This window comes from Phoca vitulina, unplaced genomic scaffold (assembly GCF_004348235.1).
Source record: "Phoca vitulina isolate PV1807 unplaced genomic scaffold, GSC_HSeal_1.0 scaffold117, whole genome shotgun sequence".
Classification (NCBI taxonomy): Eukaryota; Metazoa; Chordata; class Mammalia; order Carnivora; family Phocidae; genus Phoca; species Phoca vitulina.
In genome coordinates, this window is record NW_022589820.1 from 1,029,109 (window position 1) to 1,098,943 (window position 69,835).

Genomic DNA, 69,835 nt, shown 5'->3' on the forward strand with positions numbered 1-69,835 from the left:
GGGTGGGCATGACTCTGACAAGGGTGGGATCCACTCCCATGGCTCTGCCCTCGCTCCCCACTCCACACCTCCCTGGCCCACCTTGTCTTGCTGCCTTGTGATTGCTCCCCTTTGCTCACACTCCACGTCCTGCAGGGGCCACCCCGAGTCCTGCCAAGATGGGGGGTCATGGACTCGCTCAGTCAACAAACTCTCTCCTGGCTATGCAGAGGGGCAGGGGCCTGACCTGGACCTTCCATGATGTCACTGTCCATCTGTTCTTACTGGGACAGGTGCCTTGCTAGAGGCTCAGGGCTGCGAGTGCTCCTCCAGGGTGGCCCGGGCAGGTGCTGGTCCTCTCTGGGCGGCCCCCCAGGCTCCGCAGCTCACCATGGTGGCGGACGGCTCTGCTCTTGAAAGGTGTGTCTGGGACTGCCTCTTCCACCACGGGTGGCCAGGGTCACCTCCATGGTCATCCTGGGTATGGCCAGGGGCCTGCAGACCGGGCCTACTGTGTGCCCCAGATGTCCTCCGCCCTCACTTGCCTCTGCAGGTCCTGCACCTGGACTCCTTGGCTGCCTGGCCTCCCCTGTGAGCCACCGGACTCCGTGCTTCACCTGGGCCGTGCCCAGGAACCTTCCACCGGACACAGATTTAAACACAGCTCCTGAGACCCGTTCTCGGCCGGAATGTCACTCTGGCTAGCAGTTATGAGTGGTGGGCGGACCTCGCCTCAGCACGGGGACTGAGACGCAGCGCGCCCAGCTTCGTTTCCACTGAGTTATGGGTTTAATAGCAGAGGACCTAAGCAGGCCGCCGGGGACGCTCCTCGCTGGCTCGGGGGCCCGGGGGCTGGGGGCCGGGGGCTGGGGCCGGGTTCTCACAGCCCAGGCGCCTGCCTACTCCCTGTCAGCCAGAGGAAGCAAGCCGAGAGATTTATCTTCCCCGACTTTACGAGGTCCTAACAGAGAGAAGGCTGAGAGGCAGCAGCTAAATAATTGATGGCCCTCCCTCACTCGGGGATCAGCCAGGGAGGGCTAGGGTATGAGGGGAGGGGGTGGCTGGGTGCTGGCCACAGAGAGCCGGGAAACCAGTGGGGGGACTGGGGGACCACAGTGGTCACAGACACCTCGGAGCAAGTGTTCCCAGGAACAGAGCTCAGAGATTCCAGGGCCAGCTCACCTCCAACTCCCCCACTCACGCCCTGTCCACCCAACCCAGCAACCTCACAGCTCTGTCTGTTCCTTCTGCTGCCCACCCCCTTGCCCCTTTGGGCTGGACATGGTCCCCATTCGGCCTCTGGGCTCTGCTCTCAGCCGATGAGCCGTGGGAGATGAGTGGAGGTAGGGGATTTGGGGGTGGGCTGTGGCACTCTGAGCACCCCTTTCCCTGACAGCCTCAGCTTCCCTCTGAGGAGCACCCCCTCATCTGCTGGACACATCTGTCCTCATCCCCTATATGCTCTCTCTTCTCTGTTTCTTCTTGCCCCTTATCCCATCTCCAGCAGCGGGGTACCACTCCCTGGCCCAAGGATGCAGGTGGGCCAGGGACAGGATGGAGCGCCCCCGAGAGCACTCCAGGTGGGGATGGGGCACTGTGCTTGGATCTGGAGCCAGGAGGGACACCTGCCAGGCCAAACGGGCTGCCAGGTTGGAGCCTAGACCACCGTGAGGCCTGGACATGCCCCCTCCTTGAGCGTTTCTTTATTGGTAATGGGGGTGTCCGTGACAACATGTTTGGCCATCCCAAGGTGGCATTCCTCCAGGAAGAGAGGTGCTCGCAATTCCCCCCACCCTACCTCCTGTTCACTTTACTCTTCCCAAACCAGCCAGGATTTTTACAGTGGAGGGATTTTATTAGTATTTTTATCAAATAAATGTTTGCTATCCTCCCTTGTGGCTGGCCCAGGGTTGGGGGGTCACAAGTGGGTTATTTCCTGTGGCACCAAGGGCAGGGACCTGGGGAGGGGGAGGGAGAGAGGCCTGCCCACCCCGGAACTACTGCCAGGAAGAGCCATGTGGCTCCACAGCTCACCCAGCAGGCCCTGCCTCAGTGTCCCCTGCAGGCTCAGGCCTGTGCTCAGGGCCCTTGGACCAGGTCTGGCCTCTGGGACCTCTGCCCCTCTGAGGCTTTCCTAGTTGCTGGCATGGGTGTGACGGGCGGGCAGCCGGCTCACAGGCACATGAAGTGACCACCACCACATCAGCCACCACACTCCTCTCCCGTGGGCAGCCTTGGGGCCCACTGGTGGAGACCTGTGTCTGCTCCTCATGGAACCTGGAGCGCACAGCCGAGAAGGTGTTTACAGGGTGGGCGGAAGCCTGAGCTGAGGTAGATCAAGCCCTTGAGTTTTTCAATGAACACTTGCTTGGTGCAGTTTTTCCTCCGTCAGACCCCCGGCCTGCAGCCAGGCCCCCTCTCGGCCCAGCGTAATCTGCTGAGCCCTTGCTCAAATAGAAGCAGCTTTGCCTCTTTCTAAACACAACTAATCCAATTTGGGTTTTGGGGGTTGGAGGTGGGTAGCGCCAGCCACTGGACGGTCCTCGGAGGATCTGTGGCTGGGGCTGAGGCCGGGATTGGGGCTGCGAGGGTGGGCTCTGGGCAAGGGCCACTCTGTGCCTTCGCCCCCACCTTGTCCCCCTCTCCGTCTGTCTGTCCACCCTGGATGAGAACCAGCACAGTGCATGGTGCAGCCCTGTGGTCCGGCCACCGGGACACGAGACCCAGTGCACCCTGTTTCCTGAAGGACCGGTGAGAGCCAGGAGTGGGGTAGGACTTGTGCTGTGGGATCTCAGCCTCACTGGGGGGCCAGGGCAGATTCCCCTCAAACCTGAGACCTCAGCTGAATCCCCCCACCCACCCACCGTGCCGGCACTCCCAGGATCTGCCTGTCCCTAACTGCCCGCTCTGGCCTCAGCCCCCTGCCCACCCAGCCCAGCCTGCTGCACCCAGAGGACAAAGAGCCCCCATGGGCCCCTTGCTCCTGGATTGTGCTCCGACTGGGGCCTGTGAGGGGCCCTTGCCCTGGGTTTTGCTAGCCCGCGGCAGAAACCACAAAACTAACCAGAACATGCACAGCTCCCAGATGACGGATTCAATTCAATTCCACAAATATTGACCACCGTCTAATCCACTCGTCCTCCAGCGCTGGCTTGTTCCTCTGAGGTTCCCAGCTCGGCAGCCACAGCAGCTCGCTTAATCCGGTCCCCAACAATGTCACTGGGTCACAGTGAGGGAGCTGAGGCTCTGCCAGGCCCCCAGCAGGTGGGGGCCTGGGGGGGCTCAAGGAGGGGCCGAGAAGGGGAGGGTTCAGGGGCACTGTGCCTCTGTCATGCCTTGTGCTTGTGGGCCACTGCATGGTGGAGTCTGAACTGGGTCCGCAGAGGGCCTGGAGTCTGGTTCCTGGTCAGCTAGACTCAGGAGGGACAGCCATGTCCCGTCTCAATGGCCCTCTGGCTCAGCGCTTCTCAGGTTCTTGTTCTCTGGGCCCACCTGTGCGATGCCTCCTACCTTCCCAACCGAGGCTGAGGCCGTCACTTACGCCTTAGAGAGAGTGAGCTGCTGGAGTGGCCCCTGACAGGCAGGGCCTGGGCTTTGGGGTGGCCTTGCAGTGGGCCTAGACTGTACTCATGTGGGGAGGAGAGGCCCCAGGACGGACCTCAGCAGTCCTGCCCTGGCAGTCAATCTCCGCTGGGCACTACAGCTCCATGGTGACCCTGGGCAACAGGAAATTGATCAGAATTGGAACTGATGGATTAAAGTAGAACCAGGAGAATTGATTTTTCTCCCTGGGCACTTAAATGCTGCTCTCAATCAGGTGATCAACTCCTGGGCAGGGGCGGCCCTCGGGACAGAGGTGGGAGTGAGGGGGTGGCCCTGGGGACAGAGGTGGGCTTATGCTCCTGCCCAATCTCTGGGAGGAATCTTGTGTCAAATCCCTTCTCTGCCTGTGCAGGGACCAGAGGCTGACTCCCTCCCCTACCGGCTGTGTGAACAGGCCAATCCTCTCCCTTCTGTGTCCTGGTGGCCTAAGTGCGAGCCCAGGGGAGCCAGTGACTCATTTATCGCTCAATCATTCATGCATTTGACAAGCCCTGTGGTGAAGGGATAGTGATGAGCCTCCGCAGGACGCACGGTGGCAACCAAGATAGGCCAGACCGGTGTGCGGAGCCTCCCCGACACGCACCTGCGTCTGCCCGCTGGCGTTCACCTGTGGCCCCTGCTCTGCAGTCCCCGCCCCGGCCCGCTCACCCCCGGCCCGCCCACCCCCGCCCACCCATCTTCTGCGGAGCCAGGTGTGGGTTGAGTTAGGGTAAGCAGGGTGGGCACCCCCCTGTTCCGGCTGCTGGAGCCTGCGAATATGGCCAGGGACCCCGTGGGCACTTCAGGTGGCCCTGAGCTGTGGATGGGCTCCTGAGCCGCTGGATTGCGGTCTCCGCTGTGTCCTGCCTTGGGCCTGGCAGCCGCGGCAGGTGGAGTGGGCAGGCACCGGCTGAGGGAGGGCAGGTGAGTCAGTGCCTCGCCTGGTCAAGGTGCCACAGGCCCGCCCCAGCCTGATCCTGGGGGACTGTGAGGGGCCCAGGAGGCCCAAGGCAGTGGGTCAGCCCTTTCCAAGGGGGCCTAGAAGGGGCTTCCTCTCCCAGAGCCTGGGAGAGAGGCACTCCAGGCCCTGTGATTTGGGGGCTGCAGAGTAGTGTCAGCATGATTGGCCTTGTGAAATTCCTCCCAGATGTTGGACATCTCCCCACACACAGTGCCCCTCCCTAGAGAAGGGCACAAATAAAGCCGTGCTGGTAGTGAGTAGGCCAGGCTGGGTAAGGGCTGGGACTCCCAGGCCCAGACTGGTCCCCCCTAGGAAGCTCTGTGTTGTCACGTCCCCTCTTTGAGGATCTGGCCGGGGATCCCAGCGCTTGTCAAAATGTGTGTCTGAGCCTCAATTTCCCCCTGCATTTGGCAACCTGCCCAGCAGGGTTGGTGTAAGCGTGTGGTGAGGCAGCAAAGCAGCACCCCTTAACCCCTGATTAAACACCCAGGCTGCAGACCTTGGTCCAGGGTGAGACAGGGCCCCTGTGCACCCCCTGTCCAGTGATCTCTGACGGTCCCTCCCAATCCGACTGTGGCCCTGCCCTTTCCTAGTGGCCGCATGGACTACAGGAGAAATGCTGAGCTGGGAGACCAAAGGGCACGCGGAAGGCTAGCCTCCTTGGGGGACCTCAGGAGCTGCAATGGATGGGGACCCAGGGCAAAGCATCCTACTGCCCACTCGGGCCAGTGTCCAGGGCAGATGGGAAGCTGAGTGCCCAGGATGCTAACCAGGTTCGAGCTGAGGTCCTGCCATGCTGGCCACATCTTCACACCCAAGACCCCCCATCCCTGGAGGCTCAGGCCTCTCAGCTCCGGATGTCTGAGCCACAGCAGGCAATGGGGAGGGAAGGGGGTAGATCTAGCCCCAGTCCTGACCACACCACCCACTGGTGTGTTGGCCTCTGCCCAGGCCCTCTCCCCAGGCCAATCCCTCCTCAAAGCCAGATTGGCCTGGGAGTCACGTGACAGAAAGTGAGAGCAAGTGGAGAACCCCGCAGGCTGTGGGGGCGACAGCTGGCTGAGTCACACCGTCCAGCTTGGCTTCCTTCTGTTCCTGAAGCACCGCACATCTCTGTCCGCTGTGGCAAGCACCATGTCTCCCTACTCGCTCCCTCAGTTTACTCTTGGGCGGTCTGGGCTCCCTCAGGTGAGGAGGGCAGCTTGCCATGCCAGCCAGACACTCCACCTGCCCCAGCCAGCCCTCAAGAGCTGGGTGGGCTTCTCCTCACTTGCTGCTCTGTGAGTATAGGCATGGGGGGGCCCCGGGGTGCTGTCCTAGAACCCCAAATCCTCTTTCTTGCAAGCTGGAACTTTCTGCCCAGAGCCCACTGTGCGAATGAGCCTGGCCTTCTGCCTGGGGGTGGGGGCAGCCCCCGTGGATAGCCACTTTGGAACTGGGCCCCCCAGCTGGGAGTGTGGAATCTGGGCCATGCCAGGTGGGGCCCAGGGCACTGGGAAGGGCCTGAAGCTGCAGGTAGTCTTTGCTGGGAGGCCCGGAACACTGAACAAACCTAGTGCAAACCTGGTTAACAAGCCTGTTTGCTCGGCGCCAAACACTCAGGGGCTGCTCAGGTATGGACAGGGGCTGGGCAGGCAGGAGGATGGTCTGGGGGCTCAGGCCTGGGCATGGGGTGCCCTCAGGGCAGCTTGCAGCATCTGACCGATGTGGGCGGGGTACAAGAGCTGACCTCTGCCCCGGGGCCAGACAAGGCTGGATGCCGCTCATGCCCAGGGCTCCCATGAGATCAGGTCGGCCTCAGCCCCGCGGAGTGCTCATCTCTGCTCAGCTTCCCTCCCCTGGGCAGCTTCCCTCACTCTGCCCACAGAGTCTCCGTGCACGGCGGCACTAAGACAGGCAACTGCCAGTAAGTCAGTCTTCCAGCCTCCCTTCCCATCTTGGTCCTGCCCCACCTTACCATCCCTGCAGGGACGGCCGCCCTGCGCTCCTGCCTAGCGCTTGGAGGGGCAGGGCTACCCCTGGCTGCGGAGGAGACCCTCCTGGCTGGGCCTTGGCCTCTACAACAGCATCGGGCTCCAAATGCCTCAGAGCCCCTGGCACCTCCCAAGTCACATCAGGCTGGCAGCCAGAGGCACAGAGGGCCACGCGGACAGCGGCTACAGCCCTCACTTTGCCACCACGGGGGTACGCCTCTCTCATTCACCCCCCGACCAGCTCCCCCCGAGACCCAGACCCCGACTCCCTGGGGAAGGCACTCCCGGCATCCTCAGAACTGCCGGTGAGGGTGGGAGGGTGGGCGGTGGCCTCTCCCTCTGGGTGCGCAGCCCCAGGCCCACGTTGACACCTGCGGGGCCGCCCCAGGCTGTGGGGTCTGCATGCAGCTTTGACCCCATGCTGTGCACCTGACTATGCCCCTTGGTCTGGCTCCCGGCGCCTGGGCCCCAGGGATCCACCTTGGGCCCTGCCCTGTCTTGGCACAGGACCCTGCCCCAAGGTCCTCTTGGCCTGTGCCGCCAGAGGCCAGCAAAGCCGCTCATTGGGAGTTCCCCTCCAGATCACACGACTTCCAGACCTTTGGTAATCTCAGGGGTGAGTTTTATGTGGGGAGGGGCCTTGCTCTCATCATTGCTGCCTTGTTTCTGCCCTCCCATTTCTGTGGGGCAGAACCCAAGTCCTTGCCTGTCCCCACACCCCACTGCGTGCCCTCCTGGGGTCCCATTCAGAGAGGGCTCCAGAGCGCCAAGCCCCAGGGTGCCCCATCTCCACAGCCACTGAGCAGGTGGGCAACTGAGCAGACACACTGGCCGGCTGCCAGCCCTCTGAAGCCACTCCCCACCCACCCGCTCACCACTCAGCCCAGGGCCTGTCTGGGTGATGCGGGCAGACCTGGAGTTGCTGGGGTGCCCAGGAAGGTCTGGAGGAGTTGGCAGGCCCTCGGCCCCTTGCCTGACACGTGGGAGAGGGCACGTGGCAGCAGCTGCAGGTGGGACGCCACCTCTCCAGGTCAGCGAGGGGCCTGCACAAAGGGCCTGAGGGAGAATGAAAAGCCAGAACATGCTCGTGTGTGTGCATGTGACTTGTGAGCATGAGCATGTGCGTGTGCAAGGCTGCATGTGGGAGAGCATGTCAGCATCCACATGTGTGAGTATGCATGTTCGGGAATATGAGAATGTGAGTGAGCAAGCGTCCAAGTGTGCCTGGGTGGTGTATGCGTGCGTGCATGTGGGTATGCAAGTGTGAGACGAGTGTGCACGTGTGTCCGTGCACATGCACAACTAATGTGCACTGGTGTGAATGAGCGCATTTCTGATGAGTGCGTGAGTATGCATGTGTGAGTCAGTCTGTATTAACAAATGTCTGTGAGTGTGCACATGAGTGTGAGTATGCGGGCGGTCCAGGTTTTACACTGACTTTGGCTTCCAGGGAATTAATTTGGACAGCTGGGGGGCCCAAGACAGTGGCCAAGCTTCGGGGCAGTCCTAAGGCGAGAGTGCCTGGTGCCATGCACAGGAGACCAGGACCCTCAGAGTGGAGCCCTTGGCCAGACGGTGTTGACGGGGAGGTCATAACCAGCCTGGGAGCTGGGCCTGGGCCCTAGGGCTAGAGGACCGGCCCTGGCCCTCTTCTTTTCCTCAGGATAACCAGCAACTCCCAAGGAAAGTGCCCACAGCGCAGGCCTGCCAGGGGCACCCTGACCACACCCTGCAGCGGTGGCCGCTTTAGTCCCCTGTCCCCAGTGGGCAAACAGAGGCTCCGCTCCCCACCAGGGCCCCCGGGGTTCCCAGCCCAGGGCCTGCGCTGGTCAATGGCCACCGTCGGCAGAACAAATGGGCACCGTGCAGTGTTCTCTGTGAATCTGGGGGTGAGAACAGCTCTGCCAGGTGGGGGGCGGGGGGTTCACATGCACAACACAGGCTCTTGGCACTAGTGGGTGTTTGCAGGCGCTAGTTTAGTTAGCACGAAGAACATTTCAGACCTGAGCTGCCAAGCCTGTGGCTGAGCAGTGCCCAGGGGTGCTGGGAAGAAGGGTCCTGGCCGAGAAAGAACTGCCAGATGGGGGTCATCAGGGTGCCCCCCGCCAGCCTGACTGTGTCTGGGACACACAGGCCTAGGTCCTGTGTGTGCTTGGCTTGCATGCTGAATTCCGAAGCACTGGCTAGGACAGCCGGGCATAGCTCAGGGAGCCTCCCTGTGGCCCAGAACCACCATCACTGACCCCGTACCCCTCCTGGCAGCAAAGCTCCAGACTCTGGGCCAGCCCTGCCCCTCTGGGCCCCAGGGAAGCATCTAACTTTCATTCGGATGTCCCCCCTGACGGTGCCCGCTCGCCCACCTTGCTCACGGCTCTTCCAGCGCGGGGCGGGGGCTGGAAGCCGGGTGCGGCTGGCTCCGTTGGCGTTTTTGGAAAACGGCCGCTCCAGGCAGGGAGGGCCTAGCCCATGTTCCCAGCAGGGTTGTCTGGCTGGGGGGTCTGCGCCTCGCCCCTGCGCCCCCCCCTTTTTTGCCCCCCCCCCCCCCCCCCGCGCAGCCTTTCTTGCCTGGCGGGCCCCTGGCCGCCGCCACCCGCCTCGGGGTGCGAGATTTCACAGTGGCGTTCTCCTTGCCAGTTTGTGTCTCACGTAGGGGATGTTTCCATTTTTACAGCAGAAAGCAGCGATTCCAAGCGCCTCAGCCACAGCCAGAGTGCGGCAGCCCCCCGGGGAGCTGCTGCCACGTCAGGTGCTTTGGGGGGAGCAGGCTGCTCTGCCAGCCATGGCCCTAATTGCTGTCACTCAGGGAGCCGGCTCCAGCCTGGGGCGGCACAGAGTGACAGGGACCACACGGGTGGGCAGGAGCCCGAGGAAGGGTCTCCGGGGTAGGCACAGCTGCTGGGGGCGGGGCAGGAGCTGTGCCTGCAGGACACACGTCCTATGGGGTGGGCGACAGCCCCAGGTTGAGCGGGCATCAGCCCAGGGGGGTTGGAATCCGGGCATTGCTCCCGCCAGTCTCGTGACCCCGGGCTCGGAGCCTGACCCTCGTAGCTTGTCCTGGGGCTGCTGGTGGAGGGACCGAGGTGGCTGGCTGTGGCTCCGTCACCTCCCGCCCTTGCTTGGGGCTGGGCTCCCAGGAACCGCTGGAGCACAACGAGGACTGTTAGGAAGGTTTTCCCAGAAATCTTTGCTGCCCACGGCACAGCAGGTCCGTGGGCTTGATGTCCAGAGGTCTCATGAGCCAGCGTGAACTCCACTCTGCCCCTGAGGCTTAGAAGGGAAAAGGACAGAAAGGGGGCAAACTGCATGCTCTGCGATTTACAACAAAATGATAAGCATTCTTGGGAAACAGGAGGAGGATTTGGCTCTACGTCATCAGAGCTGTGCACCTTAAAAGAATAGGGTGCTGTTGGGCCCATCACATCGGTGGCTGGGGCAGGGGGACACAACAGTTCTGAAGGAGCATCGCTGACCTGGAAGCTCTGGGGGCATCACCAGCTCTGCAGTCCCGCAGGGAATGGGGTGGGAGGCAGTGGGTCCCGGCCCAGGGGGAGGCTGGGTGAGTTGCCGGACTGTGCCTTCCCCTGATCCACGCCCGACCACTGGAATGTCTCCAGAGGCTCCAGGCAAGGAGCGGAGGGTAAACTGAGACATGGAGGGCCCAGGGTGGGCACAGGCTGTGGGTTGGCATGAGGAGGAGTGTCCAGCTGGGCCCTGCACCTTCTGTCTATCTGCAGGGCACGATGGAGATCAGGACAGCCCGGCTTTGGCTGGTTCCAGGGGCCCAGATCCTGGGTGCATGGCTGGGGCGTTACCTGAGCTGTTGATCTGTAAGGCAAGAGGAATGTCTCGGTGCTCACAGCAGCACCTGTGAGTTCTTATGCATGGCAAGGTGGGTGCAGAAGGGTCCACACACATGGGATCGGGGCCCGAGGGGATGGTGCTGGCCCCGGGTTCCCCAATAGTCCACGATGGCTGTGGAACCGAGTCTAGGGGTAGCTGGGTACAAATCCCACCTCCCACACAGAGCAGCCCTGCTATCTGGGGCCATGCTGCCCTCTGGTCTTGGTTTCCTTCTGGCACCTGATCCTCTGGGTCCAGCTCTGGTACCCCACTGGGGTCATGTGTTGGCAATTTCTGGATTTCCTGTCAATAAGCCCACCTACAGCCCCCCTTGTCTTCACACGGAAGGGATCCTGCCATGGATCATGAACCTCACCACGGTTTCTGGCCTTTGTTACAGATTCTGAGAATTGGGGGTCCCTCTGAGGCCCCATAGAAACTTCTGGCTCCTCGGTCAAGGCCTCCAACCCCCTAGCCTCAATTTCCCCTAATAATGGCACCTAATATCCATGTGGGGGAGAAGATTGTGCTCTTCTGCTCTCTCCAGGCTTCTAGCTTCTGCCCGTCCTATGTCTCTGTCCCCAGCAAGCGAGTGGCTCTTCAGGGGGATCCGGGACCTGCTTCACTGGTGGGCAGAGCTGCTATCCTCCAGGGTGGGTGCCCTGTCTTGGGAGTGCCCTCCTTCAGACACAGGAAGTGCCTGTCCTTTCCTAAGTAATAGAATCCATCCCTTGAGTGCTTCCCGGGGCCCACCTACTTCTGCCTGCCCCTGACACCCTGAGCTTGGACTTGGGTATTGGTTGAGGAGGGCCCTGCCCGGCCCTCAGCTCCCTGCAGCCTGGCACTGGGCATGAGTGCCCTGCCAGTGTGGGGGCTGCTTTGGCCTCGGCGCATTTAGGAATCTGTTCCCACGGTGTACCACATGTCTGATGACGTGAGGACTTGGGGCAGAGCTCTTCAGAGACTGGTCCTTAGGGCGGGCGCCACAGTTTGGATGTCTACATACATGTGCCCACATGCTCACGTGCATGCACACACACTTACGTACATACGTCCACACTTATACCAGCACACACTAGTTTGCACGTGTGCGCGCGCACACACACACACACACACACACACACGTGGTGCTCATGGCAGAGGCCAGATGAGAAATGTTGGCCAGCTAGGGCCTAGGGAAGTCAGGCCTGCTGGCAGGCTGGGGCTGGGCCTTGGACCCTCCGGGTGCCTGAGGAGGGCTCTCTTTGGAGGCAGGGAGCCAATGGGGCCAGGATTTGGATCTGAGCTGGGGACTCGACTCCCAGCTCAGGGCCAGGGGTGTCAGACAAGGCCTTTCACCTGACACATGGGGTCCTGCTACCCAGGGTGCAGGGGACACAGAGGAGGTGCAGCAGGCCTGTGGGGTGCTGTGGGCCACTGCCTGGCACCACGGTCGCGGGCTGGCCGAGGGCCCATGAGCCCAGGAACGGCAGTGTCTGTGGATGAGGCTTGCCTGTGCCTGGGAGGGCACCCGTGCCCAGCAACGCCAAGGGGCTGAGCCCCTGAGTGCCACTGACCACGGCGAGCCCTGGGCTGCAGACTCAAGGACTGCTCCGAGTCAGTCCCCAAAGCCCTTCAGATGCCACTCCAGGATTCCAGGCTCCTCTGCTGTCTACCAAGCCACCCTGTGGGTAAGGAGGCCAGTGAATGGGGCCTCACCTGTGCCCACCAGGCCCATAGACATGACCCCGCTCCCAGAGGGCCACCCGACAGCCGGAGGGGCCTGCACCCCGCTCTCCTGGCTGGTCTCCCTGCATGTGCTGACGGTCGTGTAGGAGCCTCTTCCACTGCCCCTGAGACCCCTCACAGGGACTGACCACCGAGAGGACAGCTCTGGGAGGTCCCCGGGGGCAGCTGGGGTGCCACATGGAGGGAATGGCAGCTTGGCTCTCGCTGTCCCCTGGCCTGTGCTGCCCACTCACACCCCAAACCCATGGCTCACACCCAGCTCTGGCCCATAGGCTACCCTATCCCTCAACCTGGGTCCTGAGAGTCGCCCACATCCTCAGTTTCAGCGCACTGGGGCTTCGGGCCCCCCAGTCCACTGCAGGATCTCTTGCTGGCAAACTCGAGCTCCCATCCCATCCTGGGGTGAGGGCAGAAGTGGGGGGGCAGGGGCACACACCGACATCTGTTCCTGCCCTCTCTGCATGAAGACACGTGAGGCCTTCCCTAACACCCCACCCTGCCCTGCACTGCTCTGCATCCACCCCGAACCCCCGCCCTCGGCCCCTCCTGGCCCTGGTGCCCCTGAGCGCCCCAGAGCTGTGCGTCCCAAACCTCCAGTTGGCCTGCTGCTTCTCTGAGGACATGGCTTCCTGGTTAGTACCTGCCCAGTGTCCAGTTAAGCCACTGCCTCGGCCGCTCCTACACCATCCTGCCTGCCACCATCGCGGAGACGGATTCTCTTGTCTGTCAAGCCCAGGATGGGGAGACCCCCAGGGAAATTGAGGCTGTGTAGCTTCCCTGGTAACCACTCTACTCAGCCTCCCACGTCCTTGGCCTCAGAGACGTCCTCCACGCTAGACAGATGTGCCAGGGTTCAGGGCTGCTGGGTCCTCCCAGTGTGATGGGCAGTCCGGCTCAGCGTAAGTCCACAGTCACAGGGACGCTGGGCTCAGCGTGCCCCCACAGCCTCCCACCCCCTCACATGGACGCCTCTGCCTGGTAGAGCTCTCAGCACCCTCCCAGCACCCCTGCATGCCCACTGCAGTCTGCGCCACTCTGGGGAGCTGGTGGTCCCAGAGCAAGGGGGACCACCCAAGGGGGAGGAGCCCAAGGGGGAGGGCTGCTTCCCCACCCTCTACACTCAGGTCGCCCGCTCCTGGGTGAGGGAGAAGCTGGCCCAGAGGGATGGGGCCCACCGCGCCCCTGCACCCCCCCAGGTAGCTGCCCACAGCTTGTGACACCCCCTTCCATTGTCCCTGTTGTCATGAGCTGTTTTAAATCTAGGTTTTATGATTATTCTGCTCTGGCAAAGCCAACAGACCAGGAGATGATTGTCATTGAGAAGATAGTGGGTTACTCACAGATCCTAAGAGGAGGGGGCATGCCAAGCTCCAGGGAGCCACAGGGCAAGGTGGGTCGGCAGGCGGCTTGGGAGAGGGACACTGTGGGCAGGAGCCTTTGTTGTGGTTTCTGAGGGAAGGCTGTGGGGCAAGCAACCTAACGACTGGCTAGTTTGAACGGTTTCGGTGCTCTGGGCCATAGGGGCTGTCCCTGGTTGTCTGCTACGTGGCCCTGGGTGATTAGGACACGTAGGCAGTGGCCCAAAGTGTGGAAGCCATGGAGGAGGTGGTTGGGAGTGGACTCTGGATTGGTTGGTTTGTCTGTGGAATGTGCACTTGAGGATGAGTTGTTGGCTCTCTAGGGATTGGCTAAGCCTGGCAGGGGCAGTCCCTCCAGGGGCAGCAAGGACCTGAGATGTCAGAGAACCAGAACACAGAAAATAAAAGGCATGGTTAACAGTGTACGAGCTGGGCAGGCCCAGAGCAAAGGGGATGGCCCCTAGCAAACCCCCTTGTCTGCAGAGGAATCCCAGGGCCCACCCTCCATGCCTGCCCCACGGAGCCATCTAGGCCTGTCACCCACTAGAGTCCCTGGGACCCAGAGATCTGCCTGGGTGGGGATGGGCAGAGCCCCAAGAAGACTGGCCCTTTGTCCCAGGCTGGGTCCCTCTTGGGAGCCCATCTTCACATGGCTCTTGTGGCCTTTCATTACAATTTTTGTTTGGGGAAAACTTAAGAGTATGAGAAGGGGGAGCCATCCCTTTTGGAGGGGACCTCTCAGACATGGGCATTTTCTCTTTCCCGTTCTCTGGCGTTATCCCCTGGGAAAGCCCTCTCTACCCCATTAGCCGCGGTGGCCTCGAGTCCAGGCCCTCAGGAGGTAAGTCCTGGCTTGTCCTGCTGCTTCCCTCTCGACACTACCTGCCTGGCACTCCTTCGCCAATTCTGCTGGCTTTGTCCCTGTCCGAGGACATCTGCCTTCCAGAAGGACAATGTGAAACACCAACATCATTCATGACTGGTGCTGGGTCTTGCTTCAGTCGTCCAGTTTAATGGGCCCCATTTTATGCTCTTTTCTTCCCCTTCCCTTTTTTTTTTTTTATAACTAAAATGATCCATTTATTGAGTTAAAGATTGCATATTCAGGACATTCACTCGTTAGGTGATGCTGCATAGTAAATCTTAGAATGAACCAGAGACCTATTTTTATATATTAAAAAAAATTCAATAGCATATAGACTTATAATGTTGGGGAGGAAAGGTTTGGAGGGGAAATATTCTTTTTTTTCCCTTTAATGTCATAAAATATATGTAGCATGAAATTTACCATTTTAATCATTTTTAAATGTCCAGTTCAATGGCATTAAGCACATCCACATTGTTGTGCAACCATCCCCACCAGCCCTTCTGGAACTCTTCATCTTCCTAAACGGAAGCTCTGTTCCCATTAAACACAACTCCCCAGTCCCCACCCCAGCCCCTGGCAACCCCCATTGGCTCTCTGTCTCTATGAATCTGATGGCTTCAGGGACCTCACGGAAGTGGAGTCCGACAGTATTTGTCCTTTTGTGTCTGGCCTGTTTCACCCCTCTGCTTTATAACCTTTTCCTGCCTGGCATTCTGGCTTTCTGTGTTCCGCAGCAATGGGTGGTAAGCTGGATAGATGTCCTGTTCTTGATTCTCAGGGCTTGAGTCCCGGTTTTCAAAAATACACTTGACCCTCTGGCTCTGCAATTATCAGGTGCTTGTGTGGCAACAATACTTGTCACTTCCTAACATGCAGACCCCTGGGCTCCGTGCCCCTCCAGCCTATCCCCTGAGTTAGGAGGACGTCAGCACTGGCTCCGTGAGTGGGTGTTCTTGCGGGCCCAAGAGCACCCAGGCTCTGATGGGACCCCCCAGGGCCCAGGGAAGTGTTTCAGGACAGTGGGAGTGAAGACTTCATGGCTCCCGGGATGGCCTCAGGACCACAGGGATGAGCTGGTTCTGGGACACAGGAGCTCAGGATGCAGAGTGCCTGGGAGGCCCCTCCCAGCCCCTGTTGCCACTTCCCTCCATGGTCAGTCTTCCTGGCTGGCTGATCCCCAAGTTGGTCCTGTGGCCCCAGGCTTACACCTCTCAAACTCCTTCCAGGGAGAAAGGGGATCCCCCTCCTGCTTACATTTGAAAAATTCCAAGAAGGCATCTTGATCAGCCTGGCTCAAGTCATGTAACTCTCCTTCCATCCAATCACTGTGATATGGCTAGGAGGGGGTCCTGGGGTTGTCCCCGCCTGGGCCTTGGGCCCACCCTGATGCCTGGGGTATCAGCCAGCCCAACAGCAATGTACCCTGCAGAGCTGTCAGCCTCACTCGGAGTTGGGCTCTGAGATGAGAGTGGACAACCTGAACCAGCAGCCTTGTGGGGACTTGAACCTGGGCTCTGTAATTCCAGGTGGAGAAACCGAGGTCCAGGTCAGGGGCAGACTCACTGGGGTCACAGAGAAAGCTGTGTCAAGTCACAGTGTGACTGTGTGCCCCTCTACTATACTACACCCTCTCTTCCAGGAAGCCTTCCTGGCTTGGCCTAGCTGGGCCTGGGGTGGTCACACCAGATGTCCCACTCTGCAGCCGTCTCCAGTGTCCAGAACAGGACAAGTGCTAGCCGCACAGTTCCCGGGTTCAGTTGGCATACCCCCATGCCCGGGATGTCTGTGGAGTTCATGATTACGGCTTAATAGTTGTGGCTGGGCTCTCTCCCCTGCCACTCTTTGACTTTCACCCAGCCACACACCAGCTCTCCTGGGTCCCCGCTGATTTCCCGGCAGACGTGATTTTTCAGCTGGGACCTGCTCATGTGTGGGATGGGCCTGGCCTCAACTTTGCCATCAGCAACGGGCCGGGCACCCTGAACCACATGGGCCCCGAGCCTGCAGGACAGGCCAGACCCTGTGCCTCCCGCTGTTGAGTGGCCTGGAGTCTCCTCATGATAGGCAATGCAGCATCTCTTTTGTGAATTAGGAACATTTGTAAGTGTTTATGGAGGCCCGGCGAGATTCTGGCCTGTGCAGTTGACGATTTGGGGATGGAGGGGGCATGTGGAAATGACAAGTCTTATAAATGGGAACCCACTGAAACGCCCCGTTAGGGAGATTTACTCCAATCCTTAAATATTGGAGATTAATTTTTTGAAAACATCTATAAAATAAGAGATTTATACCTAAAACAATACCATACACCATGACAGGATGGGATTAGAGTCAATTTATTTGTGTATTAGTCAAAAACTCAATTTCATATATTGTGCAGAAAAATTAAAACCCTTTCTGTATTTATTACAAATTAGGCATTCTCCATATATGGAGATAAATAATTGATAGCATTACAAATACTTAATCTAGAAAATATTTGTTAGGAACAGACAACTCATTTTTCACATGTTTCGTTGAGGACAATATTGCACACTTTAAAAAATTAATGACGACTTCTTGCGAGAAAAAAAAAAAAGTCTACATCCTAATTCTTTTGTTTAGCGTCATGGTCTAGCCAAGGAAATGAGGCTGGGCAGTAGGACAAGAGTGTGGGGTCAGGCCGCCACTCCGTGACCTTGGCTGCGGATGGGTGGGAGAGTCTCTGGCGTCCGGCACTCAGAGCCCCGACCCTGGGAAGGTGCATTTGGAGAGTGTTAACATATTGTTTTTCAGATGCTGCCCACACTCTCCTTGGCCTGTAATTTAAAAATAAGTGTTTCTGACTTACTCTCTGAGAAAGCACCATTTGAGGTTGGACTTGCTGAGCCAAGGAATCAACGCTTTGTGGACTCGCGGCCCAGAGAATCACAGAGTTGAATTATCCAGGCCCCCAGCTTGGGTCACAGGCTCTGTTCCAGAAGGAAGGAGGGTCTCATGGATGGTGGGAAGCAGGTGCTTGCCTGGGGCCAGTGGCCTCACCCAGGACAGGTGACCCCCCCCATCATATGCTCTTCCTGCCACGGGAGCTCCCAGCCTCCACCTGAGCTCCGCCTGGGGCCCATCTTACCCTGGGCTCCACCTGACCTCTTCTCAGAGCTGGTGCCACCCACCCATCACCCCAGCCCAGGCCTGCGATGGAGGAGATGAGAAGAACCAGGAGGGGCATTCAGGATCCGTGCCCTTGCCCATGACCTCTGTCCTCTGCCCTCTGTCCTCACTGTGAGCTTTGGAGGCTGCGCTGGCGCAAGGTGGGAGCTGACGGCGGTGCCCTGCAGGTCCTTGACGCCCCTGGGAGCACTAGGGATTGAACAAATAAAGCCATGTTTATTAAAATATAAATTTGGTGCCTAACGGAAGTGCTCTTTCTATACATAGAAAAAAAGGTTTAAAATAAAAACAAAACAGTTTTAAAGGCACCATGGCATTAATTATTCATCTCTTGCTAATGAAAACATGCCTTTGCAGACGGCACGGCACCCCCCTCTCATGGGGGTCTCGGGGCTCCTTGATAAGCCTGGCCTGAGGGTAGGGAGTTGGGTGCTTCAGGCGATGGGCCTCTGTGTGGCAGACCCCGTGGGGCCAGGGCCGGTGGCTCTGAGCTTCAGTGTCCCCTTGTGTAAAATGGGGTGACCATGGTACCCCCTCGAGGCTGTTCAGTGTGTGTCAGGCGAAAGCTGCACTAGGACGTGGGACCCAACAGGGGACAAAGGACATAGACTGGCCTGGAGGAGTGAGCAGTGGGTGCTGGTCAAGACTGGGGGCCAGTCCACACGCATCCCTGGCTTCTATGGTCAGGTCAGGGGAGCAGGGTAGCATCTGATGTGGAGAAAGGAGGAGAGAGCAGGGAGGGGGTTGGCTGGGTGGCAGAGGCCCCTCCTGGAGGAGGGAAACAGGGATGAAGGCTGGTAGGGTCATCCTGATGAGATGATTCAGTGCAGGGGGCAGCTGGGTGGACACGCTGGCGAGTCAGCCCCCCCGGGCCCATAGGCCGCCGCTCCTGAGGGAGAGACCAACCAAACTGGGGACGTAGCTCAAGGCTCTTCCCTATCTTACAGAGCGATCAGCACCCACCCTGGCAAGGCCCGGCGACAGTGGTTGCACACCTGTCCTGCTGGCCTGCCCCAATCAAGTCCCCTCTCTCGGGCTCACTTTCACGGGCCTCACGTCTGCAGAGATTGGCTGTCCCACCATCTCGGACATCTGCCTGGGAGGGAGGGTTCTGCCCTTGACTCCTCAGGGCACCTCAGACCCTGCTTGTCTCCCTGATCCAGTGTCTGGTGAGGAGCCCACCCAGTGGCTGACCCTTCTATCAGTCAGGCTGGGCAAGTGATGCTGGTGAAACAAATAGTCCCAAATCTTAAAGCGGCAGAGGAGGATTTCCTGTTTACACTGAATGCCGCAACACTTGGTGGAGGGACCCGGTTCTAAGTCACTTGCTGACCCAGGCGGATGGGCAGCTACCGAACGGGGATGTCGCTGGCTTCTGGGCAGAGGGAGAGAGGGAGAGAATCTGTAGTCTTTAACCAGCCTGGATGTGCCCTACCCCACTCCTGCCCGCAGTCCATTGGCCAGAACCAGCCACATGCCACCAGGTGCGAAGAGGTGGGCTCCTGCGGCCGAAAGGCGCCGATGGGAAACACTTGGGGAGCAGTGACAAGACCTCGCACCCCCAGCTTCCACTTCCCTGGGGGCCGCACAGCCTACCCTGCCCACTGTGTGCAGCGGGGCACTGGTGCCGGGAAGCCCTGGCTGTCCTGCGGTGGCCAACGAGCACTGACAGGGACCTCAAACAAAGCTGGGTGCAGGGGCCCTAAACGGAGCCCCCCCCACCCATGGGACCCTGGAGCTTTTGGCTCCTGTCATCACCTGGGGCAATCCCCAGGTGGGCCTGAGGCATTTGCTCCTTTTTTTTATTCATTCATTCACTCATTCATCCATTGTTCATTCACAAACACCCCAGAGGCATCACTCCATCCCCCGCCTGGGGCCAGGCAACTTGGGCTCACACTTGGCGCTTGGCAGGTAGATCTCCCCGGAACTCAGAGGAGCCTGATCCCCGTCAGTCACCCACGCCAGGTCAAGGGGTCTGGAGGCCCAGAGGAGCATCTCAGAGCTGCAGTGCCAGCCACGGGTGGGGCGCAGGTGGTATGCAGGACTACAGCTCCCTGTGGAAATTAGCTGTGCCCTCAGGCAGCAGTGGAGGGGGACCCCAGCAGGGGCCTTTGAAGCTCTGCCAGCCCCTGGAGCAGGCGGGGGAGGGAGAGAGGGGCTGCTGGGAGAAGGCTGCCCGGCTCTGTCTTGGTCGGCAAGGCTATCCCTGTTCTGGCCGCACCGCACCCCCCCCCCCCCCCACTGGGGCAGGCGTGGCTTGGTGCCTGTGACCTGCTGCGTGTTAGAGAGGACCTGGCCCCAGGGTTCATATGCTGGATGTCTCCCAAGGGAAGCTGGCCCCAAGCGGGGCCTGGCCCCGGGATGGCCTGGCTCGGCTCACAGAGGCATGTGGAAAGCTGGCCCGGATGCCTTGGCCTGCTTTCAGCCTGCGAGTGGGTGAGGGTAGGCAGTCTGGCTCAATCCCCCCCCCCCCCCCCCACCAGCCTCCCCGTCGCCAACAGGTCTGACCTCGCTGGAAATATTGCTCAGCTCAGTATGGATTTCCTGTCTTCACCGAGGTTGCTGTGAGCGCGGCCGGTGCAGTTGCTGAGCGCACGCCGGCCTGGGGATGTTTTTCTGTTGTGGTTGGGTAGGGCCAAGTGAGCCTGAGCTGCCCAGAACTCTGGCTTCTCCTCCTGCCTGTGGCGGCTCCTCACCTGGCATGGGCACTGGACCCTGCCCTGGGGTGCGGGCAGCTGTCCAGCCAGACCCCTCCCCAGCTAGGACCCTCTGCCCATTCTGCAGGGCACCACCCCAAGAGCCTTTCTAGAGCTGGAGTGGCTGGGACAAAATCTCCGAGCTCTGCACACATTTGACCTCATGTGGGGGACAGTATGGTGGCAATGGGTCCAGAGAGGGGTCATCAGTCACTCGGCATCAAGCAGCCAGGCCCTGGGAGAAGTGCACACTCTGGTCCTTGATCCCCTCCCCCCATCGCGCTGGGTAGAGAGTTGGGGCCGGGGGGCTGGATGGGGAAGGGGAAGATGCCAGGTAGAGACAAAGGTAGGGGTGCAGGCACAGGAGGACAGATGTTATGACCTCCCGGGTAGACACATTAGCACTCACACATGCCCACTCATGTAGACACACACACAGACACATGTATCCACATGCACACCCCCCCACACCCCCCACGTGTCCTGTTCACAGTTGCACACTCAGAACTCATTGTTGGGCCTGTGGTGAGGAAAGCAGGGGCCCTGGGCATGCAGGGCCAGGTGCTGCAGTGATAATTGGTCCCGGGTCGCCGTGCCTGGCTCACCCTCCCCAAAGCCAAAGGGCAGCTGCAGCCCATCTCTGGGAGGGGGCTCTGCGGCCCTCACCCTCACCGTACAGTGTTTCAGGAGCTGCTAGAAGCTCCCCCTGGCAGGAGCTGTGGGACATGAGACTATGCAGTGTGGTCCCTGAGGCTGAACATCCCCAGGTCCCTGCAAGCCTCCCAGGTTCCCAGATTGCCCAGTATAGCAGCAGGGGGATGGGGTGAAGTTGCGGAAGGAGGTAATGAGAGATGTAGGTCCAGAGCCATGTTCGGGTGGGAGATAGGGAATGAGACTTCAGGCATAGCTTGGGTCCTGTGAGGGTTTCAGGGACCCAGGCTGCTCCTGGGCGGGATCCATCACTCGCTGGACAAGCTTACCCAAGGTTCCAAGGCTGACTAGGCTGTCCATGGTGGGGGCCAACCGACAGGACACAAAACTTCCAAGGCCCTCAGCCCCAAGCTGCACGGTGAAGAATAACCGCTCGGCCATTAAAACAATTTATTTTGCGCTCCAAGAAACTAACAGCTGTTTATAGTCAGCGTGTCTGAGCCACTCCCTGGGGTGGTGATTCTATTGGATCCAGCCTCCCGTTGGCTTCCTGTATAAGGAACGGCCATGCCAGGCCGAGGGTCAGAATGGGCAGAGGATGCCATGGAGGGCTGGGCCATGTTCCTCCTGGTCACTTCCACGATGCTGAGATGTTTCTGACCCTCAGGTCCACATCTCCTTGGCAGCTATCATGGGTAGTCATTAGGGCCTCTGGACACCCGCCTGAGGGAGTGCTGTGGTAATGCAGAGAGGGAGCACTCTATGGGGTTGATCCTGGGTGCCCATGGTGAGCTTGAGGGGGTCAGGGAGGACCACTGAGGGGGAAGGTATGGGGTGTGGTTGGGCAGTCTGGGAGGCCCCGCTGAGAAGGTGGGCTGGAAGCACAGGCCCAGAGCAGGAGTGAAGGTGTGCCTGGAGAGAGTGCACAGAGAGGGAGTGGGGCTGGGGGACTGGCAAGTGCAAAGGCACAGGGGTAGGCTCCTGTGCCACCCATAAGCTCCTCCCACTCTGCATACCTGTGCCTGTCATGAAGGTCGCAGTGTTTCCCTCAACTGTGTGCATGCGCAGTAGGTGCTCATAAATACTTGCTGAATTTTAAAATGACAGTCTGGAACAGGGGCTTCTGAGGCATGGGATTGTGCACACTCAGGGTCTCCCACTGCCTGCCTGGAGCCCGGGGCTACTCTCTGGGGGAGCCCAGTATGCAGTGGCCCGGAGGTTATACCCACACCACAAGGACAAGGAGCAGGGTGCCCACTGCCTGGGGACACCTCTGCAGTTCTAGGTCCCCTCCACTTGCCTGTTACACCTGTCTCTGTCCTACTCCCACCCTGCAGGAGTCCTGAGGCTGGGGAGGGGGCTCCTGAGCAGACAGGAGACACACAGGGTGATTCTGGCAGGGACTGAGGTGCCCACAGGCTTCTGGAGGGACAGTGGGTGGGTGTCAGTGGGCCCCAGCACTGCATGGCCAGAAGGCCTGGGAGAGGTGGGGATAGGTCTGAGGCTCACCATGGGGACTCCCAGGTCCAAGTCCACAGTGGCTGAGAAGTCAGCTGCTCCCACCCAGGTCACTAAGGCCCCTCAAAGTCCAGGCCTGACCCTGGGGTGTTCAAAAGAAAGGTTCCAGGAGCGAGCTGAGTGTGGACTCTGGGGCAAGTGGACCAGGGTTCTTGGGTATTCCTTGTGGCCCAACTTTCAGCCAGAGAGAAGCCAAGGTGTGGGCCGGGAGCCTCCTGAGGGGAGGATGTGGAAGCGAGTCTGGGTGGGGCAGCCACAGTTCTGGGGTCAGCTCTCGGCAACTCAGCCTGACCTTGTGTCCTCCCTGTGTGATGGCCCATGGGCACAGCTGCCCTACAAGGGGCCTGAAGGAGCACAGCAGTGTCCTCTGTGAGTGTCCCTGCCAGGCACCTGGGGAACATTCAGTGACTGAAGCTGGGCCTTGGACTGCATGACCACATCACTGGATGGCCCCAGGACCCAGGCAGGACCTGGCGGTGTCTGGGTGCCACAGTCCCACGGTCCCACAGGGTCCACAGCCCCCTGACAGGGTCTGAGTCTGGGTCAGGGGCTGGCTTCATCTCTGGTCTCTCCTTTACTTTGCAGGGGGCCAGAGTGGCCCCTGCAGCTGCCCTCCATGCCCATCTCTGGAGAGGCCTCTGAGCTCTCAGGAGGCTCCTGGCTAGCAGTCGCCCGGGTGTGGGCACTTGTGGCTAGGTACCTACTTCCGGTCAAGCCAGCTGCTCCCGCCATGTTCCACTGCTCATTGAAGCAACTTCCCTTGGGGCCAGAATTTGCTGGAGTTTCAGCAGCAGCTTCTGATTTTAATGTTGAGAGAGTTGTGAACAACACACCATGCAACAACGAAGAGTGTGTGAACACACAGAACAGAGCTGGGACTTCGGGGACCTTGGCTTCTGGAGCCTTCTGGGAACAGGTCCTTCCAGGCCACCTTCCCTGCCTGAACTGGGCCCAGGGACTCCACAGTCAAGGTGGGCAAAGCTCTGGGGAAGAGGTCAACACTATAGGTTGAGCACAGTTTCCTGCTTGGGATCAGCCCACAGATGGGAGGGCTAAAAGGTGGGGCCCTCCTTTAGTCGGCTGAGCGTCTGCCTTTGGCTCAGGTCATGATCCCCGGGTCCTGGGATCGAGCCCCATGTTGGGATCCCTGCTCAGCGGGGAGCCTGCTTCTCCCTCTGTCGGCGGCTGCCCTGCTTGTGCTCTCTCTCTCAAATAAATAAATACAATCTTAAAAAAAAAAAAAAGGTGGGGCCCTCCTGCCCACCTCTGTGTTCCAGCACTGAACACCAGTGTGTCTGGAGGTGACAGCACACCCGGTGTGGGCATGAATGGTGCTTCCCAGGTCTGGCTGGGTGGAAGAGAAATCCATCCTGGGGCAACCTATGCCAGGAGCTCAAGCCCTAGGAGCTGGAGTCTCCCCATGGGGACCTGTAAGGAGACCCCTAGCATCCTGGCAAGATTCCCTGGGCTGACAAAGTGTCTGCTGCCGACTGCTGCCGTGGGCTGTGTGGTGATAGGTGGAGGCCTTAGACGAAGGGGACACAGGCTGGAGGAGGGGAGCGACAGACACAGGAACCCCAGAAGAAGATGAATCCGCTGAAATCCCAGCCTGGGCACTGATGGACTAGGCCATGTGTTGGCGTGGCGCTGGGGTCTCCCTCTGTGCACATACGTGCATGAGAGTCTGCATGTGCATGTGGTTTGTGCACCTGTGGTTGGCCTTCCCTGGGTGCAGCCCACAGTGCCCAGTTTTCTCAGTGAGTGTTCATGGCTGTGCTGCAGAGACAAGCTGGCCCAGGGCCTTTGGATGATTCTCTGAAGGCACTGCTGTGAGTCTCATCATTACTTCATTTCACAGACCAGGAAACCGAGGCCCGAGGAGGAGAAGTGACTGCCTCCCAGCAGCAGGAGGCCAACAGAAGGCCAGCCCGATGGCCCCGCTCCATCTCCTCCCCGGCCCCCTCCATGCTCCTCTTGGTGTCTTTATCTGTAGTTTCCCTGGTTACAAAATCACAGTGTTTATTCTTGGTTCTTCCTACTTAAATCTCTCCATTTGGAGGGCAGCATTTCAGGGTCCATGTCCCAAATGTGCCCAGTCACAGGAGTTACCCAGGGTACCTGCTCAGCTTCAGATCCCCAGACTCGCCAACCCATCCTCCAGTGAGGGGACTGGACCTGCATTTGTAACAAGGACCAGGGCATTCTGTGTCAGGCAGGTAGGGAGAAGGTGGTTGGTGGAGGGAGAAGACTTAAGTCCCATGTGGGCCCCACACCAGCTCTCGAGGAGGAGGAGGGATGGCAGTTTATCGTGGGTCTTCTTGCATCCTGCTGCCCAGGCTGGCTGCCCCACCAGATGCTAACTGTGCACGTTGTCTTGGCCCTGTGCCCATGTGGCCTGAGCTGCGTGTGGAACCTCCCCGAGTCCCTTGGAGGTGTCTGGGCCCTGGACCAAGCCGTGGCCTGAGGAGGGGAGCTCTGGGCAGCCTCCTCGGACCCAGGCTGTCGCCGACACAGCTGGGGTCTACGCCCCTCCCTGCTGCTACTGCGTGTCTCCCAGGGGCCCGAAGCTATTTCTGCTGCACCGGCCTCTCCGCTCTGCCAGGCTTCGGTGAGCAAAGATTGTGCCGACGCTGACAGAACAGGCCTGCGTGGCGCTCTGTCAGGGAGAAGGCCCAATTAAAAGGGGAGGTGTGGGGGCGTGCCGCAGGCCAGGCCGAGTGCAGGGGGGCCCTTGGGCCTTGCCTGCCCCAGGGCGGCCATACACAGCCTCTGGGCACCGATGGCAGCAGGTGGACTGTATAGCACCGTGGTGACAATGCTGGGTACCAGAGAAGGAGTCTTTCTCCCCAGGTGCCCACCTGGTGCCACACCTGCCCGCCCCCTCAGCCAGTGTGCTGGGTGTACTCTGGGCACAGGACCTGGGTACACAGACTCCAGCCCAGTGCATAGAGGAGGTGGAGAGCGGGCACAGAGTCCTTGGGCAGGACACGGGAGGACAAGGACCTGCTGTGGGCAGCAGGGGCTGGGGGCCCAGCACCCCTCCCATCCACTCAGCCATTGCTGGGAAAATGCCACGTGATTGCAAACCTTTGTCGGGTGCCCTGTGCCTCCTCATTGCACCCTCTGATGTTCCAGATCAGCTCTGCTTCTGGGCCATGGCCACACGCAGCCAGTGCACCAGCCGGCCTCAGTGACAGAGCCATAACTGGGGAATTTCCTGGCTAAATGAACAGCTGGCCACAGTACGCAGGCTGGACTGGGTCCTCCTCAGCATCACGGGCTGGCCCACAACTTGGTGTGGCCGGCGTCGTGATGGGGACACGTCGAGAAGGGGAAGGAGAATGTGTTGCTGAGACCCTGGGGCTTAGTGGGGACCCTGGCCAGCCCCTCACTCTCCTCCCTCCGTCCCCCTCCCAAAGGCCCCACATGCTGGAGGGGTCCATGAAGGAGCTCCTCATGGTCTATGGCCCCCCAGCTCAGACCAAGCCTGTCTCAGCCTGCACATGGCCCAGGGAGGGGTCCTCAACCCTGACGCCAGCCATGTGCCTGTGGCCGGTCCCATGGGGACACCCACCCGGATGCAGCGGCTTTCCCCACATGTCACCCTTAGGCCACCCTATCCATGTGCTGAGCTCAGCCCCTGCTGAGGGTGCTCAGGTCCCTGGCTTTGCCCGGCCCACCCTGCCAGCCCCCGAGCCCCCATGGGGGACCAGGAGGAGGGGGTGAGTTGCTGTTGTAAGGACTGAGGACCACCCACACACAGAGCCACAGCAGTGGAGGTCCTGGCTTGGGCAGGAGGGACGTGTGAGGCCCCAGAACAGAGATGGTGTGAGGGAGAGGTCAGGCAAGAACCGCCCCCAGCCCCTTCCCCACAAGGGCATAGGGAAGGAAAAGTTGCCACACGCTGTGGACTGCAGCCCCCCACCCTGGCCCCAGTGGCTTTGCCTACTTCAGGCTGTGGGACGGGCAGGTGGGGTGCACTGTTCCTCCAGTTTGGGCTGCCTGCCTGCTCACAACACCTTATGCCCTTGGGCCCTGAGCCAGCAAGGGCCAGAGTGGCAGGTCTAGGGTCCCCTGAGGCCGGGGGTGTTCTGCCCTCAAAACCTGGCTTTCAGGTCCCTACCCCGACTCCCATATGAGTGTGTCCTCTTATTAGCACTGCTTCGCCAATTTTGCAAGTCAAATCCTGCATTATTGAGCACCTGCTCGGGTCTCCAGCTTGGTATGCAGCCAGCCATGCTAGAGGCCAGCTGGGAGCGAGGAAGGTTTTGTGTCAGGCGTCAGCAGTCACCCATCAAAAGGGCCTGGGGACCCCAGAGGCAGATGAGGCAAACCCTACAGCTTCATCCTTCTACCGGCGTCCGGGGTCACCTCCCTCTGTTCTCAGCCTCACCCTGGCCCTGCTCAGCACCCTTCACCGGGCTTCCTGGGAAGACCCCCACCCCCATCCCTCATAGGCTGCTAGTAAGGGAGCCAGGTGAGGGCATGCACACCTGCCTCAGGTCCCTGCCCTGTCCCATCCCCCAGTGAGGCTCCCCAAGCTCAGGGTAAGCCATCAGCCTCTTGCTCTCCTTTGTTAGTGCCCCGCACAGGCTGTTCCTTCTGCCAGGATGGCCTTCCTGGTGCCTGCATGGCCAGGTGGGGGTGGGGAGGAGGGAGTCCCTCCTACGGGGCCCTCAGGGACTGAGCAGTTGTGACACACATAGAGGAGGATGCTGGCTACCACAGGCTGGCTCTCCACAAGGCCAGGAAAAATTGTTTTTAGTTTCTCCGGCTGGGCTGGGACACCCCCCTCGTCTGGAGAGACAGCTGCTTCTTAGCTCCCCACTGGCTTTCAGCAGTTCTTTGGGTGGGAGATGAGGGGCTGCTGGTGTAGGGGCCCTGGATGAGAGCTGTCTTCCATCCAAGATGCATTGGCCCCCACTGCCTCCCCAACTTTTCCTCCTCTGTCCTTTCCTGTCCCCTCCTCCTCATGGTGACAGTGGGTCCCAGTCCCCGAGGGCCACAGGAGAGACCCTGACTGAGACAGACGACTGATTGCATGGCAGGCTGCCGTGTCTCAGCCAGCAGGAGGGGGAGCAGACTCAGGGCTGGTGGATACCATGGTCCCCCCTTAGCGGTGCCATGTGTCCTCAATGCCTGGCTCTGGCTCAGGCTGGTCCTGTGGTCCCAGGAAGGTGGATGTTGTTCTAGGTGTCACACTTGTTCTCATCCCTTCTCCAGACCAAGGAAGCCTTTCCAGGAGCATCCGGTGCATGCCCAACACTTGCCTGTCACAGGGAGAAGACAGGGTCACCCTGGGTTACATTTGGAGGGTTTGAGTCAATACCTCACACAACTGGGGCTTTGTCAGCAGTGGGAGGAGCGCTGGGTGAGGGCTCAGACTCCAGGGCTGAGTGGGGATGCAGTCAGGCCTGGCTTCCAGGAGGAGGTGGCCTCAGAGCCTGGTCTTAGAGCATCTGTAGGACTCACTGGGTGGAGGAAACCGGGTGCCAGACACTGTGCTTGCTGTCTGGAATGCCCACGTCAGCCGGCGAGGACACTGAGGTTCTCCCGAGATGCTACCGTGGAGATGGTGGATGCCGGGCGCCCCCTCACGTCGCCCCCACCACCGTTCTCACCCCAGCACATGTCCTATTTCTAGAATGCGGCGCCGGGTGCTTCTATTTGGTGTGTTAATTGGGGTTGGTTTTTACAGAATGAGCCTAATGGGGTGGGAAAATCTGCAAGTCTTCGTGCTCCAGTTAACCTGCGGGTTTGGGGGGGCGTTTTGCCTCTTGGGCATGTCAGGGCTGAAGTCATCCAAATCCTCCAGCCTGGACTCAGCATTTGGTGGGGGACTATAGCCTTCCCCGGGCAAGGCAGGAATGGGGACAATAGCACCACTGGGCTGGCATGGGTGGTCACTCCGGGTCCGTTTGGCCCGGGACGTGGCCTTGTGACCAGTTTGTCCCTCTGCAGTTCTGGAGGGGGTCTGTGGTCGGAGTGGGAGAACATGTCCTGGATGATATTGACCCTGGGGATGGGAAAACCATGGTCCCCCAACCAGGATCTGATGGACAGAGCTGGACCTATCGAGCTGAGCAGGGAAGGTGTTATCGATGGACTGAGTGGTGGGTGGAAAGATAGACAGGAGGCTGCTATGCACGGACAGGGCAGCTGGTACCCAGGGAGAGTCCGATCCTGACTGGGGCTAGCCAGTCACGGGAGAGGGGTCCTGGGGTGGGGGTGGGGGACAGAGAGCCAGAGAGTGCTGGTAAGTGAGAACCTCAAGGTGGGCAGGTGTGGCTGCGGCTGTTCCTGGTGGCCAAGGGACCCTGCTCCGTTCTCAGGGGCCCTGTTGCCCCAAGATTGAGACATTCCTCCCCCCACTCGACAGAGCAACTGCCTCCCGAAGCCCCTGAAACCCTGGAGGCTGCAGCAGCACCCCCCACCCCCCCGCCGATTCTGCTCTCTCTCTGTTCCATCATTTTTCAAAAATAATTGTGTGGCATCAGGCTGTCGCTGAGCTCCTCCCTGTCAGGCTGCCCCCGCCCTCCCCCGGCACCATTGCTGGCTCTGCATCCCTGAGACCCTCCCAGGCCGCGATGTGTGTGTCAAGGTGTTTTCTCTGCAAGGTCTTCATCATTCCTTAATTGTTCACATTAATTTGTCTCCGCCTTGGTGAGCGTCCCTCGAAGCCTTGGCCCCCACCTCCTTTGCTGGCATCAAAATGTGGCTGCCGTGCTCCTTGGGAGGGGGCTGCCTCCCCACACCCACCCCCCTGCCCCGCTGCCACTCCTCTGACTGCCCCGAGATGGATGTTCCTTTATTGCCTATAAATCTCTGCACAGCCCTTTGTGAAGACAGATCGGAGGCCTCCAGTTCCCTGGTGTTTGTCGGGTGGCGGGTTTAATTAGCCCTCCCCGCAGAGGAGCGGGCTGGGCTTGGGCCAGGGAAGGAGCCTTTCACTGTCCCTGTGCTTTTGTCTAGGGGGACCAAGGCTGGGGCGCGTGCAGGGACAACAGAAGGCTCCTCCCTCACGCATCCATCTGTGTGGATCCAACACGCCAGACCATGTAACTGGCTTTCCCCACGCCCGGTCCCAGGCTGACCCTTCCTGCCCAGGTGGCCCAGGGGGTGGATGGTAGAGGCCCCAGCAGTACCCCGCTGGTCTCCAGGAAGGAGTCCCGTTAGTTCTACCCAACACACTGTAGGTACCTAATAAATGCATGGTGAGCTGGTAAGTTTCTGGATGAATGGGCCCCGCCCTTTCCCAACCTGGGCCAGAGCATAAAGACCCCCTTTACTGAGCCCAGCCCAGCCATGTGCTGGAGGAGAGCTCACCCCAGCAAGGAGGCCAGGTCACCCCTATAGCTGGCTGTGAGTCCTGCTGCCCTCCTGTGGTCGGCAGGGCCTCGGCCCGCCTCCCTGCCCCCCAGTTGGCTGCAGGAAGGAAGGAAGAGTTGTGTGTGCAGTGCTCAGGACAGAAGGTAGACTGGGCACTCAGCTGACGTCAGGGTGAGGGGTCCCTGAGGCCAGCTCCAGCAGTCCCATTGGGGTGAGGTGTGCTCAGGTGGCCCCGCCTGGCCCCAACACCGGCTGCATGGCCTCAGGGGACTCCCTTGGCTTGCCTGGGCCTGAGACTCCAAGTGTGTGTTCTGTACAGAGGTCTGAGGGACAAGAAGACAAGCCTGCTGTGTGTGGGTCGGTGGAGGGTGGGACTGCCTTGGGACGGTGTAGCAGGAACACCTCCGCCAGCCCCTCTGCTAGGGACCTCAGCCATATTGGCAGTCTTTGAGCCTCTCCTGTGCTCGGTCTGAACGGGGCCCCTCTCACAGCTGCTCTGTGGGCTGCAGGGACCCCTGCCATGAGGATTTACTCATTCCTCATGACAGGCAGGAAAACTGAGAGCTAGTGAGGTGTGGTGACCTGCCCCGGGCCAGAACCTGATTTTGGACCTCCCCGAGCCCTGGCTGTGCAAGGTCTGGGTGATATGGATCTATTCCATGACCACCTAGCTGGGTGAGGATCAGCCTGGGAGGATCACGGAGGACTTCCTGGAGGAGGGGGTTGAATCGGAGCTAAGAGTTGAAGCAAAGGGGAGGGTATTGGGAAGAGGATCCTGAGGCACTCTGGCACTGGGAGCTGGGGTGGGCATCAGTGGTGGGAGATGAGGCAGGACCCCTGGATTCCCTCAGGGTTTCAGCTTGGCCACATGGGGCGGGGCACAACCAGAATGCTGCTGTCCCCTGGGGCTGCCCATGTCTTGCATGGGGAGCCTTCCCAGGCTCCTGCGCTGTGCTGCACACAGTGACTGGGCCTGTTGTCCAGGGCTCCGAGGCAGGGTGGGAGAAGACAGACGGGGGTGCGGAGCAAGGCGGACCAGGAGCAAGGCTGCCAGAGAGGCTAGGTGGGAGGGGGACAAGTTGTGTCATTGTGGTCACATGTCCACTACAGCTCGGAGTGTATCTGCCTACAGGGCCGGGTGCTGCCCTCAGGCTGAGGGACACCCCTGGGCTGACACCGCCAGGCTGACTGGCACAAGGCAGAGAGACTGACGCTCAGTTCATGTGCTGTCCTGGCACTGGGGTGAGGAAGCCATGTGCCAGCCCCAGCTCTCTGGGTGTGTCTGAGCAAGCGTGCTGGCCTCAGGTAGGTCCAATGCTGCCCATGCACATCACTTCATGCCCCTGGGCCTCAGTGTCCTCATCTGCACACTGGGGGCGTCGGCAGCCTCTTGCTGTGAGGACATGAATGAGACGAGGCGTGTGAGGTGCCCGCCCCGGCGAGAGCTGGGGCAGGGCCGTGACCAGGGCAGGCACCCTGGCTGTGAGGAGGGGCCTCCACCCTGCTGCCCCAGGCCCCAGCTCATCCAACAGATAAACACAACTTCTCTCTAAACATGTTTCCGGCTTGTTCTCGGTCTCAATGGACATCAGTCGACCATCAGCTGCTGAATATTCTGCTGCTTCTATTATTTCAGAACTAATTTAAGCATTAAAAAATAATTCTTTCGATTACTGTGCAAAGCTCCGGCAGCCAGATAAATGGGGGCAGATGCTTCTATCCTAGGACCTGAACCAACCCTGCAGCCCCTGGGGTGGATGGCAACCCAGGGCGGCCCCAGGGACCCTTTGGCTCCCAGAGGGCCTGCGATTGTGCCTCACTACCTTCCTAGGGCCCCGGAGTCAGGGCTGGCAGAGAAGTGACCCTTGGGGGCAGCCCAGCCCTGAGCCAAGCACCCTGAGAGGGCTGCTCACCCGCCCCATTGACCCCCAGCGAGCCCCGGCACCCGGGGTCATCCTCTCCCGATTGCTCTTGGCAGTGCTGACCTGTGAGCTGTGAAGGATGCTCTGTCCACAGGTTGCCCTGTGGCTGGCCTGGCATCTTTGGATGGAGGCCAGGAGCATTCGCTGTAAACCAGCAGCCGCTGCTGGGGGGTGGGGGGGAGCTGACACTCAACACCACTTCTCATGGTTTTAATTAGCTTCCAGCACAGATCTCAGGGTTCGAGAGACTGAGGCTGGACATCAGCCACCCGCCCACCAGGGGCCAGGGGCCCCACCTCAGGGAATCAGCAGGGGGCAGCCAAGGGGTTGGGGGTCCGGTGGGGGCAGGCAGGAGCTGAGCCCGCAGCCTCAGGCTCAGCACTCCCACCCCTCCCTGCCCCTCACCAGCACCGGCCGGTGATCTCATCACTTCCTGGGCTGTAAATATCACCCAAACGCTCACGACTCCCAAATTGTCCTCCAGCCCAGGCCCCTCTCCTGAGCTCAGCCCGCACAGCCCACGCGACACCCCCGCCCAGATGTCTCCTGGGCCTCGACGACGGTGGCCGCTCCTCCTGCTCCCCCAGCTCGGGGATGGGCGCCCCATGCCGGCTGCTCAGGGCAGACGCCGGGAGCCCTGCCCACCATCTCTGCCTTCTGCCAGATCCAAATCGAAATGCAGCCATGTCCCTCCTGAGCCCCCCACCCCACCCTACTCGGGCCTGGCCCCCCTCCCACTGCACAAGCCTCTACTGCGCACACAGCAGCCAGAGGGACCTTCTCTGGAAATCAGATCCTGCCTTTGCCCCTCTCAGGACAAAGCCTCCAAGGTCTGTGGGATGCGACCCCCTACCCCCTCCAGTTCCACCTGGGCTCACACATCCACCTGCTTCAACCTCTGAAAACCTGGTTGGCCCCTTGTCCCCACTCCTTGCCATGGCCTAGGTTTCTCCCTCCTGGGGGAAAGGAGGGTGCAGAGTCCCAAGGGAGGGGCTGTGGGCTCTGGCAGCACCACGAGGAACATGTGCTGTGGAGGCAGGGCCCATCCAGGGCATGTGGGGGGTCAGCCAAGGCACACGCAGCTCAGCATGGGGCCCTGGGGTCTCCCGAGCTGCCCGTGGGCTTCCAGACGTGAGGGCCAGGTTGTGGTGATAGACATGGTTAGCCTTCAAAGTGCCTTGAGGTGTCTCTCAGAGAGGAGCAGGCTCAACATAGTGAGTGAGTGCCCTGTCCTGGGAGGCATGCAAGCTGAGGAGCTCAGATGGGTATCTGCTCTCGGCAAAGCTCTTTGCCAATGGGCATCTGCCATTTCCTGGCTGCCAGGAAGGTGGTGGGAGCCCAGGGGCCACCATGCTATGCAAAAGCCCCCCAGCCTCAACTTGGAGCCCTGCCCCTTCCCCAGACCTAGCAGTTTGGCTACATCTTCTTGGGCAGGGCAGGGTCTGCTCAGGTGAAAACTGGATTAAAAAAACTCTCATCCTATGCTCCCTCTGCCCACCGACGCCCAGGGACAAGGAGCCAGGGAGCACTGATGGTGGGCCTTCAGGCGTAGGGCCAAGGCTGTCCACCACCGCCACACCAGACCACCGAGCTGCCTCTGTGAAGGCTATCAAGGGGGAGCAGTAGGGTCTCCTAGGTCCAGAGGGCCTGAGACAGGAGCTTTGGGCACACCATGTCCCTACCCCTGTGGGGTCTGCCTGAGCTGCCCCCTCTGAGCCTGGGCAGTCTCAAAGCAGTCAGGTCTTTGAGCTTAGATGTGCTGGCATCCTTTGTGCAGAGGGACAATCCGCAAGGGCCCATACTGGCGGGGTGGGGGGTGGGGGTGCAGGAGCACCAGTGCGCCCAGGATCAAGAAGAGGCCCTCACCTCTGCCCTGAGCCCCGGGGTGGGGAGGGCCTGAGCCCACACTGTGCGCACAGAGGAGCTGGGTAGGGGAGCCGGGAGCCTGGTTGCTGAGCAAGTCCCCCCTCCTCCTCCCTCCCTTGGGCTTCTGGAGCCCTGGCCGCCCCCACCGCCATCTGGTTCCACCAGCAACGCTCCCCCTACTCCCTCCCCCAACTCACTGTGCTTCCTCCCTCACCCTGCTCCCCAAGGCCCCTGCCCCAGGGGGATGGGGGAGCTTCAGCCACAGGCCACGTGGCCTCTTTCCCTTTTGTGTCTGAGTCCTCACGGGCCCAGGCCTTGAGAAAACGTGCGTGCGTGTGCATATCTTTGCCTGTGCTGTGTGTGCTGTGTTTGCAAGCACACATGTGCGTGCATGTGTGTGCATACGCGTGGTCCTCGCCCTGCCTGCGTACGTGCCGTGTGTGCGTGTGTGCGCGTGTGCGCAGGGTCACGCAGACCATGCAGGCCCGGGTTTGGGGTGTGGCGTGGTGTAAGTGCGCACGTGCCCGGGCACGCGCCTACGCGGGCACGGCTGCGGGTCTGGCATGAGACCGTGTGCCGTGGGGTGAGGGTACACACGAGCCCTGCCACACCTCGGAGGGAGGGGCCTGGCCTCACCCACTCAGCTCTCCTTCAGGGCCACCCTGTCTACCCACATGGGGTCCTCCTGGGACCGCCCCAACCCACCTGGAGCTGGGGGGGGATCTGGGGGGCGCTGGTGGCGGTGGAAGCCTGGGAGCTCCGGGGGTCCGTGCGGCGGCAGTGCAGACACCCCCACAAAGGCAGCCCCAACCTGCTCCACGGGCCTGCTGTGTGGCCTGTGCCGGACACACGCCTCTCCCTGGACAGACGCCGCTATCGACCCAGCTGGGAGGGAGGGTGGCTAAGGTGCCTGGTGGGCTAACGGACGTTAGTCTCCGCGGCTGGGGTGGGGAGGGGGCGGGGGCATGACACATCCCCGGTGACCACCACGGGTGCTACGGGGCTGAAAGGGCAGGCTGCACCAGCAGGCAGCTCCCTTCCCTGCCGGGGCTTCCACGTGCCTGTGACTGCGGCGGGACTGCAGCCCAGGGCCCCCATGCCTCTCACTGCCCACAGCGCCCCAGCCCGAGAGGCCACAGCGTAAGAAAAGATCTCTTTATTCCACGTCGTCCGATATTTTTACACAAGTAAAATAAAATGCATATCTCTATATACCGCGATCCGGGTGGGAGGGGGCGTTCTGGAACAAACGCTGCCGCCGCACCCTGTAAACATGATGGGGTGGAGATGGGGTGGGCGGGCGGGACGCGTCCATCAGGGAGGGCCTGCCGCCCGGTGCTGGCTGGCGGTGCCCAGGGGACCCCGTATGTACACACACCTGACTGCTGAGAAAGGCCTCCCGCTCGGTGGCTGGTCAGCAGGGCCCCAGCACCGTCCACAGCGCCAGCGCGAGGCCCAGGGGGGCCAGGCCGCAGGCGAGGCTGGGCAGGGCGCCCGAGGCCTCTGCATCCGCAGCGCCGCCGCCCCCACCGCTCGCCTGGCCGAGACGGCACTGGCCACGGGTGCGGTTCCTGCGGGAACAGCCTGGCTTCCGACGAGGGCCCGTGGTGGGGGGCCCTGGTGGCTCGGAGCCCTCGGGCCGCATCCCGGTCAGCGGGGGCTCAGCCGAGCCGGGCAGGGTCCCGAAGGGGGAGTCGTTGATGTGCCGCGGGCCGGAGCCGTTGCCTGGCGGGCTGTCGCCGGATGGCACACGTCCCTTGAGCGCATTGCCGGCGGAGGCCGGGCTGCCCGCCTCCAACACTGAGGCTTTGTCCGCCGCATCCGGCTGGCAGCACTTGGGCAGCCCCAGAGGCTCTTCGTCAGTAGGCCCGCCGGTCCGGAAGGGACGGGAGGGCCTGGCAGCTGCGGCGCAGCCCTCCAGGTCGGCGGCGGCCAAGCGCTTGAGGTCACGGCCGGCCAGGCGTGGGGGCAGGCTGCAGGGCAGCTCGGATGAGGAGCCCCGGAACTGCTGCAGCCAGGCCCAGAGCGGCCGTGCCCGGCAGTCACACACCCAGGGGTTGTCATTGAGCCGCAGGTACTGCAGGGCCCGCAGGGGCGCCAGGGCCTCTGCGGGCAGCGCCGAGAGGTTGTTGGCGAACAGGTAGAGCGTCATGAGGCGGCCGAGGTCACGGAAGGCATGCGGGTGCACGCGGGCCACGCGGTTCTGATGCAGAAGGAGGCGGTCGAGGCTGTGCAGGCCGCGGAAGGCGCGCTCGGGCACGCTGGGGATGCGGTTGCCGTGCAGGAAGAGGTGCGTGAGGTTGCCCAGGTCGCGGAAGGCGTCGTCGGGCAGCGCCTGCAGCCCGTTGTCCTGTAGGTAGAGGTACTGCAGGGCGGCCAGGCCACGGAACAGGCCAGGGCCCAGCTCCTGCAGGCCGCAGCGGTCCAGGTGCAGTGTGTGCAGGCGGCTCAGGCCATGGAACGTGGCGGGGTCCACGGCACGCAGCTGCGGGTTGTCGCTGAGGTCCAGCTGCTCGAGAAGGGCCAGGCCGGTGAAGGCAGCCGCGTCGATGCGGGCCAGCGCATTCGAATGCAGCCACAGGATGGTGAGGTTGCGGCAGGCGCGGAAGCCGGCCGCGGGCACGTGCACGATGCGGTTGCCGTGCAGGAAGACGCGCTGGCTGGCGGCCGGGATGTCAGTGGGCACGGCCTGGAGGCCCTGCTGCGGACAGCTCGTTGTCACCTTGGGCTCGTTGTAGCATACGCAGGCCCCTGGGCACGGGGCGGCCACACGCCACGCCTGCAGCCACAGCACCCAGGCCAGCAGCTGGCTCCCTGCGGGCAGAGGAGGAGGTGGTTAACAGGCAGGGGGCCCCGTGAGGCTGGGGGTCATGCTGGAGCCAGGCTGGCCCCTGGGATCAGTCCTCGGGAGTAGCCTTGAGCCGGGCCTAGGATGTGCTGTCACCCCTGAAGACTCGGGTGCTGTGACCCCTGCTCCACCTGCCACATGGAAACGACTTGGCTGAAACCTGCCTGGGGAGTTCCACGCTCCACACTGAGAAAGCTCACCTGCAGATGCCCCACGCCGCCCTGCCCAGTGCTCAAACATACAAGCTGACAGGCTCACACCGGCCGCTCGAGGTTAGCGGGGTCACTACCAAGGCCCATATGAAGCCCTCCCGAGACGGACACTCATGCCTGCAGATACCTTCTCAGTACACCAGCGAGCGCCCCGGGCCTGCCCACCATTCCCGTCAGTCCCAGCACCGTCCCTGGCCTGTCCCCTGCCCCACTGGCCTATCGGCTGAGGATCAGGCCGGCTGAGCTCACACAGAGCCGAGGCTCACTCCCAGGCCTGACAGGCAGCCAGCTGCTGGGCTTCCAGCAGCTTCTGCAGCAGCGCCTCCTGAGAGCCCTCCCAAGCTGCAGGAAGGGAGGGGCTGTGGCCCAGACCCTGTGCCCTGTGCAGGCCCCCTGCCCAGGCTCCCGGAGCCCCCGAGGCGCCAGGGCTGCCCGGATTCTGAGGAGGCCTCACCACTGCAGAAAGCTGTGCTTTAATGAGGAAACCGCGAGGCCTTAGAGCCGGGAGCCACAGCCCCCAGCAGCCCTCCTGTAGGGGGGTCTGGGTCCCACCCACACGACACACAAAACTTACAGGCACTGTGGGCTCCAGAGCAACTCTGTTCTTACAGGATCAGGAGCCTGGGTGCCTGAGGGCAGGGTCAGGAGGGCAGGCAGCGGCAGCCCCGCCCGCCCTGCGAGCCCCCTCCAGGCAGGCTGCTCCCTCCTCCACACATCCTGACTTGGCATGGAGCTCCTCCTGCAGCCTCCTCCCTTCGGCCTCATTCTCTGCTTGATCTCCTCCCCGGGTGAGGTGCTTACTCCTTTCCAGCCAGTCGATGCCTGCACAATTCCTCATACCCCCCCGCCCCTGCCACCATCTCGAGGCCAGACACACACAGGGCCTCACCAAAGACCCTATACCCCTGGGGCACTGTATCCACCCTGGCCTCACCATCGGGGCCACACACCCCAATATGAAGCTCTCTGCCTATCACCCCACCGTTAGAGCCCCCCTCTTTGAATGCCAAAGGTTCTTTCCTCCTTCAGGAGTGAGTCTATTAAAATGTGAATCCCCCTGGGAGGGTTACGGCTTATCAGCTAACACTTGAGTTATCAGCTAACACCTTCATTGACAGCTAACACCTTTCCTGGCAGTTAGCTAAGAGCAGGATTCTGCAGACAGGAGGCCGGCTAAGTGCTGGGGCTGGAGCCAGGTGGGAGGAAGGAGAGGACCACGGGCCACCTTCCCCCACCCAGACCTGTGACCTTGGGGGCCCCCCACTCATGCTGGGGCCCTCGCCACACTGGATCCTCTCTGTCTGGGCCGGTGCCGATGCATGCCCCAAGCCCAGAGCCCTAGCAAGGCCAGCATGTTCAGTGGTCATAAGGAGTGTGCCCTCCTGGACTCTGGTCCCCAGGATAAGCACCCACATCCTGGGGGCTCCTCTGTCTCTTGCGTTGTCTCAGCCTCCAGGGCGGGGCCATTTGTTAGCTGCTGGGTACCCACAGCCCCAGGATGGGGGTCGAGAGAGGCAGGCCTGGTCCAGAACTCCCCAAACCCAGGACACCCCTCCCCGGGCTGGCCATGCACAGGAGGCTGTGAGGGGGCCCCCTTAGCCTGCTGTTCTATTTAAACTGCTGACATCCTCTTCAGGCTCTTTCCTTACCGGCCTTCTCAGGAAGGTCGGGCCTGATTATGCCTGCTCTCACCAGCCTCTCACCTGTCACCGGATGTAACGATGCCTATGAAAACAGCGCTTCCTGTCCCCGAGGACTCACGGAAGAGGAAGACGTGGGATGGGGTGGGATGGGGGCCCCAGGTACTCACCAGGCTGGGCTCTGGACCTCACCACCAAGGATGGCCCATGTCACCAACCACGCTACGTCACAGCCGTGCCAATGTCGTCCACCGTGCCCTGCCACGAACTGGGCCACACCACCAACCAGGCTATGTCAGCGGCCACCCATCGTGACCACGCCTGCCACATCACCCCCTGAGCGGTCCGGCGGCTGCCAGGCCCGAAGCCGTGGTCTGGGAGCTCGGCCGGTGTCAGGTTCAGTGGACCTCGCCAGGGCCAGCTGTTCCTCCAGCCTCCAGCCCTCCCCAGCCTGGGCCCCCAGGAGGCTGTAAGCCACGTGCTTGGGGTACCCCCACTCCAAGAAGGGCCCAAGCAAGGCTCCGGGGCCGAGCTAGGCCATGGGGGCAAGCGGCAGAGCAGCTGTGCGGCTCAGCGCTGCTGGGAATCGGCATTAGGCACAAACATGGCTCCGTTCCCGCTGAGCCAACTGCTTTTCAGAAACCAACTTCTGAGGGTCGGTCCCCCTGCACGGGCCTGCTGTCAGGGCAGTGGCCAGCGGTGGGCTCTCTCCTTGCTGCAGCCACGGTAATTGGCTCCAGCCTGGCCCCCCTTGGGGCCTGCCTGCTGGTATCCATGGCAACCCCTCTGCTGAGCAAGCAGAGGGGGCATCTTTTTAGGAGATAATCAAACCCAACTTTGCGACCTGTGTTCATATTCACAGCAGGGGCCCTAGGGACACAGGAGGCCCTGCCAGGTTGCGGGGATGGTGATCCCTGACCCTACCCCAGGGACTGGACCCAGTCACTCATCTGACCCCTCTGAACCCTAAAAAGTGCCCCCGGCCATCTGGTCCCCCCAGCCTGCCCCCAGCCTGTCCTCCTAGCCCATCCCCTCAGCCCCACCTCCCACTTGTGCCCAGCCTCACTGGGTTCCTGTCCTCAGTGAGCATTCAATACCAGCTCGCCTCCAAACACATGGCAAGAAAACAGCCCCGCCACAGCCCTGGCTCACGCACGGGAACCGCAGCAAGGCACACTCCCACACCAGGCCGCCTGGCCACCTGAGCTTCGCACATACCCAAACCAGTGCCTCTCCTGCCATCCCTGGGGCTGATTCTTGCCTCCTCTTTCCTTAGGCCTCAGCTCAGAAGGGCCCTGTCAGGGGTCTTCCCCAGTGCCCCCCCGCACCCCCGTGGAGAGGCCCGTGGGGTCATGGGAGGGGCTCCCCTCTCAGCTCAGGTCTGCCTCAGGAGCAGTGGTGATGACACAAATGCCACCGTTGGGGAAGGACGGGCCACTCCTGCCCGGGAGGCTGTGGAGGGAGGCGGTGACTGGATTCTGCTCAGGGCCTCTCCCGCTGGGGCAGCCGACGAAGCCGGAATGAGGGCTGATGCGGCCCTGGAGCCCAAATCCCATCAGGCCTGGGTGTGGTCCCAAAGAGCACCTGCAGGGCGTACCCTGGCCCATCCTCTGGGCGGCAAAAGGCCTGGGTTCTCCTTCGTGGTCACTGCAGGGTGTGGGGGGAGGGAAGGGGAGGAGTGGGGAGGGGAGCCAGGAGGGGCGGAGGCTTCTGGGGACTCACCGGCAACCGCAGGAGCCAGTGGGCAGGCGGGCAAGCGGCTGCTGAAGTCAGCAGCTCGGGAGCAGGGATTGCCAGAGGCTGCAGGCGCAGGGGAGGTCTTTGGGGTGTTTCCTGGCCCCTACTTCTCTCGGGGCTCCCCTAGCCCGGGCTGGGCCGACGTATGCAGCTGTGCAGCTCCGTTGAGGTGCTACGGGACACTTGTGCCGCCGCCCGCCACCTCCAGCCCATGAGGTCAGAGATCGAACGCAGGGCTGGCAGCCTTGGTTGCCCGAGGTCACTGGCTCCCCGCGGCAGTGGGGTGGCAGAAACACCCTATTCCAGGGGGCAGTGCGACAGTCTACCAGTTGGCATAGAAGGCGTGAGTCAGAGATGCTTCAGAATCCGTTTTCTTTATAATATCACAAGCCCATTTTACAGATTAGGAAGCTGAGGGAGAGAGCAGTTAAGCCCTGGACTGCTCCCACCTGGCGATGGTCCAGGAGGAAGGGTGGGAAAGAGAAGGGGCCACGGTGCCACCCAGAAGGGGCCACCCAGGAGGGGCCATGTCCAGCCAAGCCAGGAATGGAGCCCAGGCTGCGAAGGCGTAGGCAGGCACCAGGGGTACATAACTCCCTTCTGTGCCATCTGGGGCTGGGAGGGGACATCTCCCGGGAGGCTCTGAGTTGCTGCCTGTCCCCCCCTGACCCCCCCAGGAGCCTGCGGTGAGTAGGCTGGGGGAGGGAGGCCGGGCAGCTGCAGCACAGCCGGGACATTGGCCAGCTCAGGACCCTTTCGATCACCGGGAACGTCCCCAGAAGGGTCACGTCCCAGACCGCAGTTACACGGCAGAACAAGAGGTCACAGCTCAGCACACCAAGGCCAGAAATAGCTCTGGGCGGGGGTGGGGGGCTGGGGGCCTCCACACACCGCAGAGAGTCAGGGCACCCCAGCAGTGCTGTACTCACGCTTTCCTGTCCCGTGCCTGCTCCCCACCCCCGCCAGCCCTCCACCAGTGACTGGCTCACCCCCCACCCCCCACCGTCCATCTGTCCCCCCCTCAGTCTTCACTCCTTGCTCACACTCACCTCCCACCTTCTGTCTGTCCTCCAACCCATAGACGCACGCAGGAGGCAGTGTGCACGCCCTTGGCGTTTCCTAGGCCCCTTCCTTGGCTCCAGGGGGCGGAGGGTGGCAGCAGCTCCCCGGGGGGGCAGCCCGCCCCCGAGAGGGCCTGCATCTCCCGGGGGTGTGTGGCTGTCAGCCCCTGCTGCCGGTCATGCCCCTTAAGGCCCCACTCCTTATCGATCTTGTCGGGGCAGTATCTGCAGGGGCAGGCCAGGTCGATAACAGGCAAGGTCACCTGCCAGGGAAGGAGGGCACTGGACCCAGGGCTGAGCAGTTCCAGCAGGCCACACTGCATGCACCAGGGGAAACTGAGGCCCAGCGTAGGCAGAGGGAGCGGGAGCAGCCTCCTGAATGCACTCAGTGCTCAGGTGGACTCAGGGCCAACAGAGGTCTCCTGAATCCTCCTTGGGACCTATTTTATTTTCCTATTTTACAGGAGAGGAAAATGTGGTTTGGTAGGGGAAGCCACTTGCTCACAGTACCAGGTGTCTAATCTGGTTTTAGACACCAACCCCATGGTGTCTAATCACTAAAAGGCCTTGCTTGGCAGTAGAGAGTTAAAGCTCCCCCGTCCCCACCTTACCATCACCCCCACCCCTGAAACCCAAGCTATGTTCCCGCTTAAAATTTCCAGCTAACACGGCACCTGGGAGGGTGCTGGGTCCCTTTCAAAGCAAAGAAACCAAGGCTGCCAGGGGAGGGGACTGGCCCACTCGAGAGCTGGAGGTCTTGGCTGCAGAGCTTACACTAAGGGTGTGTTCCTGAGGGGATACCTCACGATAGGGGCCGCGCTGGACACTGTCAGCGTGAGACCAGTCCCCGGCTTATAACACGTATGGTCAAGGAGCAGGCTGACCATCGGTGGTCGCCTGGCTGCATGGCATGTGCCACATGGGGGATTTAAGGGACCATGGAATCCTGACCTGGCCCCAGACATCAGGGGGACACCAGGGGAGGAGCACTGGAGCCCACTGCCAGGGTGAGTGTCCATGCAGACACTCTGATGGGTAGGATCCTTGGCCCTGTAATCACGCCTTGGGAATCCATCCTTGGTCAAGGGTGGGCTGCTGGACCAGACGGCTGGGAACCTCACCCTGTCCAGCCCATGTTTCCACCTGATGCCCACCTCCCTTGGCCCCCACCCCAGGGAGCCCCACACTGGGGGCTGATGATGCTCAGCATCTGGAGGCTCTGTTCACCTGAAAATCCACCCACGGTGCAGGACACACCCCCCTCGCTCCAGGGATTCAGCCAGCATCCCCTCCCTCACATGGGGTGGGCATCCCCTACCCCCCTCCATGAAGACCACCAACAAACACCCACTGCCTAATTACCTGGGGAACCTGTCTCCACAACCACTCATCAGTTGGTCCCTCAACTAATTCAGTCTGGCGGCCAGCATGGGCTCAAGTCCCCAGAGGATGTTAATGAGGAATCAGCTGGTGGCCAATATGGCCCTGCCCCACCCCAGGGCGGGCAGCTCAGGAATGGGGCACTCCCACTACCACATACCTGCCACCAGGCCCATCTGCCCTCTCTGACCCCTTCCCACTGCCAGCTCCTATCCAGGACTGGGCGCCTAGCCCCCACCCCGATACAGCCCACCTCCTCCCAGGGCCCTGCATCTGATACCTGCCAGAAGCTGACCATCCGTGTGAGGCCCAGAGCATCAGCCTCCAACAGGGCAGACACAGTGCAGGAGTGCACTCTTGGGTGCACTTGTAAGAATGCACACGTGGGGTGCGTACTGTGGTAACACCCACTGAGGGTGCCCGCTATAGAAACACACACTTGGGGTGCACACTGTAGGAACACACGATAGGAATACACTTTTGGGCCTTCGGCTGCCAGAGCCGGGGTGGGTCAGGGCACAGTGGGTGAGTCGGCCAAGTAGCAGAGGGTTGCTGTGATGAGGCCAGACAGACACGGGGAGCTCTTGCCAGGAAGCAGGGCTGCAGAGGGTCTGCTCTCTTCTGTGGAGGGACAAGACAGGAGGGCGTGTCCCCACATGCTCCCGAGCCCTCGGCACTTGTCAAACATCACCGACAAGGCAGGCCGGTGGCCTCTGTAAGAGTGGGATTTATTCTTCCCTCGCCCTCTGGGATCAGCCAGTCCCACCTCTCGGCCGTCTGCCTCGGATCAGCCCTAGTCCTGAGGGAGCAGCTGGATTGCAGCCTACCTGAACTGTCCCAGGACAGCCGAGCTCTGGCAAACACCCCTGACAGTCAGGCCTTGGGGAGCGGTGTAAAGAATGAAGGGCGCTCAGGGGCTTTGTCACTAAGCTGGAGTGCTGGGGACGGCGGGGGGGTGGGGTGGGGGGGGCAGCACCTGCTGAGACCATGGAGATGTCCATTGGGGGCTGGTGAGAACCCCTGGACAGAGACAAGTGGGAAGGGCTGCGGGTCTGGCCCGTTGCAGGGGACGAGGGTTTCCAGAGGCAGTGATGAGATGCTCCCATTTGGGTCACCACCGGCCAGGGCACCGTGTTCAGGTGACCAGAGTGAAACCCTTGTCTGAGCCAATGGGTCCTCATGCCTCCTATTCTATCGGCATCTGGCAAACCAGCCCACCAGCCGCCACCTGTCTTTGTAAATAACAGGTTATCCGCATATGGCCACACCTGGGTGTTTATTGTGCTGCTTTAGCAGTACCACCGCTGAGTGGAGTAGTCCCCACACACAGTGTGGCCCACAGAGCTGAAATTGTTCAGGATCTGGCCCTTTAGAGAAACAGTTTCCTGACCTGGCTTGTGATTGGAGCACACAGAGCACCTGCTGCCACCCTCACCCTCACAGTGGTCCTGCAGAGGTCGCTTGAATCCCCACCTAACGAAAAGGAACCCAAGGGTCAGAGAGGGCCACACTGCTGCGACCACACTGTTGGGATGGACACAGCCTGGTGGCCTCTCACGGGGCTGGAGGGAAGATGACCCCCAAATGGTGTGTAGGTCAAAAGAAACACAATGATTTTGCTAAAGAGGCTTTTGAGGGGCTGGTGATGGAACACGCATTAAAGAGGACACTTAAAACACTGTCGAACAAAGCTGGCTGTAAGGAGGATGTCCTCAGGCTCTGGGGTGGTGGGGGGAGGCACGGACGCACACGGCACCTGCTTGTGCTTCAGGAAGACAATCTAAGGGGGGGGTGGTCTTGGGGACTCTGGGCCACAACCCCCTCCATGCCAATCCAACAGCACCAGAACCCTGTGCCCTCCTCTAGGGGCTCTGTGGCCAGGTCACACTGAGGGCAGCTTGCTGGCCCACTACCATCAGCCTGTCCACTTGGGCTGGAAGGAGGGGACATGGCAGGTCAGGTTTGATGCACTTCCCAGGATGTGGGACAAGGTCCAAGCCTCGGCTGGCAGAATCTTCCCATTTGAGAACAAAGAAAAAGTACAGGTGGGATGACTCTGTCCAGAAAAGGAGAGAGGCATTGAGTGTAGGGACCTCCTTGCAAGTAGGCTTCCCTGGACCATCCTGTGGACCTCTGGACAGAATCTTGAATGGAAAGTGGGCTGTGAAGGCCCATGATCCTTGTCACCACCACCACCACCACCATCATCACACCAGTCATGTGCAAGGTCCTCAGATCACAGACAGCTCAGAACCAGCCTGGGACCAACCTGAGGCCAGTCTGGAGTGTAGCCAGCCTCATACAAGGGTGGGGAGCCCCAGAAGTGGGTGAGCAGCAGGCCAGTGTGGGGTGGACACCAGACACCGCTGAGCAGGGTTGTGGCCCAAGGATGCCCATTCCAGCCTTGAGGCTGCGCGGGGCTTGTTGGCCAAGCACGTCTCCCATCAAGGCCCAGTCAGTCCACATAAGGCCTGTACCAGGGGACAGGGAGGGAGAAGGGAGAGATAGGACCCTTGGCCTCCCTGGGACTGCTCAAGGCACAGACTTCCTGAGGTCTCATGACATCCCACAGCACAGCAAGGGGATGACCATCAACCCTACTCCTCAGACAAGGGCACTGAAGCCTAGTGAGGTGAGGTGACCATGCATGCCAGCTGAGTCCAGGGGACAGGATCTAAGAACCCCTGCCACCGCCCCAGATGACCAGAGCAGGCCCTGAGCCCTAGAGACCCATACAGCAGAGGGGTAACTGTTGAGTGCACCCCCATGCTCTGGGCTCCCTGACCCCTACTGCCCCTCATCCTCAGCCCAAGCCTGTTGTTCCCTGGGCTAGTGGGCCCTGGGGTCTGGTGGTCCCAGGCTCAGATGTGGCTCTGTAACCCTTCACGGAGTGGCTGGGGATGCTGCTGGCCAGCACTGGGTCTGTGTCAACACCCATGCTGTGAGGATGACAACAGGCTAGCACCAGCCTTTCCAGGGCCCTGAGATGCCTCCAGCGCTGTGGCTGGTGTCCTGCCTCCCCAGGGGACCCTCTGTCAGCCCCATCTCAGGTGAGGAACCCAGGGAGATGAGGTCTATAACTCAGAGGTGGCATCCCAGAGCCATACTGATTGGTTGCCTGGTCTGATGGCCCTGCTTTGTCCAGGAGAGGTTGCAACCGGGCGGGAGGAGGGTAGAGGAGGAGGGCCCAGCAGCCAGGCTGCACACTGTAAGCATGCCCAGAGCCATTTCCCCCAGCCCCGCCATCAGGCTCAGCCTCAGTTGTGTGAGGAGGCTCCCAGACAGGCCTGTGCAGCCCAACTTGAGGCATGAGAGATTGCTGCCTGTGCTTAGCATGGCCTCAAGTTGCTGCTTCTTCTCAAGGAACGTGGGCACATACTTGGTGGTTCTCCTCCCTGCCCACCCACCACCTGTGCTAGAGACAAGTGGTCATCCCCCCTCCTCAAGAGCCAAGATGATGATGATGAAGTATGTATTAAGAAGGGCAAGGACCAGGGAGATAGGGCTGCTCCCCTGGAGAAACACCCAGAGAAAGTGTCTCCACCATGGGCTTCTGGGGGCGCTCAGGGTGACTACTTCCTGATCACGCCAAACCTGCCAGTTGATAAGCCCCACTCTCAACAGTGCTTCCCTAGAACACATGACCAGAAAACCAGGCATCTGGAAAAGACTCTAATGCAGACAAGAGGGAAAACAACTCTAAAAGAAGCAGAGACAGTGCAGGGAAATAGATAAAAATTAGGAATAAAAAATCTAATCAGTGTCCTCTCAGGGATAGAAGGAGATTTAAAACAAGAACAGGGTGCTATGAACAAGGAGCCATCAGAAAACAAGAAGAGTACCTGGAAGTTAAATATAGAATTACTAAAATTACCAAAAAAAAAAAAAAAAAAAAAAATCAATAGAAGGGTTGGAAAACAAGGTCAAGGAAGTCTTCCAGAAAGAAAAACAAAAAGAGAAAGAAAGAAAAAAAATTGATGAGATTCAGAAGACAAATATAGGTCAAATATCTGAAAAAACAGAGAAAATAAAGGAGAAAAAATTTATCAAAGAAATAACACCAGAAAATCTCCCAGAGCTGAAGACCCAGCCCTCCACTGGGCAAGTAAGTGCCTAGCACAATAGATGACATTCACAATGTGATTTCAGTCCCCTGGGGGTGAAAAGAGGCCTGAAGCTCCAGAGGGAAAAGCAATGTGGCATCAGAGCTCTCTAAAGAGCACTGGATGCCAAGAAGATAACAAAATTGCAATGGCTTCAAAATTCTGAGGGACATCCTTTTCAACATGGGATTCTGGATCAGGCCAATCCAGCCTGAATAGGTTTGCTAACATATGAGGACTCAGAATGATTCTTCACTGTGAATTCCTTAGAGAGTTAGTTGGTGCTTCAGCTACAACTAGGATATAAACCCAGAAAGAGGAAAATGTGGGGCCCAGGAAACATTGGGTGATGACAGAAGTCCTGGGCAGTTATGAGGGGACCACAGCATGCCTGGTCCATGTGGGGACAGCAAGACAAAGGCCTGGGGTCAGACCTCCCTGGAGTTAAATGAGACACCCAGTAGACCGCCCGAGGTGGAGAGAGAAAGCGCATGAGGGTAGTAGATGGGACAAGGGAGAAAAGACAAAGTCAGCTATAAACTCCAGGGAAACCAAAGGCCATAGAAGAGCAGAAAGGTCACCAAAGTACCCCCTGCTCCTCCAACCTGGGGTGGGGTGGTGAAGGGCATTTATGTGACCTGGGTTGGGAAACACTGGTTATGAATTTAACTGATGGTAGTGAGACACCCACACTGGGAAGTATGCTAGGGAAGAGGGGGCTGGGGTAGGAGCCACGGAAATATGAAGGCAACCACTAGGAAAAACAGGGAACAGAACAACAGTGGCTGCCTTCAAGGAGGAATGGGGGCTGGGGCAGAGCAAGCCAATTCTCAGACTAGCCCTAAAGGACTGGGTACAGGTTTTAACTTTGAGCAAGATATGGTTGACCATTTTATCTTTTCAAAATGACTGCATATTTTGCACTGAAATTTCAGAAATAGAGATAAATAAAAAAGAGAAAATAAAGTGTGTCTGCCCGACGGTGGAGATGAATGTGGTTTAGAAGCAGGCATCTCTGAGGGCCAGGAGGAGAAAGTGGGCCTGTGATTGCTTGAGCAGCATCTCCATGGCCCTGAACAAAGCTCTTTGGCACCATGCTCAGCCAAGGGTCACCGAGGTTATTCCCCATCTCTGGGGACACTCTGGGCTCTTGGCTCCAGAGGCCTCTACAAGTCAGACACTTGACGGAACAGCTTCTGGCCTGAAAATTCAGCAGTGTGCTCAGACCTTCCACATCTGGACAAAGCCCCACCCCAGCTCCTTCTCATCTCTGCCCAGTTCACAGACCTGAGACCACCCACTACAGACTGAGGACCCCCAAGAACAGGTGGCCCAGCAGGTAATCCTGGCAGGGGGCTGTGTGCACATGGGGCCTCAAGAGTGGGGGTCTGTGGCCCCTGGGGAGGGCTTGCCCTGACCTTGGCCTAGCGCAGACCTCCCTCAGCTTCAGTGAGAGCCCCAGTTGCGTTTCTGCCACCGAACCCGAGGCACACAAGCAGGGGCGACGTGAATAAGTAATTGCTCTTTTATTAACGAGTGATAAATTATTCCTATATGATTGTGTGTGATAACTCGTCCTTATTTGAAATCAATTTGGGATGGAAATTGTTGGCGGCTTCTCACCAGTGAGGGTGGGAGGACCAGGTGCCGCCGCCTCCTGGAAAAGCAGGTCAATGTATTTCGGCTACTTCCTGAGGCTGATGTGCCAGGAGCTGGCATGTGGAAGGGGGTTGGCTGCCTTGGGGGCGGGGGCTAGGGAGGGCGGCCTTATTCCTCAGCACCTGCCCCTGGGACCTGGGAGGAGTCAGGGTAGGTGCTCCAGCAGGGACTCTCCCCACCTCCAACACCTGCTGGAAGCTCCAAAAGGGGCCCAGCCTACCCCACCAGACCCAGGGCACATATGTACCCTGGGCCAAAGAAGGGTCAGGCTGGGGGAGCGGGGGGAGGAGCCCCCGAAAGCTCAAGCCCTGCCCCCATCCTCATTGCCTCCTCCCCCAGCTCAATACACGAGGGTCTCCGGTGTAAGCCCAGGCCCAGGTCAGACAGACTTGGTCCCCCCACAGTGCCCCTAGCTGGCTCCCAACTCCCAGGGGCTCGGCGTGCTTATCTGCTGATCTGTGGGAGGAGCTGCGCACAGCAGACACTGAACAAAGGTGAGAAAGACTGCACGCCCGAAGGCAGCACCCCGCACGCTGACCCTGCGGCCTCCGTGGCCCCACAGGGCCAGGGGAGCCCCATAAGCAGGAGGAAGCAGATGACCAGAGAACAGGGTGCCTTTGGCCCATGCACCAGAGCTGCACCTCTTTTGGGAAGTGCGTACTTAAAACGCTGCAATGCACTAGTCAGGTAGTCGCTGCCTCGCTCCCAGGCCAGGCTGTGCCCACCTATCCCCACTCCTGCTCCTCCCCAGCTGCCTCCCTGCCCCCCAGCACAGCAGTTACAGGCCTGAGGGGCTGGGGCACCTCCGAGCTCAGCCATTTTGCCCCACTCAGCTCCGGCACCACCGGTGACCTCGCCTCTCAGGTCTGGGTTGGTCATCTGTGAAATGAAGAGGTTGGGTCTGAGAACCTGACAAATCCCTGGGGGTAGGGGACATTTGGTGGACCCACTCCACTCACTGTGGTGGACCCAGGGTCCCTGCCACCCCCCCCACCACCACTGCCAGGGCGCCCACTTCAACACACACCTCGCTGGTTAGTTTAGCAGGTCTCCATGTTGCTTTGCTTCCTTCGGTTGCCCCTCTGGGCTGTGGGCTCCACGGGGACAGGACCCCAGCTGGTGACCAGCACACACCATAAATGTTTGTCACACATGAGTGTAAGAAATGTCCACCACTACAGACAGGCAAGTTGCAGACTTTGCGAGGGACAGCATTCCCCGAGGATGTGCTCAGAGAGTCCCCAGGAGAGTCCACCAGGTACTCGCATCCCCATGGGGGCAGCTGCACCCGGAAGCCAAAGGCAATTTCACTTGTGTTACAGAATGTTTTTGTCACCCCCAGATTCCTGTGTTGAAGCCCTCACCCCCAACGTGATGGTATTTGGAAGAGGGGCCTTGAGAGATCGGGACCTAGATGAGGTCATGTGGGTGGGGCCCCCATGATGGAATTAGGGCCCTTATAAGAAGAGATACTGGAGGGCTTGTTTTCACTGTCTTCATGCGGGGACATGGTGAGAAGGTGGCCATCTGCAAGCCAGGAAGAAAGCTCTCACCAGAACCGGACCACGCCGGCACCCTGATCTCAGACTGCCCGCCTCCGGAACTGTGAAAAAATAAATTTCTGTTGTTTAAGCCACCCCAGTCTGCGGTATTTTGTTATGACACCCTGAGCTGACTAATACAACTTCTTTCTTACATCTCTGATATATCTTCCCAGATTTTTTACAACACACATGAACCAGTAAAATCAGAAATGTTTTCAGTTTGGTTTGTTTGGTCTCATGTGCCAACACTGGACAGGCAGCCCTGTCCAAGGGGGCAGACCCCCTTCCAAGACCCCCGATGCCATGGGGTCCCTGCCCAGCACAGCCAGCCCTGCAGGATGGCTGGAGAAGGCCAGGCTCTGGTGCTGACTCTGCCTCTCTGGGGCCTCAGGCAGGTCTCCCAACCTCTTGGGACCTGTTCCATCACCTGGAAAATGGGGATAACCAAACCCACCTCGCAGGGTATGGAGAGACCGCACAGCCCACGCAGGGCTGGTGCACAGTGGGTACAGTGGAAATGCCTGGCTCACCCGTGGGATCATCACAGGAGTGCCTCATGTCACCCCCAACAGGAACCCACTGTCCTCACCTGACAGAAGGGAGGCCAAGTCATAGCTAGAAAGGGCACACTCGTGCCTGACCCAGCCTCACTCCAGCTCTGACCCCGGCACGTGCACTGGACCCTGTGGCTTCCACGAGCCTTTGCTCAGGCAGCTCCCCTTTCCAGAATGCCTGCCCTACTCCCAACACATCCTCTTGGAAGGGCTCTTCTCCTCAGAGTGCCGCCATGCCAGCCCTTGGAGCTAGACCCTTCCCAACCTGTTCCCCTCCCACACCACAACCTTGCCTGTGGCGTCTGTCCTCACTCCTGCCCCCAACGCTGGACTCAGCTCCGATGGGGCCACTGAAGGGAGCAGGTGAACGAGCAGAGCCCTGGAGCCTGGCCAGGGTCACAGCCGTGGGATCCCACCAAGGGGTACATGGCCGGGGAAAAGCATCAGCTAGGCTTGAGGGTTCTTGCGTGAGTGACATGCCAAGCAGGTCTTGACCCCACCTGGGTCTCGGGGCAACGTGGGGATAGTGAACTTACCAATGCTGGTGTTGGCCACCTGGCAGGGCCTGAGGGTGAAGGTCGGTAGCCCCTCACTCCCTAATTCCCACCACCTGCTCTAGGAACATACTGCGCACCCCCCTGACAAGTCCCCTTGTCTCTGACGAGAGGGTCATGCTGGTATCAGGCTTCCTGTGATCTGGAGGTGGGGAGAGTCAGCCACGGCATCGGGGAGGGCTCCACAGGAGCACGGACGCGCGCGCGCACACACACACACACGCACACACACGCACACACTGCCACCACCCGCCTCGGGACACCCTGGGGACTGGGCCGTGGCTCCGGCAGCAGGTAAAGAATGGAGTCCATTAGGGCCACCATCTGTCTCAGCTGTGATGGGTCCGCTCGGTGACATCCAGGAGGTATGTAGATGGAATATCTTTATGGGGAGAGTTTTTCTTTTGCCAATTTTCGAACAGGAAGCCAGACACTTGTCACACCTGTCCCCGTGTCAGCCTCTGCCTGACATAAATTGGGGCTGAGGCAGGCAGATGAAAGACAGCCTGGACACGGCCGGTGTGCAGGGGCCACGTGTCATATGGCCGGGAGCACACAGAGCAGGGGGCTGGCCTCCCGCTGGGGCTGGGCTGGGGGGGGGGGCATGCCACTGCCCACTCCACCCTGTCCTTTCAGCCTGAGATCCCCCAACACCCCCCCTTGGCTCCCCTCTTGGCCCCCACAAGCTCCTCACCTAACTCCCATCTCCCCTCCCCCTGCCAAACAGCCTAGGCCCAGCTCAGCAGCCCCAGCCAGTCCCCCGGCCTGGAGTACGCTGTCCCAGTTTCCCGGCTTCTGCTCCCACCAGGAGCGCCCCATCTAGACCAATAGCTCTAGCGCCTCTTTAAGACCTAGGGCCAGTGTGATCTCAGGGCAGGGGCCTGGGCTTCAGAGTCCTCACCGCATCCCCACTAGCACTTCTCTCTCCTGGGAACCTCATGCGCTTTGGGGTATATCCCTGGGACCTGGAGGCCTGGGGGGCAGAATGTGTCACAAGAATCTAGGGGTCCCTGCTGCCTAACACAGGGCTGGCCTGAAACTAAAGGCTAGAAAACACTTCACCAAGAGAATGGAGGGAGAGAAAAGTGACCCTCAGGGACCTGCCCAGGTCTCCCTCCCAGCCCCCACCCCCCAGTGTACATCTTGGTGCCTGGCTAATCCCATCGAGGGTGGGGAGGGTCCTGCCCAGGGGATGCTGGGGGACCAGCTGCCAGGCCATACTTCAGAACCACACCCCAGGGCCCCCCTCAGCTCCTCCATCAGTCCCTGTCACGTGGGGAAGCTCACTGCCAAGGAGATAGTGACGGTGGCCCTGGGGGTCTTGGCCTCAGCCCCCAAGGAAACCTAAGAGCCCAGTTCCTACCAGGCTCATGGGCCACCGCCTCACACAGCTTCATCCCTGGGGAGGCCCCCTGGAGCCTGGGGGTGGGGGCTGGGCAGGGGTGTGACTAGCCAGCACTGTGCTCTCTAAGGACAAGGAGGGGGCTGAATGTGTCCTGGGAGAGCAGGGAGGCCTCAAGCAGGGCGGCTGAGGGAAGTGGACAGGAGAGGGCTGTGGGAGGAATGTGGCAGGGCTCTGGGAAGGGTGGGGGCAGGGCTGAGCACTAGGCCCACTCCCAGTTCCTGGCTGGGGTGTGCTGTGGAGGCAGGTGAAGGCCTGTGGAAGCAGGTAGGAGAGCTGGGTGTGAGCATCCTGTGTGACCTTGGGGCCCACAGCCCTCCCAAGACTGCTATGATGTGGTGCCCAGCCCATTCTGGTGGCTGGCCAGGATTAGCCTTTCTCTGTAATTCTGCTTCCAGCCACATCTTTGGGGATGGGCGTGCTGTTGGGCCGGAAGCCATACCCAGGGGGCAGATGGCCCAACCTCCTGCTGCCTGCACCCCAACCTGCCCAAAGACCACGGGGTGCCCTTCCACCATAACACAAAGCTGCTGCAAAGTGAATTGTGGAGGCAGAAGTCTCCACATTGTGAAGGCAGAGGGACTCAGAATTTCCTTCTGAGTTAGTATGGGGTGACCAGGCCCAGTGTCCACCTGCCCCAGACCCCTGCTGGGACTCAGAGACTCCTCACCTTACGTGGGTCCCAGACACCCCTCCAGGCTCCCCCTGCCTCTGGCCCTGCCTGGACTTTTGTACATCCCATCCCCAGCCCACCGGGGCCTCCCAGCCCCACTCCTCACTTGGCTCCCCTTGGCATGAACTGATATGTCAGAGACTCCCATTGGGACAGGTAGTAAAGACCCTCCTGGCAGGAGGACTGATGGGGGAGTGGCAGGCCCAGACAGGGGCTCCTCCTCTGTGCTCCCATGGCTCCACAGAGTCTTCTGCTCTAGGGTGCACAGTGGCCCACACACGCTTCTCTACCCTGCTGCCCGAGTTCCACCATAGACCCCCTCCGGGCAGAGCAGCTGTGAAGGACTTGGGAAACCAAGGGCGCCCCTGGAAGGTGGGGGCCCCCATGACCCGCTCAGGGCCCTGGAAGCCCCATCACCAACCTGTTGTCTCCATAGGAAGTTCCAGCCTAGGGCAGGTGGGTCCCACCTGAATGGAACAATCAAGCTCCCATAAGGGGGATGGGCCTTGTGGGCAACATTCAACATTAACTCCCCCTTCAGAGTCTCCTGTGTGACAGAAAGACTCAGAAGGTGAGTGACACGCCCAGGTGCTCAACTGGTTCGGGGCTAAAGCCAAGAGGGTCCCAAGGCCAGACACTGCCTGCCCACTTTGCCTGGAGGGCATCCCCCACAGGATGGCGTCTCTGTCTCTCTTTAGACCCGTGTCTTTGCTCATCTGAGTCCCGGAGGGGGGCTGCCTTCTTGTAGCCACCTTGGGCAACTGGCCTGCACCTGACCACCAGCAGCCATCCATCCCCAGGGGCCAGGACTGCCACCTCCTGTGTCTCCTGGGAGCTCACTCCCTGTGTCCCAGCGCCAGGCCTGGGCTGGACTCGGGGACGTGGAGACGGGGAGGCAGGCACAGGTGCGCATATCAGGTGCTAAGACCAGGGAGCTGGAGGCCTCCCCCAGTGAGGGTGGAAGAGAAGGTTCCCAAATGAGACTCTATGGCCCAGGCCCTGAAAACAATGCGGGCTCACCCAGGGGTAGACATGGGAGAGTTTGAGCAGGAGGGGCCTGGCTGGCAGGCATCTCAGAGCCTGAAGGGAGGATGAGATGGCAGGCAGGCAGCTGCGGGCGTCTGTGGCCATGGACCTGGGAGGGGACCGGCCCGGAGCAGGCCCTCACTGAGGGATAAAAGAGGATGGATTGCCCTGGAGCCCAATCTGACACTGGACGTGCCTTTGGGGATGGGAGGCAGCCAGGACCCTGGGCCTTGGGTGTAGATGTTGGGGGTGGAGGGGCAGGTCGTACAGGGGTGATTAGCACCAGATAGACGGGATCGGGGGGGACCTGAAACTCCATTGGAGCAGAGCTACACATGCAGGGGAAATACATGTAGAACTGCTGGGTGGGGGCAGCCCAGGGCCCTGAGACCCCCGCTCAACTGCATAGGCCTGGCATACAGCAAGGAGGCAATAAACGCTTGCTAAGCAATCTCCGGGACTGGAGGACCACAGCAGAACTCAGTGACGGGCCAGGCTGAGCCTCAGAGCTGGCCTTGCTGGGGTGGGTGGGGAGGCAAGGAAGTCTGGGTGCTCTGGATTCCCAGCTGGTCTTGCGCCCCCTCCACCTCTTCGCCTTCCATGTCTACTCACTGGTCCCTGCTCTTTATGGAGCACCTACTGTGTGCTTGAGGCTGTGACACGATACCGGGAGCCAGCCACCTAGCCCCCATCTGTCTCCCCCAGAGCCCAGCACCCTACATACCTCAGGCTCGAGCATTTTCCCACCCACAAAGGCACTGATCCAGAAGCACCACCTCTGGTCAACAGCCGTGGATTACGGATGAAGCCTCTGGTGACCAGGAAAGGGAGGGTGCTGCCCAAGGTCACACAGCGAGCCGGCACTACACGGGCTAATCCAATGCCTGCCCAGACTTCAGGATGGGGAGACTTCTGGCAGGTCTCTGAGCCCGCCCCATCTGGGCCCTGGCAGGAGGTGAATAAAGGCAACATCTCAACAAGGTCACAATAGCTGGGACAGATGGAGGACACGGCACTGGGCCTAGGCAAGCGAGGGGCAATCCGAGAAGGCTCCCTGGAGGAGGTGAGGGGCCCAGAACGCTGCCGTGGCCTGAGCCCCTCGGCACTCCACCCCCTTCCTCGATGGGCCCTTCACCAGCTTCAGCCTCAGCCTGACATTTCCCGTGACATTTGCTGCAAAGAAATAGAGTCATAAACCCAAAGGTTAAATTTGCACATTGCCTCACACTGCCAGGAGAAGTGTGGTCCCTCCACCCACTAGATGCTGTGGCTGCAGGGTTTGTGTAGGATGGCCCACCCATCCCTGGAGCCCTTCCTGGGGGCCCGAAGGTCTCCCTCCCAGGCCCTCTGAGGAATCTCAGCCACTGTAGCCCAAAACAGTTTCTAGACACACCAGTCCCTGAAGTGTGTCACATAGGGGTGCCCGTCAGAGGCCCTGCCCAATCTGCTTGCAAACCCAAGGCCCCAAGACACCCTGCGGTAAAGGAGATCTGTCAGTGCCACTTACCCAGCCAGTCCCAAATTTGCTTGACCATGAAACCCTTGTTCAATCCCTACCAACATTCTGTAGAACTTCAATTATGTGGAGTGTGACCTGTGATGGCCAGTTAGGAATGCCTTGGTGCTGACCAGAGAGCAGAGGAGCGCCCCCAGGGTGCTGGGTGGGCTGCCTGAACAAAGCTATGTCAGCTCCTGACACCCCGGGCCCTCCACTTGGGCTCCCTGCATCACCGCCGGCCCAGCTCCATGTGCCTGGGCCCCTACAGGGCTCACAGGCTGCCAGGCCCATCTGAGCCAACCCAAGCCCCTGGCCTCTGCCCATACAGCACCTTCCACGGCCCCGCCAGGAGCTCTGCCCATAGTCCTGCCTTTCAGCTGCACCTCCTGGGCCTGGCTGCCCTGTCCTGTGGGGGAAGGGGGTGGTCAAGGCTGTAGGATGGTGCCGCATGGCCCATCCTCCATCCTCTCTCAGCAGGGCAAGGCAGCAGGCCCACGTGGAGACAGGACTGTCAGGACGCTGCAGGGTGAGGGTAGAGGCTGTGTGAAGGGGGCAGAAGAGAGGCAGCTGGAAGCCCAGCTGCATAAAGGCTATCCCCAGAGTCAGAATCCTGATCAAAGCCCAGAAGCAGATTCTACCACTACCAGTGAGAAACTGGACCCCAGGTGAGGGAGAGGCCCAGGGGGCCCACCCATAAAATGTTGGGAGGGGGTGGGGATCAGGGCCTGCCACCTTTGCAGTGGGGAGGGGGGCCTGTGGCCAGGCCCTTGGGAGTGGGGGGGTATCTGTCAGGGCCTGCAGTGAGGACACCGGGGGCATGAGCTGAGTGCACCTCCCTGGGGGCCGCCTGCAGGACCATGGACAGTGTGAGAAGCCAAGGCAAGTTCGGATAAATAAATTATGGCGAATCCTCAGGAAGGGATTCCACATACACCAGTAAACCCATGATGCACAAGAATAGTTCCCGACGTGCAAAATGTTTAAAATACAGCGACAAAAGAAGAAACTGCAGCACACAACACCCGGCCGGGCCCACACGCTCCAGTGACGGCTCGGGGAGAGGCAGGGAGTGTGGACTGCGTGCTCACCCTCTGGCTGGGCTTCCATTTTTGGCTCTGTGACCACCTGTCCTTTAAAGCATTTGGTCCTATAAACTCAGGAGGGCAAGGATCACATCCCTTTATTTGCCTGGCTCCAAATAGGGTCTGGCAGGCTAGGGACAAATGAATGAGTAAATGAATGGGTGTCTGAGTCAACGGATAAGGAGCAAACGCAGTGTCTGGGATGGGACAGCTGGGCCACAGAGTGGGGGGACACCGAGGAGTGCCGAGGTTCCTGAGGGGTTACCTTGAGAGGGCAAGTGGGGGCTGGGGGCCGGTGCCCCAGCACAGCTGAAGGGACAGGGGAGGGGGGTATGGGCAGCCAGGCCGGCTCCTATGGACCTTGAGGCCCAGGCCCTGGGTGGCCATCAGGGGACAGGCAGCCCTGCCCGGGGCGGGGGGGGGGGGGGGGGGGGGGGTGGTCAGAGGGCAGGGCCCACCAGGCTGAGGGCGGGGCGGCGTGAACTTGTTAACCAGGCACAGCCAAGAGCCCTCAGGATCCCCACGACAGGGCCCAGGGGCAGGAGTGTCACACTCGTACACACTGCCCTCACACACTCACACATTCGTTCACACACCCATTCACTCATTCAGTGCAATTCACTTATTCACCGTGGAACTCCTTCCTGGTGCTCCTGTTCTAACCCCCTTCAGGCTGCAGACTGAGGCTCTGTGGAGACTCTCTGGCCACAGGCCCAGGAGATCAGGAAATGCAGCCCCGGGGGATGGGTTCCTTCTGCCTCCACCAGCCGGGACCCTCCTGGTGCTGCACCAGCTGCCACGGGCATCCATGCCACAAAGCCATGAATTCTGGTCTGGGGCAGGGTGCAAGGAGGGGCTGGAGCCCAGCAGCAGCACTGGCCACGGTGAGCACGGTGAGCACGAGTCCCCTGGCCTGGGAGCAGCAGAGGGAGGGGGAGCTTGGAGTCCAGAGAGCACGGGGGAACCAGGGCCGCACACGGCCAGCCCCTCATGGTCTGTCACTCACAATGGGTAACAGCAAACAAACATGGGTCTCGGGCAGCCCTCGGGCTCCTCAGACAGCAAGACTTCCTCTTCTGCCTTCCAGAGCCCCCGCACATCCTGTGGTGGGGGTCGTCTACACACACCCCTACAAGCCCTCTTGCTTCCTGAGACCCACTGGGCCCTCTTTGCTACTTTCCATCTGCGACCACAGGGAGAAGGTCAGCCCCAACTGCAGGACACACAGCTGGCTGTTAATCCTCACGTAGAGAAACTGAGGCTCAAGTGTTCTAGAGGCTCCCTGCTGGTGAGGGGCACAGCAGCTTGGGAAGCACGGTGCTGGCCACCTCCCACCTTCTGCAGTGCTCTCACTTCCTGCTCCCCAACTGCCCATCACCCCTTTCCAACTCCCCTGTGACCTCTATGTGCCTTTGTTTCCCCATCTGCAAGTCAGTAGGAAAGAGGTCCAGTTGGCAGTGTAAGTGTTCCGGGAGGACTTCCATTTGTGGGAACCACCGCCTAGGGTGGTGCGTGTTGGGGAGAGATGTTTTGGGTATTTTGAAGGCAAAAGCACTGGCATCAGAACCCCGTGGGGACCTTGGCCTGGAAGTGCCCCCAACAATCCAGAAGGGAGGCCTGATTACTGGCCCGTGTCACGGGCAAGAAGGCTGAGGCACACAGAAGTGAACTGTCATACCCAAGGTCACACCACCGATGGGTGGCTGCACCAGGACCCAAATCCGGGATGTTCTGCTATCCCACGCCCAGCAGCCAGGGTTTATGAGCAGCCCTCTGCCAGGTGGTAGGGTGCTGACCACCACCTGGCTCAGTCCGTCCCATGGAGCTTGCTTCTCCCTCACCTTGTCTGGCTTAGAAAAGAGGAGCGGCCAGCCCCTCAGCCTGCCCAGCCATGGGGCCCAACCTCCGGCCCACCCCTCCGTTGCACCCCCGCACACTCTATAAGGATGACCCACTTGTCTTCATTGTATAGACAAGGACACAGATGGGGACCAGGCAGTATGGCCCCTCCTCCAAGCCCCGGCCCAAGGTCCCCCTCACTACAGTGAGAGTGGGTCACCAACATCCTTACCTCAGTGCCCCACACAACACCTGAGGCAGGTGACATACCATAGAACACCTTACCAATAAGGCTCCTACCACAGAGACTGAGGCCCGAGGGCAGGGCCTTCCTGAGGTCACCCTGGGTCAACCTCAGGGTGGGCACACACCTTCTCCCCATTGGGCTTAGTGGCAGTGACTACAGAGCATGGAGGAAGGGTCTGGCCTGTTTGCCACTGTGTTGACCTCGAGCTTTGAAATGGGCCTTCCCTGCCCAGGTGAGTCCCAGCCCCCATCGGCCACCATTGCTCCAGCACGGGGGACGGCAAAGAGTGGCTGGGAGCCTTTTGGCCTCACACCTTAGGCTGGGTGCACTGAATTAGCTTCTCAGCACACAACCTTTGTGCCTCTGCTAAAGATTTGGGTAAAACCTGCTTACAGCCTGTCTGGGCATACAGGGGCACCCACACTGGAGGCAGAGACACATGCCGCTGTGACCACAAGCACATATGGTCACGCGTGCAGAGACACACGCGAGCAGAAGCATACTGAGTCTCACACACTCACACACACACACACACACACACACACACACAAAGACCCAAGGGGTTGTGGAGGGGAGACTCCCAGGACACGGGGGGGAGGCAGACAGAGGTGGGGCAGCCGGTTTCTCGCCCCTCCATCTGTGAGCTCTGGCTGCCCAGAGCCTCCCCCTCAACACATGTGCATGTAGGCAAGGCAGCAGGTCCCACTAAGGGGCCCCAGCATGTGCCAAGTGTGGAGACCACAGCAGGCATGCTATGTGCATGCATGTGTGGCCGTGGGCGTGCAGGCGGGGGCGAGGACATGGATGTGCATCCACAGCGTGTGTGTGCGTGCATACTGGGGCAGCCTGGCATGCATGTGCACACGCGGTGTACAAGTGTACAGCCCTTGTAGACACGTGCACGTGCAAGGAAACGTGTGTGCTGCCTGCGGCACGGTGGACATCAGCAGGGCAGTCTGGGTGGGCACCAAGGGAGCACCCTCCAGGCAGGGCATGCCCAACTTCCCTCACAGGAGGTCACCCTCCCCCAGACCCTTCTCTCAGGACCTTGCACCAGGTAGCGGAAGGGGTCCCATGAGGGCTGCCAGGGAGGGGATGCTGCGCGTCCCTCCACTTCTGGAGCCTCTTAGCGGAGCCCCCCAGGGGCACTCAGGCTGCGGGTGGGGGCTGCTAAGGCTGCCTCTTCTCCTCGCCAGTCCCCTCGAGGGGGCAGCTCTGGGCCAGCCCCGCCCCCCACGCCCTCTACTGTCGCCAACGCCCCCGATTCATCCCGCTGCGGCCTGACCCCAGAGAAACCAGAGGTCCAGAGCGGAGTCCTGAGGCAAGGGTGGAAGCGACCCGATACCCCCACCCCTGCTTGGTACCCACGTTTCTGCAACCCTGCTCATTAACCCCTTCGAGGCCGGGCCGCTCCGAGGCTGGACCCCGCCCTTCCAGCCGGCAGACCCCACCCCGGCCCCCGCCCGGCGTCCGGGGCCACTCGGCCCCGCCGCCCCCGGCCCCGCCGCCACGGCCAACTTTCCCGGGAAGCGGCAACTTTTCCTGCTGCCGCGGGCTCCGCCCTCCCGGGGCCGGGGCGCCCGCGGCCCCAGCCCGGCGCGGCACTGCGGTGGCCCTCACGGCCGCCCGGTGACCCTTCTGCCTGCCTCGGCAGCCCCAGCCTGGCCCTGCGGCTCCAGGAGGGGCCGACCCCACGTCCCCACCCCGCCTGCCCGGCTCGGGTGCCGAACGGCACTCACCTCCGGCGGACGCTCTCTTCATCTTAGGGGTCGGGCGGGGCGCGACGGGGACCGAAAGTCGCTTCGGGGCCGGCGCCCGTCTCCCCGCGGCCGGGTCCGCATCCAGGCGCCGCCGCTCCGGCCCGGCCCCGGCCCGGCCGCGGTACGAGGCTGGGCGCGCTCCGCTCCCCGGGTCGGCTGGGCTGGCGGGGCCGCGGGCGCGGAGGGCGAGGGCGGCGGCGGCGGCGCGGACTGGCGGGGCGCTCGCGGCGCGGGCCGGGAGCGGATGAATGTTTTATGGGATCATGTGGTTTGACGCGCGAGGAATCCGCCCGGTCCCCCCGCCGGCCGGGCCGGGGCGGGGCGGGGCGGGGGCGGGGAGGGGCGGGGCCTCGCGGCGGGCGGGGCGCTCACCTGGGCGCGGGCCGGGCGGGGTGCGTTGGGGGGTGCGGGGCGGGGGAAGGGGGAGGGAGCGTGGGCAGCGCGGGGTCCCGGGGCGCACAGGCCGGGCCGCAGGAGGCGTTCAGCCCGCCCCGTGCACCGGCGCCGCGCGGCCCCAGACAAAGGCGGTGCATTTCTGAAGAGGCGGCGGCCCCTGCAGGCGGCCGCGGGCATGGCGGCGCCGGCGGTAGCCGGCTGGGGGCGCTGGCCCGAGGGCGTGGGCCCGAGGGCGTGGCGGCCGGGACTTGCCCGGGCGTGGGGATCCCCGATGGGTCCAGCCATTGGTAAGGACTTTGTCTGGAGGCCCGGGGAGGGGGGACACCTCTGCCAGGTGCACTCGCTTCCTCGCCTCACTAAATCCTGGAGCCCCCTCCGAACAACCCTTTGTGGGAGTAGGATTGCTCCATTTTTCAGTTAGAAAACTGAGGCTCAAAGCTCAACAAACTTCTGAAGCCCCCAACCCGTCTTTGTGGCCCTCTCTGCACCAACCCAGGGAGGGGACGCAGTCACAGTCCTGCCCCTACCCACAGGTGCACCCCACCTGTTCCCTCCTTTGGAATGGGGAAGCCCAGGAGATTCCCTTCCAGCCCACCTGCTTAGTACCCCCACCCTCCACAAAGCCAGCCCACTCTCAAGGGCCAGAGAAACCACTGACCCTGCCCCTTCCACAAACACACCTGCACAGAATTCCCTCTGTCCCTCTCCTCAGGGGGGATCTATCTGGCCTCACAGATAAGCTCCTCGGTGCATCCTGGAGTCTTCAGCCAGCTGCCAGGCCAGCATCCCTGCAGCTGCCCTGCACATGGAGGAGTGCTGGGAGCTGATCAGCCTGGCCTGGGCCTCTCTGAGCCCACCCTGCAGGTACAAGGGCCAGGTGGATAAGAGACTGGCTGGCAAAGTTGGTTCCAATCTGTAGGATCCTGTGCCCAGGGCAGGCTCTGGACCCTTCCCTGTGACTACACCATCCTGGCTAAGGGCTTGGTGGTCCCCCTGGGAGCCCTAGCCAGTGTCACTTGGTGACATGAATCTGAGCGACCTGGGCACTAGAGAGCCTAGAGCCCTCTGCCTCCCCACCAGACCAAGCCTCCTGGCCATAGAGGTGGCATTAGGAGAGGTCAGCAGAGTACTGGGTTTGTGGCCTGTCAGCCTCTGCAAGGGAAAGCAGGTAACTCTCTGAGCCTAGTGCTCCCATCTGAGCATGGAGTTGCAGGCAGCCTCATGGGGTGGAAACCAATGGTGGTGCCCATGCTGGATTGGACCTCTGGCCTGGTGTAGAGGCTGCACTGCCCAGATCCCTCAGGCTGCACTGTGGCCCTGACCACACCTTTGCCTGCTCTGTCCCTGTCGCTCTCATCCCTGCCTTGGTTTACCAGGTCATTGTGGAGTACATTTAATTCCCAGACACACAGGAGGTGAGGTGGAGCCCAGACCACTCCAGTACCTGTGCACTTGCTCCTGCCCCCAGCCATGCACCCACCGCCGCGTCTCCAGTGGGTGCTGGTTGCTGAGTGCCACCAGTGAATCCTTGCCACAGCCACACCGGAGGTGTGTCCCCATCGTACAAGTGGGGAACCTGAGGCCAAACTCACAGGGCCAGCCAGGGGCTGAGGCTTATGCCCGTGCTAGCACCCTTCCTCCAGGGTCCTTGCATGCAGCAGCTCCCAGATCAGGAGAAGTTCTCTCCACAAGGCCACCTCAGACCAAATGACAAGTCATGTGGCACTGGCCATCGGTCTGTGGTCTGAGCTAGTGTGGACCAGGATCTCATGCTCCTTGGTGGCTATAATGATCCAGGACCCCAGGCTGGCCTGCCACTGCTGAAGATTGTGATCCCATTTTCCTGTAGGTTCAAAGTCCCCTCCTGAGGGCACTTGGGACAGTCATTCTGGGGCACAAGTACAGATAGGAGGGAACGGGGAGCCAGTGTTGCCGTGTGGAGGATTCTGGCACCAGGATCCTCTCCAGCTGCCAAGCTTGGATGTTTTTGGCTGCTCTGAGCTGGCATCTGGGCCTCCCACCTGCCCACAGGTCTGTGCAGGGAGAGCCCACCGCTATGGGCCATAGGACAGGTTTCCTGTGCTCCCAGTCAGTACCTTGGCCAGCACCCTCCTTGAGGGCTACCCAGCCTGTGAGATGACTCCTGGGTGTTGGCTGCAGGTGTTGACTGGGGTGGGTAGGTGTGGACCAGTGCTGAGGGGGCTGAGGGCAGGTAGAGAGAGGTTGCTGAGCAGGGCTGGGTGGCAGGATAAGGCTCACTCTTCAGGCTGGAGACATGGGAAGGGTTTGGTGAGGAATATTTATCAGGATGTGGGCAGGTGCAGGACAGTATGAGGGACGGTGCCCTTCCCAGGGGGGCGGGTGTGGAGTCATCATCAGCCAGGGCCCAAAGGGTGAAAGAGAGGGGGCACATGACAGTTGGTGAGGAGTTAGTGGGGAGGGCTGACAGGGGCTGCAGCCAGCCCTGAGGGTCAACCCCTGTGGGGGAAGCCAGAGACCCCATGGGAAGAGCTTGGCCACACACTGCCCTTTTAACGTAGTCTACACCAATCAGTTCCTGGAAGGTCCAGCAGGGGTGCAGAGATGACAGGCCATTGGGTCCCACTGATCTGAGTTCCCTAGGCTTTCTGGACACATGGTCCTGGGGACCAAGAGTAGGCATGGTCTGAAGACTCTAGACAGCTCTGCTCTCTCGGCTACACAGACCCGTCACTCCTGCCTGGGCTAGAATTCTGCCTGCATTGCCCCCCTCAGATATACCACACATAGGGTATGGCCTTCTGCTAGCTCACCCAGTCCACCACACCCCTCCAGTGAGGCCTGGTACAGTTGTGGGGCTGCCTCACCAACACCCCCCATCCTGGGGACCAGCCTTCACAATCAGTATGTCAGGCATGAGAAGGCTCTCCCAGCTGTGTGGCCTTGGCCCAGTCCCTTGGCCTCTCTGGGCTCAGTGCAGCCTGTAGACAAGGCAGATGCTAATGCTTCCTGGGCTAGGTCAGCTGGTCACTGTCTCCCCTTTGTCCACCTCTCCTATCCCTTGAGAGGGCTGATCAGGGCCCTAATGGACAGTGTGGGATTGTCACTCAAACCTCCACGTTTACTCATAGAATCCAGCTTGGACAAGGGGACCCTTCTGCTGCGGCTGGTCCTGTGTTGACAGGGACACAATTCAACCTCCTTAGAAAGCTGCTGTTCCACAGGTTCCCAGAAGCTTGTTTCTAACCTGGAGAGACAGGCTTGTGGTGGCTTTGCTCTGGCAGCCCAGAGGGGGACCCACAGGCACTCAGTACCCCCAATGCTTTCCCAGGGAGGGGGTGGGGAAGCAAGGGACATGGTCTCTGTTGCACACATTCTGGGCCACCCCAGGGCAGTGCAAGGAGAGACCTGGAAGGAAGCTCAAAGTTCCTGCAGCAAACCTGTGCCTGCCACCCAGGCGCTGCTCCAATGTGACCCTTCCCGGCACTCTGAGTGGGCGGCTGGGAATGTGGTCCCACTGCCAGGGAGCTGGGGGGCACCGGCCTGCCATCTGCTGGCACCACAGAGGGTGGCTGCCTGCCCGAGGCCTGAGACGACTCTGTGCCAGGCCTGCTAAGTGCATCGTTCCAGTCTGTCCTGTGGTGGAGACACCACCACCACTACCCATTTTATAGACAAGAAAACAGAGGTCAGGGGAGTTAGGTAGATCTACCTCCTGGAAGCCCCTCGCAGGGCCACCTTTGCCCAAAGCCACTGCTTCCCCCACAAACCCCTCATCATCCCCAGCCTCATGGCTTCAGGGGGTGTCTTGGTCTTCTGTCATCAGCCCTGTACCCCTGAGGAGTCCCTCTGCCCAACTTTGGTGCATATTATGCCATAATTAATCTGCTTCCTCATCTCTTATTCATTAAAGCCACACATGGTAGCAATCGGAACCATTATAGAGAAGGGGACGACAGCCTGACCCCTGGCAGCATCCCAAGGTATCCCACTGGTCTGCTCATCTCCAAATACCTCCAACCTCTGCATTGAACAGGGGCCTCCTCCTACAGGACAGAGCCCCAAATTCTGTCATACTAGGTGTGCCCCTCAGGCCATGTGCACCTTCCACCTCTGAGAGGCTGCTGGGGATTGTGGATGAAGCATGTACATTGCACAGTGGTGGCTCTCACCACACCACCTTGCCCTTCCCCCCCACCCCCTTGCTGCTGACCTGGAGCCCCTATGGCCAGAATCCAGGATGGGAGCCTGAGCCTGGAGAGGGGAGGAGACTCAGGCTGAATGGGACATGTATTGATGGCACCTGGCCCCCAAGGCTAGATTTGCCCATTCTCCTGGCTTCCAAAGGGAGGCATGAGATCCCAGGGCTCCCTGGTGTTCACTGAAGGGTGAGCTCAGGGTCTTCTCCTAGCAGGTGCAGCAGGTTGGTAGTCTCTGAACTAGGGATGAGTAAGAGACTTCTGGTCCCTGAGGGCTGAAAGTCGGGTACAGGGGCAGAGCTCTGGAAGGTGGGGTCCCCAGGCTGTGCCCAAGGCATCAGCGCTTGATTCATGCTCCTCCTCCACCCCTGCAGGGAATGTGGATCCTTCCAGAGCCACCCACCCAGGAGTGACAGCTAAATTGTGATTCGCTGTTCACACTAGGATCCCAGCAGGTGGTCAAAACCAGGTGGGGGGGGCACCTGGTGAGGGGACCTGGGAGCACCCAGTGGGCTGGGGAAAGCAAGACTAGGCATGGAACTAGCTGCCAGCTGGAGTGGAAAGATGTGAAGGGCAGGACAGGCATCATAGACCCATTCTGGGGCCACAGTGAGGGGCTTGCTCCTGGGCTCAGACTCAGTGCCCAGACTTGCTCTACCCAGGGCTCCCTGGGCCCCTGAGCCCCTCCTCTGGGCTGCCATGATCCACAGACATGCAGATGTGCTCCATTTCCCAGATGGAGAGTTTGAGGGCAGAGAGGGGCCAGCCCCCCCCCCTCCCCGCCCCTTAGAGCTCAGAGCTCCCACCCAGAGGGCACTATGGCGGACCCCTTCACCTTGTTCCCTTCAATGCCTTCATCTTGTCTCTTGCTCAGTAATTTAGTCATTCAACAGACACACTGGGAGGCCAATTCCAGATACCTTCATAGCTCAGCTGGATTCCCATTCCCCTCACCCTCACAGGATACAGGTAGGGAAACTGAGCCCCAGGGAGGACGGATTTGTCCTGGATCACTCAGCCTTTAAGCCCAAAACAAAGGGTGTGTCTATGCTGTTTGGTCACCCACAGGGACTGATGCACCGATGGAGCAGGCAATTGGGACAGAGTGCCCCTGGCACTCACCTGACACCCCACATTCTGCTAGGGTGACTCAGCTGAAGCTCTCTGGACTTTGGCCCCCACCAAGTGGCTCTACACCCCAAGAGCCACAGGACAGAGAGCGTGCAGGGTGAGGATGGCAGAGCTTTCACCCCATGCCCTAGCTTATTCTGGACTGAGTTTTGCTCTGACCTCTACCCAGGGTCACGGGCAAGGAAAAGGGCAAGGACCAGACAGGGCCTTGAGGTAAGACAGAGTTCTCTATGGCTGGTCTTGGAGACTGGGGCCTGGGCTGGGACTCACTGGGCACAGGGCCCAAGTTTTCTCATCTGTTCAATGGGCCCTGTTGCCAGTGTCTTGCACACAGGTTGAAGGGCACATTTTTGGTGCCTGGTGTGGGGAGGGGCTCTGAGGCAGTGGCAGCGGGCAGGCCTCTGAGACTGGGGTATTTTTAGCCAGGATTCCTTCTGACTGTCCAGGTGGGCCCAGGTTTGTTGCCAGCCTGCATCAGAACATCTGGGGTCTGCCCACCCCAACTTAGCCTTTGCTCTGTGCCCTTGCCTCACCAGCCCATCCAAGTGGCTGGTTTCTCCTGGATGAGGCTCTCCCAGGTCAGCCACTGTGAAAATTGAGCCTGGGCTCCAGGGATACAGCTGAGGAATAGGCAAGGGAAACCTGGGCATAGAACCATGGGCTATCCATGTCCTGGATGCAAATATCCTAGCCACCACTCTTGACCAGTCTGGGGGGTCAGGTTCCTGGAAGGCTCCAATCAATGCCCAGGCCCCAGGCCCCAGGCTCCAGGCTCTGGGCTGAGCATGCACAAGTCTACTGGCTGCTGCCTCCCACCTGCCTATAGGCCTTTTCTGGAATGAGCGTTCAGGAAAGTGACCATAACCATCTTCCAAGGGCCTGGATCCTCTCCCCAACATCTGTGCCCAGGGCTGCCCACCTGCTCTGGCCACTGGGCCGCCCACCTGCTCTGGCCACTGGGCCAGGCTGGCTCTGCTCAGGTGCATGTGACAGGACGACCCACATTTGGGCCCAAAGAACCCCACGACTATCTCCCTTTCCATAGGCAAGTGAGGACACCCAGATTGTAGGTCTTGGGCCTCTGCCACTCCCTTGAGACACTCTCCTTCCAAGGCCAGGGGCCGAACCACAGCCCAGCACCCTGGACAGCACCGCGCCTGCGCACTCCACCCGTGGGGGGCGTGGTCTGCCTGGAGAGCAAGGGCGGGGGCGGTGGGAGCGCACAGGTCAGCTAGAAGAACCCAACGCTGGGCCCTGGGTGCTGGTTTTCTCTGGCCTTGCTGAAGTCCTAACTGCTTGTTATTTGAATAAATCAAGAGGCCCTGCCAAAGCAATTCTGAAGTTCACATGAAAGAATATGTGAGCAAAGAAATCCAGGAAAAATTTTAAAAATAAGCTAACCGAGGTAGACCAGCCATGTGGGATCTTAAAATATGTTCTAGAACCACAATAATTAACACAGCCCATGGACAGTCAGATGACAGGAAAGAAAATCCAGGAAGAGACTCTGGTGCAAATATGAGAAGGGAGCAGGTGAAATCTAGGAGAAAAAAATGGATTATTCAATAAATAATTCAATATACAGTCTTGGGACAACTAAACAGACATTTGGGGGAAACGTTTGGATACCTACCTCGCTCCTTGACACTAAAATAAGTTCCAAATGGATCAAAGCTTTAAAAAGGAAAAACAAAACTGTAAAACTACTAGAAGGATAAAAAAAAAAGTCTGTAATTTTGAATCATTCTAAGAATTACACAAAACCTAGAAGCCATAAAATAAAAGATGGATATATTCACTCTCATGAAAATAAAAGGCAGATGCATGGCGGGGGGCACAGAATAAAAAGATACACAGGAAACCAGGAATATAGGCAACTCATTTCTCAAAGGGCCACAGTTTGCTATAACAAATTTTTACAAATTGGTAAGAAAAAGACCAACTACCCAAGAGAAAAATGGGCCAAGACCTGAAATGAACCCATAGAGACAGGCCAACTTCACTTGAAACGAGAAAGATGCAAATTTAAATTACAGTGAGATGCAGCTCCCCCACCCACTGACAGGGCAGCAGAGTTCATCAAGGTGGGGTACCTGCTCTGGTGAGAGAGGGGGCACATGCAGCTACTGTTAGGAGGGAGGAGACAACTGTATGTATGGCTGGGGGGTGAGGGGAGGGGACACCTATATGTGTCGCTGGAGTTGGTGAGGGAGAGGACATCTGCCAGTAGGGTCCTGAGAGTGATGAGGAGGAAACCCACTTATATTGCTGGGGGGGAGGAGAGGGGACACATGAAGGTAGGGCTGAGGGTATCAGGTGACTGGAAATGGGGAGGGAGGGAGATGCTTCTTTGTGCCCCTTTTATTCCATATCACAGGCCGGGGGATCCAAAATAGGAAATAAAGCATTATTTTTTTTTATTTTTTATTTTTTAAAATATTTTATTTATTTATTTGACAGAGACAGACACAGCGAGAGAGGGAACACAAGCAGGGGGAGTGGGAGAGGGAGAAGCAGGCTTCCCGCTGAGCAGGGAGCCCGATGCGGAGCTCCATCCCAGGACCCTGGGATCATGACCTGAGCTGGAGGCAGATACTCAATGACTGAGCTGCCCAGGCACCCCTAAAGCATTATTTTAAAATAAAACACATGACACCATCTCCTCCTGCCCACCACTACGGACAAGGCAGCAGGCAGGTGCTCTCCTGGCTCTCCCATCTGTGGCGAGCTGCCGAAAAGCACCTGTAAGCACCTGCGCCCCCTTTGTCTTCATTTGGTCCTGTGCTGACAGAGGCCTGCTTTAGTTAGTCTCTTGTCTTGCTTCTGGGGAGCAGTGCCAGGTTAACTCCAGCCCGCTCTACTCTTCCTCATTGGGTCTAGTCGACTTCGCCCATATCACATTATCAGCCCCTGCTGTCCCCACGTGTTACGGGTGGCCAGCAAATCCCAGGCTTCCCACAGACTGGCCACGTGTCCCTGAGCAGTCCCTGTCCCTCCCAGCCTCAGTTTCTCTGATGGCAAAATGGGGTGAGACCTACTTTATAGGAGGGAGAATTAACAGGAACAGGGAGGACAAGAAGAGTGGAACGTGTGGGGAACAGCAGCGTCAAGCGTCCCTAAGTTTGCAGGGCCTACCTAGGGATGTCCCTCTGGGAGGTGCAGAGATACAGATCGGTTGGGAGAAGGGGACAGTGATCTAGGGAGGGCTTCCTGGAAGAGCCACATTGCTAGTCCCTAAGCGCTGAGCCAGGTGGCAAAGACTGAGTGTCCATTCTGCAAGGACCCACGTGCCCACCTCTGCCTGCCCAACCATTATCTACTCACGTCGGGGGAGGGGGTACCTGAGAAGCTGGAGCTCTGGACAGCCCTAGGGCTGAGCTTCAGGGACCTGAGTGATGGGAGAGTGACTCTCAGCGAGGCAGAGCATGTGGCTCTCCCCTGCCCCATAACTCACCAGCTTGTCTTGTCCTGGCAGAGCTTTCTGGGGAAAAAGTCACCTTTTCAGCTGAGGCTGAGCTGGAGGTGGGAGGATGGCAGCACTAGTTGGGGGAGTAAGAACTGGGGAGGCATCTCCAGGAGCAACTCCACCTGCCAGGTCAGGAAACACCTCCCGTGTACCCCTCGAGGAGCAGGCTGTGTGCACCCCCCCTCCCCCAGGCCCTAGGACAGGGACACCCTATCTGGGGGACCCAGACTCCTGGGAGCAGGGAGTCCAGCCCCAAAAGCATCTGGCCACCACCAAAATCAGGAGGAAGGCTCTGCTGCATGCCCAAGCAGGGTGTGGATGTGGCAGCAGCCTGGGCCCATGTCACAGATGAAGAAACTGAGGCCCAGGAAGGTCTCCCTAGGAGTAAGGAGTGACGAAGGGCAACAAAGCAGATGTGTGG

At 60.2% G+C, this 69,835-nt stretch overlaps 1 protein-coding gene across 1 annotated transcript; it reads right to left on the reverse strand.

The window, feature by feature from the left end:
* Window positions 1-34,565: 34,565 nt before the first annotated feature.
* Window positions 34,566-60,350, reverse strand: RTN4R (reticulon 4 receptor). Its single transcript, XM_032398579.1, has 2 exons — window positions 60,223-60,350; window positions 34,566-36,238 (listed from the first exon to the last, which is right to left on the reverse strand). Exons 1-2 carry the CDS (start codon window positions 60,242-60,244, stop codon window positions 34,839-34,841), a joined length of 1,422 nt encoding a protein of 473 aa, XP_032254470.1. The 5' UTR covers window positions 60,245-60,350; the 3' UTR covers window positions 34,566-34,838.
* Window positions 60,351-69,835: the final 9,485 nt, after the last annotated feature.

Excerpts from the sequence above, each read along its gene's own strand:
- RTN4R (XM_032398579.1), bottom strand. The coding sequence starts at position 60,244 with ATGAAGAGAGCGTCCGCCGGAG. Across the intron at positions 36,239-60,222 it reads GAAGAGAGCGTCCGCCGGAG|GGAGCCAGCTGCTGGCCTGG; the intron begins GTGAGTGCCGTT and ends CTCTGCCCGCAG.